Source organism: Chrysemys picta, chromosome 1 (genome assembly GCF_011386835.1).
Source record: "Chrysemys picta bellii isolate R12L10 chromosome 1, ASM1138683v2, whole genome shotgun sequence".
Lineage (NCBI taxonomy): Eukaryota > Metazoa > Chordata > Testudines > Emydidae > Chrysemys > Chrysemys picta.
The window spans coordinates 60,217,814-60,289,902 of NC_088791.1; the positions used below are offsets into that span (position 1 = coordinate 60,217,814).

Sequence of the window (72,089 nt, forward strand, 5' to 3'; positions counted from 1 at the left end):
CCTGCCATGAGGGTCACCCTGACTGCTACTGCAGTCACATGCAGTTGGGTAAGGAAGCCTATAGTAGACTAAAGGTATTTTTCAGCTGGGTTTGCTTCTCTGGTGGTAAGGGCTCAGTGGGGGGTTCTATATACACCAATCATTTCCTGCTGATGACTCAGTACAGAGGCAGCTTTCAGACAGAGAATGGATTGAAATGATGGACAGAGCTGAGTCAAGGCAGCTTTGAGATGATGGGCAGAGTTAAGCTTAGCTGGTGGATAGAGCTGGGCCGAGGCAAGTGATGGTACTGAGGTGGGTTGAACTGAAACTACTGAGAATAGCAATCTCCCTCAGAGTCTTTGGTATGAGTCTAATCAAAACTGAAATCCCTTCAGGTGGGTTAGGGCCCCTAGAGCAGCCCAGGAAGGATTTGCCTTAGGGGGTGGAAACTGACCTGCCAGCAGTCTTGGACTCCTCAGTCCCTAGACAACAAATGATGAGTGAGGAGTTGGGGAGGAGGGAAGTGGCTAGATTGTATTAGGTATTTACAGCTTCAAGAGGAGGATGGAGATTATGACTAGTGCTAAGACACCTTGGAGAGTCTTACCTAATCAATATTGTTTGTTTATAAATTGCTGGTTTTCGCAAATGTATTCTTTTGACACCTTTCCTCCCAGCCCTCGTCCCAATAACATGCATTACTTATCAAGGGTACCCCAGGATGATGTATACAGTTGCTGGGTTGGGGCTCATGTTGTTTACATTTTCAGATGGAACCTCTAGAAACTTGAACCTGGCTACTGCTGACACCCTGGCAGAAGGATTACACATATATTGACTTAATGTATGAACACAGAAACAGTATTGCCAATCCCCAAGGTTCAATAATCATGAGACCAATTTAAAAACAAACAAACAAACCCCTAGGGGTTCTCTTTGTCTCTTGATTTTGAACTGTTGTAGGCTCATACGTTCAAGCTTTTCTCTATAGTCTGCAATCAATGAGGTGTACAAAATTAATTTTTATTTCAGTGAAAGCTGAGATTCTCAGAAAATCACTTGTCTTTAGGAGCTGGGGCTTTAAGTGAAACACCTAATATCACAAGCCTCAAGGTATAATTGTAAGGGTTGGCAACACTTCAAAAAGCAACATCTTATTCAAAACAGAGCCAGAAGCTTTTGATTGTTTTCTCATGCTTTCAGGGCAGCCCAGTGCAACGTCAGGAGGCCACATGTTCATAGAAGCAGATAAAAACATAATTATTGGGAATGCAATGACATCTCTTTGTTAATGGGTCCACAACACAATTAGCAATGTTTGGAGCCTTTATGGGTAGTGTGAATGGGCAAGGAGACAGATTCCCCTTCTCAGCCCGAGAAACAGTCATTCAGGCCAGGATAGCATGGACACATCATTTCAGAGTTTCTATCCTAGAACATCTATGATACATGCAGAATTTCCATTTCCAGAGCTGTCAATCCAGCCATTTTTAGCAGCACTAAATTATTTTTTTTTAAGTTGTATTGTGTCTGGTTTGTCGTTTTTTCTTTCAAAAGACTTTCTATTAATACTAAGAGAAATGAGCAAAAGCATTTAAGGAAAGATTTTCCAAAACAAGAGACTAAAATTAGGCTCCTAAAACTAAATTTAGGCACCTACACAAAGTGACTTACTTTCAAAACTGTGGTGCATTAATGACTCCCATTTAGCTTAAAAGGAATTTTTTGAAGTTTAGCATTTTTGCAAATAGATATTTAGGTGCCTAAAGATGGATTTAGAAGTCTGACTCCAGACTCCTGTTTTGGAAAAAACTTGACCTACAGTGTTATGGTTTAAAACTGTGTACTTTAAAGTTTTTTAAATACTTTTTATCTCACAACACTTTTTGGTCAATTGCAACAGTGCTTTTAATTTCTGATGTCCCTCATTGATCAGCTATTTATGTATATTTTCACTTCAAAATGTTACTATCTAAATTATTTTGGCTACTTGCTGGTTATGCATAAACAAAAGCATGGCTGTCACTATGTTCATTATCAGTTACACAAACACAGCCTTCTGGAGGCACTGCTTCTGAGGAAATGTATTACGGCATATGGAGATATCCTATCTCCTAGAACTGGAAGGGACCTTGAAAGGTCATCAAGTCCAGCCCCCTGCCTTCACTAGCAGGACCAAGTACTGATTTTGCCCCAGATCCTTAAGTGGCCCCCTCAGGTATTGAATTCACAACCCTGGGTTTAGCAGGCCCATGCTCAAACCACTGAGCTATGGTGTTTTACCTCATCAGTGGTGAATTCAGTCTTTACAAATTATTTTTATATATTCTTAAATCAGAGTGAAAGCATCACAGAGTTCTGCAACTGTATTTGGTCTCACCTTTCTGAGTAGATGGAAACTTCTATATGTGATTATTTTTTCCTGGTGATACTAACTGTGAATCACCATTTTTGCTCAGAACAGGGTCTGGTAAATACAGGTTTGTTTAGAATAAAGGCATAAGGCCAAATTTGCAACATTTTTGTGTGCCTCCGGTTTGGCACTGAAGACCTGGCTTTCAGAAGTGTTGAGGAGTATAGCTGGAAGAAAATTAAAAAATAAAAACAAAACCAAGAAAAGGTGGGGAGAGAGAAAGTTCTGTCCAGTTTTATAGTTGAGGAAAAAATCAAGGAATAATCAGTTGCACAAATAGAAAATGGGAAATGACTGCCTAGGAAGGAGTAGAGAAGACTGAGACAGGAGCATGATAACAGTCTTCAAGGACATAAAAGGTTGTTATAAAGAATAGGGTGATAAATTGTTCTCTTTATCCACTGAGGGTGGGACAAGAAGTAATGGTCTTAAATTGCAGCAAAGGAGATTTAGGTTAGACATTAGGAAAAACTTCCTAACTATCAAGATAATTAAGCACTGGAACAAATTACTTAGGGAGGTTGTGGAAACTCCATCACTGGAGGTTTTTAAGAACAGGTTAGACAAACCCCTGTCAAGGACGGTCTAGAATCTAGATAATACTTAGTCCTGCCTCAGTGCAGAGGACTGGACTAGATCAGGGTTTTTCAAAATTTGGGTCACGACCCAGTAGTGGGTCGCAGCATGTCAGGCACTGGGTTGCTCTGGTCAGCAGTGCCAACCGGGACATTAAAAGTCCCATCGGTGGTGCTGCCCAGCTAAGGCAGGCTAGTGCCTACCTGTTTTGACACCGTGCTGTGCCCTGAAAGCAGCCAGCAGCAGGTCCGGCTTCTAGGTAGAGGGGCCACAGGGCTCTGGGGGCTGCCCCCGCCCTGAGCACTGGGGAGGGCAGTGCCTGCGGGCGAGAGTCACATGAAGCCGCTTGTACGCCTCCATCTAAGAGGCGGACCTGCTGCTGGCCTCTTCTGGGGCGCAGCGCAGTCCGCAGTGCCAGGACAGGCGGAAGCCTGCCTCTGCATCCCGGCTGCGCTGCTGACCAGGAGCTGCTGGAGATAAGACCATGTCCCAACCCCATGCCCCAATCCCCTGCCTCAACCCTGTGCCCCCCCAACCTGGAACCCCTTCCTGCACCCCAAACCCCTCATCCCTGGTTCCAGCCCAGAGCCTTGACCCCCTCCCACACCTAATCCCCCTGCCCCAGCCCTGAGCCCCTCCCACACCACAAACCCCTCATCCCCAGCTCTGTTGGTTGCGAGCATCAACAATTTTCTTCAACTGGGTCCCCAGAAAAAAAGTTTGAAAACCACTGGACTAGATGACCTATTAAGGTCCTTTCCAGTTCTGTGTTTCTATAATTCTATATTGCCCCTCAATAAAAATTCTTAAGAACAAGGAAATGCCAAGTTAGGAATACAGCTTAACCTTCCCCTAATGCCCAGGCAATATGTTTCCATTGATGGTGACAGACGGTTGCCTCACAAGGAAATGTAATCTGCGTCAAAAAAATAAACAAACATACAACACACAATAATCTCCCTTAGAGTATAACACAAAACTTCAGGGAAGGTGATGGTCATTTCACTAAAGCAGGGGTAGGCAACCTTTCAGAAGTGATGTGCTGAGTCTTCATTTATTCACTTTAATTTAAGGTTTCGCGTGCCGGTAATACATTTTAATGTTGTTTTAGAAGGGGTCTCTAAGTGGATATTATATAACTAAACTATTGTAGTATGTAAAGTAAACAAGGTTTTCAAAATGTTTACGAAGCTTCATTTAAAATTAAATTAAAATGCTGATCTTACGCCGCCAGCCTGCTCAGCCCGCTGGGTGGGGGGTTCAGGGCAGAGGGCTGGGTGTTGGGGCAGGACTCGAGGTCAGGGCAGAAGGCTGGGTGTGGGGGGGTTCAGGGCAAAGGGCTGGGGTGTGTGTGGAGGTGCAGGGCACAAGGCTAGATGGGGGGGGGTCAAGGCAGAGGCCTGGGTGTGGGGGGGACTCAAGATCAGGGCAGAGGGCTGGGGTGTGGGGGGGTTCAGGGCAGAGGGCTGGGTGTTGGGGGGACTCGAGGTCAGGGCAGAGGGCTGGGGGTGTGTGGAGGTGCAGAGCACAAGGCTGGGTGTGGGGGGGACTCAAGGTCAGGGCAGAGGGCTGTGGGGGTGCAGGGCAGAGGGATGGGTGTGTGTTGGGGTGGGGAGGTGCAGGGCAGAGGGGTGGGGTGCAGCTCAGGGCAGGGGGCTGGGAGAGATATGACCTGTTCCACCCCCTTCCCTCAGGCCTGTCCCTACCTCTCTCCGCCTGGTCTACGGAGCAGCGAGCACGCTGCGCTCAGCTCCGCTCCTTTGGGGGGAGGAAGAGGAGGGGCCGGAATGCACCACGTTGTGGGAAGAAACGAGGGAGGGGGAAGCTTGGCTGCCGCAGGATCAAGTTTCTGCCTCCTGCCCCCGCAGGGGAGAGCGGTGGGCGGGGGGGGGGGGGGCTGAGTGGGGCGGGGGGGCCGGGATCCCTAGGTTGCCGACCCCTGCACTAAAGCCATCATATATATAACATTAGTTGTCTCACTGTAACTTCTTTCTCTTGTTCAGGTCTGTGTCATTCTGGCTCCTGAAGTTAGGTAAGTTCAGGTTAAGTTTTGCGAAATGTGCAGAGAAGTCATTTGTGCATATGCGTTGCACTTTATTAATTGGCATAAAATTAATGCCATTAAAGGTTGACATTTATCACCTGTAATAGTTACATTTAGCAGGTAGTTGCAGTATTACTCCTTCTAAGGAGAATGATACTGAAAATATCCATAATGCCCATGTTTTAATGTTATCCACTGTATTTTCTGTTGGGGTCTGACTGCTGTGAAGGCCTGATCCAGAGCATCTACTAGTTCAGTGCCACTCAGGCCCAGTCCCAAAAGTTGTATAATAGCGATGTAGTGAATTGTGAAGATAGATTAAGACCATGGTTTTCTTGAATGCATTTTTACTGTAGATCAATTGCACACATTTTTACAAAGTGATTTGCAAGGCTCATATTCTCACAGATATTCATATGCCTTCAAATCACTCCTCAATAACAGAGTCACCTTTGGCTGATTGATTCAAGAAATTTTGAATCACATATATTAATTATATTTTCAAGCAATGAAGTGTTTTTTCAGAGGGTAATGATTTTTCATTTTAAGGTGGGTTAAACAAGCACTGAGTAATAAAGACATTTAACAAGGCTTAATAAAATGCGTTTATGGTTTGTAAATGCAGCTCTATATCTAAAGCAAAGAAAATATTTGATGAATATCTATCCTTAGAACTGCAACTATAAGCTACTATTTGAAGTGAGCCTGTTAGTAAAGCAGTTGTGGATGATGGTATTTGTACTGAACTATGTAATGGGGGGAAATGACACAGGTGCTCTGATTTTCTTAGAGAAAACTAAAATGGTCTATTTTGTCATTATCCTGTCTGCCAATCCTTAACTATAGATTGGTCTGCCTCTCTAAGGACCTCAAGGCAGTAAAAGCTGAAGCATGAATCTGGCCACTAAGAAGAGCCTTTAAGGTCTCAATAGTAGAGCTGTGTGAATAATGTTTTTTTTTTTAATTATCTGGCAGTTTAAAAAATTGAAGTAAATAATTGCTTCAGGTTAAACCAAAAACAAACATGTTAGGAATTTTTGGTTAACCGAAAAGCTGAAGAAAAAAATCATTTTGGGTGGAACCAAACACTTCACTTTGATAAAATGTAAACATTTCATTTCAATGTTTAAATATTTTTTATAGATTTGAAATAAAATTAAAAGACATTTTGAAACAAAGACACTTGGAACCAAAAAAAATCAACACATTTAATTTGGTAAATGTCAATTTGTTTTAGGGTGTTTTGCCTAAAACAATTTGGTGAAACTGACTCAAATGCACAAAACATTCAGTTGTTGCTGAATCTGCATTTTTTTTTCTGAAAATTTTTTTGGCTATATAATTTCACTTAGCTGTAAATAATAACTCTGTTTTCTTAGAAGGAACATGGCAGCTAGAACACCTTATTTTTTCTTTTAGAGATGAGGAAAAGCAAGAGTATTTTTTGGGGGAGGGGACCTTTTGTTTGGTTGTGTTTTTTTTAAACTTATCTTTTGGGGATTTTGTTCAATGATTATCCACACAAGTTCTTTCCCACTGAAATGGTATTTTGTACCCTTGCAGTTATGCCTGGGCATTGATTATTTGCACTTGTTTTCTAGCTTTTGCAAGACCCAAACCCTGCTTGTGTATGAGAAATATGAAGGAACTGTGAGATATGCACTCCAAACCAGCAAACTTGTGTGAAGGATATTGAACAATTGAGAAACTCCGCCACAACTGCTGCTGTTGCCCTTTCTCATTCTAAATGTGAGGCTTTCTGACCACAGGGTCCACTAAATCATTGACACTCATCACCAAAACCCAACACCCCACTGGCCTAAGCTGAGTTAGCATAGAGCGCAGGTGTGCACATACAGGGATTATGCATCTATGTTACCCTAACACAGCACTAGGGAGGTATGTAATAGAGTCATTGGTAATTTTTCCCTCAGAGGGTTGGGTTAACTCACCCTGCCCAGTTATCTACGCTGGGTAGTCACCACACAGGCCCTACTGTTTGCAGGAGTTGTGGGTGTTCTGCCCTTTGTGGGCCTCCTTAAGTCTCTCTGCCTGGGCAAAATGAAAGTCACAAACCCTCTGCATTCAGGGATACTTGCTCCCTGTGGTACCAGCAAATCAGGGATGGGGGCTGTGGATGAGTCTATAGTGCTGCCACTAATTCAGCCCCAACGTAATGGGTTTTGGGAAATTGCTCTAGCTGGGTCTAAGTTGAGCTCAGCCTGTCTGTGTTATCCTGGGAATCCTCTATACTCTCCTCAGGGTCGGGGTGAAGGTTTTCTGCGTAGGAGTTCCCTCGGAGCTTCAGGAGTCACTCCTGCAGTCTGCGTCTTCTCCTGCTCCTGACTGCAGTTTCTTCCCTTTTAAAGGCCTCCTTCCTATCATGCACAATTGACAGGACCAGAGGAGTGGGGCTAGCCCTGCCACCAGGCTTCTCTGGCCCCGTCCTCGTCCATGTGGGGCCAACACATGCTGTGACAAAGTAATTCTACTGTGTGATGGGGAAGGGGCGGGGGGAGGATTTGGACACACTATGTTGATCGGTTAAGTTCACCAATAATGTGCAAAGTTTTAAATATTTAGCCCTACTGTGTTGGTAGTAATGTGTGTATATATAGTCATCAAGATTTTAGTGCCTAGTAATTTATACATTAACTCCTACTACATTATCCAATATACATATGGTAAATCAATCTTCCTATGTGGCTCTTTTTACTAAATTAAACCAGCTGCTTGTCAGTTTCTATCATCTTTCGCTAACCCCTACATAGTTATTTTCGTGATTTCATACTTCTTTGTGTGAAATCTTTCTTATTACTGCCATTTCTACATACAATTTTTTTTGCTTGCATATTCTAACAAATCATCAGCAAGAATAGGCTTTTTCTGCCCCTGACAGTTATATTTGTTTTTTGTTTTGGACAGGTTTCTCTTACTTGATGTTGACAATTTTTATTTTTTCTGTGCCAATTTCCTTTGGAATCTGTGAAGTATTTTTAAAAATGCAATTTAGATTTGCCTGTTCAAATAGGCACAGTGAATATGCTAACCAGTTCTGAACATGGATTTTGCATAAACCGCTCATGCTGTATGTACTTTTTTGTTTGTATTTTGTATTCACTATCACAGAATCATTCAATCATAGCTGATAGGGCTGGAAAAGACCTCTTGGGTCATCCATTTCAATCCTTCTGTGCACAGCAGGATTTTTCTCACTGCTAGTTTCCTAAGTGTTTATAAGCTTCTCTTAAACAACTGTAGTGATGGTACCTCAACTCCCTCCCCAGGCATCATTTTGTTGTCTAATTGTCCTTGCTATTAAGAAAATTTTCTAGTGTCAAACTTATTTTTCCCTTTCTGTCGTTTCTAGCCCAATTATGCCACTTCAACCACTGTCTATAATTTATCCCTCTGCTTTAGAGAATTACTTCAAAAATATTCATGGCTCTTACTGTAGACTCCCATACATACCGAAAAACTATTTCTAACTGTCTACGCTGTTTTTCTATCTTTCTCTCATATCTTAATTTCCCTTAATCTCACTCATGGATAACTGGGCCATGTGGAGAAGTTAGATAGAATTTGGAACCTACCTGAAATCAATCTGTGTGTGGATACTTTATTATATTGGCAAGAATCAACCCAGATTCACAAACAGTTTGTAAACCTGAGTTGCTGCTGTTTGCACAGCAGCCATCCTTGTGTTTTGATGTTTTCAGGGTGTTCAGGTGGCCTCTCCTGCTCTGTTCAGGAATTAGATGGCCCCTTTCTTCACTGTTCACCTAGCTGCTTTCATTTTGTCCCAACCCCCATCGAGGCTTTGGGATAGGTGGTGCATTGTCAGTCATAGGCCAGGGCTTTTAAAAGGGTCTTTGGGAGGACACAAAGTCTTCCTTCCCATTTGAAGGGGCGGTTGGAACAGGGAAACATTTTCCTCAGTAATGGCTGTTAAGTGAGCTCAAAGCTAGGGATGCCTGATAATCCCTGTGCACTAATTAAGGGACCTCAGGAGGAAGGGGAGGGATTTTCCTAGCAACCGTGTACATGGAGCTGAAACCCCCATAATTCCTAGCACAGATTCTGTAATGAACTTTCTCTCTATTATGGGGCATTTCTGTGGAGACTGTCTAGTGAAGTTCTCTGTAAAGACCCTTTGGGGTCAAGGAAGCCAAACGTGGATGTCCTTCAAGAAACCTGATTGGGGATGGCCATTAAGTCCTCTGGTGCTGCCTGATGTTCAGAGGGAGGCAGGAAAAGTCTATTCAGCCCAGTGACAAAATGGGTATGGGCTACCACATTCCCCACAAGATATTAAAGGTAACAGGTGTCTCAGGGTTGGAGAGAAGCAGGGGTGCTGAGGTGTAGGAAAGGTGTTTCTGTGGAAATGCTGCTTAGAATTTCTCATTCATGTGGAAATAGAACTTCAAAGCAAATCTGCAGTGGTTGTTCTGCTGCCAGTTATTGTGAAGAGTCTTTGCCTGGCTCAGTTTGTATGGACCATACAAACGCTGCGCCATTTGCATGGTTGGTCCTTGTACACATTGCCTTTCTTCAGTACCCTCATTGCACCTTCTTAGCAGTTTGAGACCAATAATATTTTAATCTATATTTGGACAGCGCCTAGCACGCTGGGGGTGACAATGGAACACAAGTCATAAAAATAACAAATGCCATTTTCCGACATTGCCTTGGAAGAAGACAAAAGCCTTTTACACGCCCCTAACCAGTATACAGGCTTTGTCACATTCAGCTTTAATGTTAATTACATCTGAAAAGAAAACTACATTAAATCAACATTAAGGTTACAAACTCAAGCATTTACAAGTTAGAAAATTACAAAATTAAGGCTCCTTGTGCATCCTTAAGTCAGCCACTTTGTGCATCCATTCCATGCACTGGATGAAGCAAGGTCCTGTATGGAAAATAGCATGTGATTATGTAATTATAGACTGTATCATAATGCAGATTCATGGAGGAGGGGCAAATTAAGGCTGCATATGCAAACGTAATACTGTCATTTAGGGCACATCTTCACTAGCGATGTTAAAGTGCTGCCGTGGCTCGTGTAGTCGCGGCACAGCGCTGGGAGAGAGCTCTCCTAGCACTCTTAAAAAACACCTCCATGAGGGGTGTAGCTCCCAGCACTGGTGCACTGTCTACACTGGCACTTTACAGCACTCAAACTTGCAGCGCGCAGGGGGGTGTAGACAAGCCCTTACTAACTTGATGTTGCAACCGTAATGCTGTTTCTAAATGTAATTTCCTACATTTTAAAAAAACGTAAACATTGAAAAAATAAAAATTACATCATGTGGAACCATAGTCCCCCTACGCACTGGTCACCAGCAGGGCTGGGATCTCTAGATCCACAGCCCAGACCTCTACCACTTGAGCTAACTGTAGAAGGCTGTGGGTTATCTTTTGTATGGTCCTGTCATTAGACGGGGATAGAGACACACACTTTACAACTGAGTTTCACAGTTATTTGTTAGATAGCAAAGGTATATTGAGACTCAGGAATAATAAGTTTAGTCTCAGGTTCAATAGGAAATTTTCTCTAGGTTGCAGACTCTTCTGTGCCTATTTCATATCCCTTCCCCTTTCCTCTTAGCTCTTGCTCATGTTTTCCCCCTCCACCTTCTTCTCCTGCCCCTTTCACCCCCAGACCTCCTGTAACTCTTTTCTGGCCAGGTTCCAATCTCCCCTGCCCTGCATCTTTCTCTCTTTCCCTATTTCTCACACTTAGCCTGACTCAAATGAAGCATGCTCAGTTGCTCTGTGGGGATGGTGCGTGTGCAGACTAGCAGAACCGGGCACTATGAGGGATGGAGCATACTCAGTGAAGATGGAATCCTCAGATAATTTAGTTGCCAAAGTTGAACAAGTCTCTCCTGAGCATGTGAACTGATTTTGTTCAGAGACTTAACATGTGTGGATTTTCACAGAGAGGCAAAAGGCAAACCCCTGACACTAAAGCAACTTTTGGCAGAATTCCAAATTCTTGCTCCAAAGAATGGAGGCATTGAAGCGTCTTAACAGTGGTAAGCATTTTTAACGTGGCAAAATAATATATATTTCCCTAACCACATTCTCAGAAATGGCTAGATGAATGTTGCTGAAACTTTGTCAATTTGTTGAAGACCTAAGCAATGCCTTTCATAGAACATCCATGGACAGTTAACAGCATTGTCCATCAAATGATATCTCTGTGTATTAATAACCTCCCTATCCTACAACTGATAACCCATTGTGACATGGGGCCAGAAAGAGTTAAGCAACTTGCAGGCTAATTGACCCTGATTCAACCTTTAGAGACATATTAGTAGATAATGTTTGTGTTTTGTGTGTTTACATATATATTGTTAGAGGTTAACAATGTAACCAAACAGTTTGTGTCTATGCTATATTCTGTTAATTCAGAGATCAAAAGAAGATCTTAACATTTAAACGTACTAATATCACAGTTATAATTTATTTTTGAAGTTTGTGGTAAATCACCTGTAAAATGGTGGGAGATAGGCAATAGGCTGATAATCCATGTAGCGAATTACCGGCAGTGCTTAGGAAATAGATCTACTTCAAAGCCACAATGATAACCTATTCTTCACCCAGGACTGGTGCTGTCAAAGAATACCCAGAAACTGTATAAAGGACCCTTGGGTCCTGATCCTTTTTATCTCAGATCTGCTTAAGCTTTATTTGGGGGAAGTTTGAATAACAAGACTGAGATCTCCAGTCCCATCTGTACTGCCCTGATATTGAATATTTGGACATTGGATGATGAACTGATTCTGAAAAGGGCTCTTTGTGATTCTAAAGCTTGCCATCTCTACTAGCAGAGGGATAGCCATGTTAGTCTGGATCTGTAAAAAGCAACAAAGAGTCCTGTGGCACATTATAGATTAACAGATGTATTGGTGCATAAGCTTTCATGGGTAAATACCCACTTCGTCAGCCATGCATCACCCATGAAAGCTTATGCTCCAATACATCTGTTAAGTGCCACATGACTCTTTGTTGCTTTTTACATCTCTACTATGAAACTGACCTAAGGACTCTATTCATATCTGTATGTATATACATATCTTTTACCCAATATGCTCTCTCTTTTCTTATTGAATAAATTTTAATTTAGTTAATAAGAATTGGCTGAGAGTGTGTATTTGGGTAAGTTCTGAAGTATTAATTAATCTAGGGGGTAATGTGTCAGATTTTCAGTAATCTCCATCATATTTGACTTGGCTGTCTGGGAGGACGTCCAAGGCTGGGTTGCTTTAAGGGAACTGTGTTTTGGCTTCTGTGTAACCAGTAAGGTATTGTAGAAGCTGTTCTGTTGATAGCTTGGTGGATCTTAATAGTAGAATAACCACCAGTTTTGGGGATTGCCTGCCCCATTCTTTGAAGTTTGCCCTAATTGAGCAATCTCAGTGTGGCCCCCCTCAGACCTGAGTCACACCCATCTAAACATCTTGAATGAATCCCAAAAGTGACTCTGCCTCCTCTTTCATACCCATCATGCCATATTTGGAATGGCCTCTTTGTGATGGGTTCTTGTCTAGTGTGCTTTACTCAGGTGTAACTACATTTGAAATACCAGTACATAGTCAATATTCATAACTTCAGATACAAAAATGATACATGCATACAAATAGAATAATCATATTCAGCAAATCATAACTTTACTTTACATGACTTATCTTGCATAAAATGCATTATAATTATGTCCTAATCATATCACAATAATATCACTCCGAAGAATATGGGGTGCAGTGTCACACTCTTGTATTATATCCACCAGGTAACTTTATCCTCCTTTAAGAGTCACTTCAACAGTCCAGTATTGCTTTCCACACCAGCACTCCTGCCCTATTTCCGTGTCTTTACTTCCTCCGTCTTTTTAGCACTTATATTAGTAATAGCAAAAAAGCACAAACAAATCATTAAAAACAAAACAAGGATCCAGCAAGAAGTGTATGTGACTAAAGCACAAACCAGGATCACATTTTTTAACCCTTTTCCTATCTGCTGACACGCCCTTCAGCTTGTATTAGCAACCTAATTTAAGACTAGTTTGCAAGATGCTGAGTGTCTCCAATTAGCACTCAATGTCCTTCTTTCCCACTGACATCAGTGGAAGCTGACCTCACAGGAGCTACTCAGTGCATATCTAGGACTGTAACATTAGATTTTAATCTCTTTGTGACATCTATACTACTACATCTACTTCAACTATCCACTACATCTGTGAAGTTCAATGCTAACCCATGGAATTGTAGAAATATCAAATGATATATTCCTCTCCAAGTGGCATTTACCTTTGCAGTGACACTGCATTGTAAACTCTTTACCAATTTAATATCCATCGTCTCACCAAAATCCTTGTTCTGAATATTCATTAAGCCGAATTATCTTGTGCTGGACATTAATTCTCCCCTTGCCCACCTGATCAAGTAAGTATGTTATTTATCTAGATTCTAATCGAATCACCTTTGAGATAGGTACACTTTTAAGTGTTTCTGCTTCAGTCTAGATAAAAAGCTCTTCTTAAAAAAATATTTTTATTATATTTAACTGAAACATAAAATAATGCAAAAGTTCTCAGTATTATTTTAAATTGTGCCATTACAATTTAAGCAGTTAAAAAGTATCATTATTATACAACAATTTAGAATGTTTTTACAGTAATATTTGGTCTAACAGCTGCTCTGGTCATATTAAACATCATTATGTGAATTAATACAGTTGCCAGTTTCTTCCTATAAATAATTTAAAAACTCATTACAAATAAAATTAAAACCCTCATGGAATTCCCCCCACCCCTTTTTAATTGTGTTGGGGGGGTGTTGTGGTTTATTTTAATGTAGTCATAATCAAAGAGTTTAGTTCACCCCCTGTATATCATAGGACACCACCACAACACACACGCTAAACCCAACAATTGAAATTAGACCAAAATATTACAGCGCACACCCGTGGGAAAATTCTTTCTCAGCCCCACATATGGAAATAATTTAGACCCTGAGCATATGAGCAAGAACCAGTCAGCCAAGCACTTGAGAGAGAGAGAATGCTCAGTGCCACCTCAGCGTCCTCCCCATCCAGTGTTCAATTTCCTCCCATGGCCATCCCTGATGCTCTAGAGAGAAAGGAGATTAAAAGCAACAACCAGAGAATACAACTTTGTAAACCTTGTCTTATAATAGGAATAATGTCCATTGTTTTGGAGTATACTTCCAGTAAACTGATTTTATGGTTATCAAATGCATCTGCATCCCTGTTTAACCAACCACAAAAAACACTAATAGGCTCATATATTCCACTGCCATGAACATTAGCCCTTAGAAACATTTTCATACTAGTTCATCCAAATGTTAGAAAGCATGATTTTTCAGTATAATAAAAGAAAATGTTAGCTGTGAGTGTCTCCTGAGAGAAAACCTTCAGAAACTTGTCATATTGAGGTCAGAAAAGTATGTCTGCATGCAGCATCCACACACATGCAAAAATCCACAGTAATCGTAAATTAGCTCCATTTAGGATTTGTCTTTAGCTCTTATTTGCTAATGCAACCAAGAATATGAGTGCCACATTTTCAGCCTCATCATAGTCGCTTGCTGTAATGTAATAAGCAGGGGTGTGGGTGTTAGAGAGAGAGAGAGAGAGAGAGAGAGAGAACACATCTTTCTGGTGATTCATCCATAAAGATAAAGCTCATAATTGAAACTTGGTCTCACATTATTAAAATTAGTCTTAAAAGCAATTAATTTAGGGCTAACATCTTGGTTGGTTTTATTACAATAACATCCTAAAGTTATATTGAAATGGAGCTGAATTGCTACAGTAATGGGCAGGCTAGAAATGGGATGGAATTGAAGTCCACATTCATAACCATGTGCGGTGCATGCTTTATTTCAGACAATAGGTGGGATTTTCAAAAGTCCCATTGAAAATCAATGGGATTTGTACTCCCAAACCATTGAGCCATTTCCAAAAATATCAGCCTACATGTGTATTCTGGACATACATCCTACAATGAGTGGAAATTAGGAACAGATTTTATAAACGTGTGTAGATTTATTTAGATATATTACATTGCATACAAATGTAAGAGCATGGCAAATTGTATGCACAAATTAGGAAAATGCACTGGCTGGTTAAAAAGCACCCAAGCTGAAAATTTTTCCTTTTGTGGCAATAATAACTATATAACAGCCGTGTCAATAAATGTACCATAACTGTATTATATTTGTATGTAGTTGGATGGATTTACATAGAGATCTGTTAAATTAGCACATGCATGTTGTATGTTTACATTTTGTTGCTATTAAGTCTTGGATGGATAAAATATAGTCCATTAATTATTACATTACAATAGAATTGCTATGAAATAATAATCCTAGTTTCCTATCAAATTAATTTATTACAGTTAATTTTATTACAAAGAATACTAAGTACCAGATATGACTGGCAAGTAAATATATGTTACCAAAATACAGTATATTGTACATTCAGATAACAATACTAAGATACTGTCCCATGAACTGAAAACTGCTAAAGGACCATAAACAAAAGCTAATGATCAATGGCAAAATATTGAGTAGCAGGAAGATGTATATTGGAATGGAGGAGGGATTTGTATTCATGTGGACTTATTTCAAATATTTAATGAACTAAAAAGGGGAATAAAGAACATTTTCATGAAATTCATTGATGATCAGCTTGATATTTAATTGGGTGGAACAATGAATACAATTGAGACAAACATAAAACAAAGAGATGAGAGAATAGAAACATGGCTGTAAATATTAAACTAAGATTTTACTTACATATAAGGCCAGATTGCAATAGACTCACTCATGTTAAAGTATCTTATATTATGAGGAATCCTATTACTACTTTTTTTTTTTTTTTTAACTGAGAATACTTGTGAAATATGGTACTACTCAGTGTGAATAAGGGCATCACAATCTGGCAATAGGAACAACCAAGACATGATCCATGAAGAGGTGCAGGGGGTGGGGTGCGGGAGATACAGAAACCACTGTTTCTGAAAGAGATGTGGGAACAATAGTGAGCATGAACGTTTAACTATTTATTTGTATTATTTTGGTACCTATGCCCCCAGCCATGAACCAGGATCCCATTGTGCTAGGCATTGTACAAACACAGAACAAAAAGACAGCCCCTGCTTTAAATCAGTGCTTTTCAAAGTCCGCCGCTTGTTCAGGGAAAGCCCCTGGTGGTCCGGGCCGGTTTGTTTACCTGCCGCGTCTGCAGGTTTGGCCGATTGCGGCTCCCACTGGCCACAGTTCACCACTCCAGCCCAATGGGGGCTGCGGGAAGGGCGGCCAGCGCATGCCTCGGCCCGTGCCGCTTCCCACAGCCCCCATTGGCCTGGAGCAGCGAACTGCGGCCAGTGGGAGCCACGATCGGCCGAACCTGTGGATGCGGCAGGTAAACAAACCGGCCCGGACCGTCAGGGGCTTTCCCTGAACAAGCAGTGGCCCGACTTTGAGAAGCATTGCTCTAAATGATAAGGCCACAGAGGATGCTAATACTGTTTGGATCTGTATATGCAGAGATGTTCAGTCACACAGCATGGAGTGCTAATGATATTGTCAAGTCATAGGGGAGAAATAATGGGTCTGATGGATGGGTCACTAGAGCAGTTATCAAGAGAACTGGTTTCTAGTACCAGTTCTAGCTCTAACTTGTTGTATGACCTTGGGCAAGCCACTTCCCTATTCTGTTCCTTTGTTCCCCTTCCCAGACTCTGTCTACCTTATCTATCTATAGTAAGCTCTTCAAAGCAGAGATTCTGTTTGTTCAGAGGCTCCAACTGAGATCAGCGCTTGAAGGAGCTATTGTACACTGATGACTACAGATAATAATAATTTGAGATTTCAGATTCAGGTGGGAAGGTCAGAGGCAATGATTTCTCTTTTCATACTAGGTGAAATTCCCTCAAACGCTACATAAAATTATTCAGCCTTCTGCACTGGGATAAATTTCACCCACTGTAACTTGTTGATATTTCAACATGTGAGATATTGCCACTGTCTTGTGCTTGTTATGACTATTCTGTATATTATCCTATTTATTTAGACTAGGGGGCTGCTGGGCTGTTGAGAAGTAAGGTGTTGATGAAAGCAAACAATGGTAGACAGTGCTTTTAGCATTTTAAGCACATTTTTTCAACCCCCTAAGACTTCCTTGTTTGCTATTGTTAGGTAGAAAACATTCTCAAAACAATGAAGAGAGAGTGGAATAAAGGGCACAATCCTGTTGTTAATGGTAAAACTTCCATCAGCTTCAATTGATGCAGTGTCAGGTCCATTAAGATGATATAAAATATATCTATCTGTGTAAAAACCTGTTACAATTTTCACATAGAGCTATGGATACACTTAATTTACTTATGATCTGTTCAGATGTATCCCATTTCTTTTAAAGCATTTCATGAGGGCCTTTTTGCTAGAAGAAATCTATTTAATACTTTGTGTAACAATTTTAACCTTTTTAGCCAACTTTTTGGAAAACACTTGAGTGATTGCTTTACAAATCCTCCAGTATGACCCCGCGAAGCCCACAGTCAGAAAAAAAATGAGAGGCTAATAGGCAAGGTTGAAGTATTTGCTACAGTTTGCATTTCATTCAGTCAGAATTCTGACTGGTTATTCTAAAGCTGGCAGTGTTTGTGTGGGAGAGGGCTAGTGGGACAGACATAACCTGGACAGGAAATGAGGTGCTATACCTTCGGAAGTGCTGTGGCCTAGTGAATGGAGCATTGGAGTAGGACTCAGGAGACCTAAGTTCTATTCCTAGGTCTGCAAATGATCTACTGGGTGACCTTTGGCAAGTCATGTTGTCTTTCTGTGCCTCAGTTTCCCTTTCTGTAAAACAGGGATAAAGTTACTTGTCTCCTTTGTAAAGTGCTTTGAGATCCAGTAAAGAAAAGTTAGGTGGTCTTTTTGTAGCCAAGATTCTCCAGTGGGAAACATTACTAGAAATGCATGGGTTTTTTAGACCTTTTTTCAAACTATTACTCCAAAATGTGCAGGAAACTTGTTATCTGGATCATTTCAGGAATCTGGAATATGTTCTTTCCATTAAGGAGTATAAAGGAAAGCCAGTCAGATGAAATATTATATGTAGACACTTAAAAGGAAATCTTTATTTTAAAAGTTTGAGAAATTTTCTCTCTGATTTAAATTTAGTGTTTTGTTTTTTTCTTTTAGAAAGAAGAGAGACCTGTACAGATCAAAAGCTGCCAGTGGTAAGAGGATGAAATCCAATAGCCAAAGAAAGATCTGAAACTGAAAAATACATTCAGAAGCTGTCAGTGAAAGAGGCAGGGAAGCAGGAAATTGAAGTTCAGAGGTGGCCTAAACCAAGCATCAGTGAGTGAGATATAGTGTAGATCTTGGAGCGGTGATGGACTGGAGAGAGGTGGGTAAAATGTTAAAATTCTGCCACCAAATTCAAGAGAAGATTGAAGTGATAGTGCACTCCATCACAAAGCAGAATCTCTTTTGATATCACTTCACATCACTGGTAGAGGCAATTTATCATGGGCTAATCTTAACAACAAATTTCCAGTGTACTTACTATACATTTGCTTACAGTATTGCAAAGCCGAATTTTATTGGCCTAATCTAGTAAATGTCAGATGTATATTCAAGTGGCACTTCATAAGGCAGGGATGAAAGACATATACATATAATTGCTCAACAACCAGAGAAACCTGGCAGACATCCTCCAACATAAGCCTAATCAACTTTCAGACCAATGTCATTTCTGAGGGTTGGTCTACACACAACTGCTTAAGTCGATGCAACTTTCGTTGATCAAGGGTGTGAAAAAGACACCCCGCTGAGCAATTCAAGTTACAGAGACCTAAGTGCTGTCCACACCGATGCTATGTCAGTGGGAGATGCTCTCCCACCAACATAACTTCCACCTCTCACAGAGATGGAGTAATTATGCCAATGGGAGAGTGCTCTCCTGTCAGCATAGTGCATCTTCACCAGACGAGCTACAGTGGCACAGCTGCGCCGATGTAGTGCTGTAATGTAGACTTGCCCTGAGTGTTCACAATTCCCTTTACCTTCTCCCCAAAGTGGAAGTAATAATAATTATAAAAGCTCTTTGTTAGAATACTGGCAGCATAATTACTGACTCAGAGAGTGGGTAACACATGCACTGATGTTTCCAAGACACTTTGAAAAGTATGTCTGGCAGCAAGGCTAACACAGAAAATATTTCAATGCTTCAATACCACGTAAAGAAAACCACATTTATACTAAGTATGTGCTGTCTTTATAGTATGACTTTTTAGGCTCAGCCTGGAACAAGGGGTAGTGCTAGGAGTAACAATGTGAGGAATATGCTTCAGATGCCTCTCTGACTCACAATTCCTCTCCTGCTCCCTCTTGGCTTTCTGGAAGGCCCTTCCACCCCATGTGCTGGCTCAGCTGGTAAGGTGGGTGGAGCCAAGGCATTTGCCCATTCCCTATCCACCTGCTTTAGGTGGGGCTCACTTACTTCATGCACCTGCTGCAGCCAAGGTCCAGCAAAGTATGTTACTTACCCCCTCTCAGTCTCTTGAACAGGAGTGCAGTCTGTCTATTTTAGAATTTTATACTGCCATCTGTCAACATGATATCAGAGCATCTTCTACGTAAAATCAGTTGCAGACGCAAAGTCCCTAGTGGACTTCGTGGGCTCTCCGGATCTCCAGTCAGAGTCCAGATGTAACTCTTTGACTTGTGCACAATTGTATAATGAAAATGCCTGCATAATTAATAGGGCAACTGCCATTCTATGTAAATGAATTTAATGTGTTTTAAACGTTTTGCATAAAGATGATAATAGTTGGTCAACTTGATACTAATAGGTTAGAGGAAAAAATTATCCTAATTTTCCAGCTGACCTGGAGTAGCTCTAGAAAAGAGGATATATGTTAACCCTGTCCTCCCTCAATAACAGCATGTAATGTATCACAAAATCTACTTCCTTGAAAAACAGTGCACATCTGCTAGTTGGTGTAGTACAGTGAGATTCAGAGATAAGGAGAAAAAAACTGTTCTGGCAGTGGGTTAGCGTCATGCCATTTCTCATACTCATTGCAGTCATTGTCACAAGAAAGGATTTGTTCTGTTTCTCTTGCACTTGTTACAACCTTTGTCATGAAGATGATGAATGTGAATTTCAGTGCCTTGTATATTTCTTGAATTATAGCGGTGCATCCGCCTACTCTGACCTTTCCAGTGTTCCATCATTTTTGAGTGTCTGGTTATTCCTTTTCCCATTTGGTTACAGCTTTACATCCTTAAAAAGTATTGCAGTATCTCAGCTCTTCTCTCCATAAAAATGTGAGGGTAAGGATTGCTCACTGCCTAATGGTGACCTCATTTAAAATAATAATTTTTGAAAGGTAGGGTTTGGAAAGCTATTCATACTGTGCTAGGTGTGTACATATAAAGGGGACACAGAAGGAAGCAATTTAGTCACTGAAAAGAGCAAGATAGATGGGAACAGGACCAGAAGACACTTACAGCTAGCATGGAGGACAGGATAGGCAAGAGAATCAAGTGCTCTCAACTTCCTGGAAGGACACAAAGGACAGGCACAAAGGAGAACAAACACATTGTGTTTAGACTTGTAAATCAAATAACAAGTCATATCAGTAGGTTCAGAAGTTACATTGACAGCTTTACATACCTTGATTGGAATTGCTAAGTTAAAAACTTACCACTTTTTCAGAATTCCACAGAGAGGATCTCTTACAGACTGGCTGAAGAGAGCTGTCCAAGTCAACTTGTCCAAGTTTTTGTAATCCTCCTGTAAGATGGGCTCAGTCCATGCTGAAAGCAGAGCCTCTTTTGCTCCCCAGCCTTTGCCATAATCAGACTCTGAATACTTCTCCACATCTGGAGATTCCAGTGAAGTGACGGTTTTGGCTGGACTGTGATTGGTTACATGTGTCATGATGATGGTAAATTCATGTAGTCTTTTACAGTTTCTTGTATTTTCCAAAATTTGTTTGACACAGAGAAGAAATGAACAGTGAAACCTTATTGGCAGAAAATCACTCACTTTACTCTGGCTGCAATTTGGTGCTGATGCTGTGCTATTTTGGAGGGATTCAGAGCTGGACATTTCCAAAAGATGACGGAGACAGTGGCAAGAACAAGCTGGGTTTTTATTATAGGGGGAGCTGTTGGCAACTCCTGTATTTTGGTTGCCCTAAACATTTTCAATTTCCTTTTCTTTGAGGAGGGGAAAAGCCTTGACTGTTGTAAACAGTCCTTTGATATTCAGCAAGGAGAATCCCCTCCAGGAACAGAAGAGCCTTGTCTTTATCCCATGAAATTCTATTCACAATGTCTGAGCTGTAAAGTGTTAAAAATCACCATTTCCTTACTTTCTTTTGTGTTCTTTAGGAACCTTTTGGCAGCTTGCTAAAATCACTGAATAGTCTAAAGAGTCCAGTTCACACCACTAGGTGCATGGGGATGCCTGGGAGCTGTCAAAGCAGCTATAGTGGGAAGGGGTGGGAGAAAGTCAGGCTGGATTTTGTCACCCTGACAAACCATCTTCCTCATCCAGACCAAGCATATGGCCCCAGCACCCTATTCCCCCACACTGGGGCATGAAATCAAGAAGGAACTTCCCTAACTCCCTGGGGTGGGGGAAGGAAGAGACAGTGGAAGAGAGAGAGAGAGGTGAGCTGGTTAGGTTAGGTTTCTCAAGCTGCAGCTTGGACATCATCATCATCATGTTCCCAGAACGCCTCTGGCGTTTAGGGCTATGACAAAACTGCTCCACTCCTGTCTGTTTCTGGCAAGTCTTTCAGTGGTTCCCCAGCTGTGCCCCACGTTTTTCGTCTCAGCTTCCATAGCTCTTCACCATGTCGTTTTCAGGCGGCCTCATTTTCACTTGCCTTCAGGTGTCCATCTTAATGCTATTCTGCTATTCACACAGTGCAGTCAAGATGATATGAGCACCATCATTACCAGAAGGCATTGGAGATGGATTGGCCATGTGCTTCTGATGGAAACTGATTCTATCACCAGAATAACATTAAGATTGGACAGCATAGAGTCACATTATACACCAACACAATGTTCTGACCTCTCTTGCCATGTTATAGGATAGGATGCCTATAAGGGACTCCATCCAGCCATTGTGTTTTAGGTCTTCTGGAAGGTCTTTTCCATCCTGCTTTCATTGGATCAAAGTAAAAAATGATTCTCACAGGGAAGTGAATAGGCATTCAGAACAATGAACCTTAGGGTTGGGTGACCCTTTGAGAGAAGGGGACCTGTTTAGTTAGAAAATGGATCTCTTCATTCCACTTGAATTCATAGCATTTGATGTTTTTAATCATTCCAAGATGCTTCATCTGAGGGGTGTCCAACTTCTTTTCAATCATGACAGTGATGGCCCATGTTTCAGTCCCTTACGTCAGAATACTGACCACTGAAGCATTATATATCCCCAGCTACATTTCTCTGCTTGTCAGAGTGTTCAGTTTGTGAAAGATGTTCTTGATGACATGGTCCATTACTGATGATGCTTTTGAGGTGTGGGCTTCAAGTTCTTCTTTGAGTGCTTGCTCACTTTGATTCCATTGTAGGTGTGTGCGTGCCCACGTGCATGGCCATTGGAGACTTTTGCCTTAGAGGTATCTGTAGGGCCGTCTGTGGTGCCCTCTGGAGTGCTGCGCTCATGACACAGTATATCAGGCCCTGCCGACCCTGTGCCCTTTCAGTTCCTTCTTCTTGCCCGTGGTGGTCAGTCGGAGCGCCTCCGACCCTTACTTTGCAAGCGATCAGTGGTTTCTCATCTAGTTTGCCTAGTGCTTTACCTGTAAATAGTTTAATTGTTGTTAGGTAGGTAGTTATTAAATACCAATTAAGTGTTGTTAGTGTCCCAGTGGGGACTTCGCCCCCAGCAGGGCATGCCCTAGTCTCCAGGTTTCAAGCCCTGCTCTTCGTGTAACAGGCCTATGCCTGTTAGTGACCTGCACAAAAGTTGTCTACAGTGCCTAGGGGAAACCCATATAAAGGAGCACTGTCACATATGCCAGACATCCATCTCAGGACCCTCCTGATGCAGGCTGCCCTGCACCCTGCTTCGGAGCCGGCATGGCACGAACCAGAACCCAGCACTTCAACTTTGGTGCGTAGCATACCTCCAGCACCGGGGGCCTCCTGGCACTGATCCCCATCACCAGTGCCGAAGAAAAAGCCTAAGAAGGCAGCACCGACCAAAGTCCAACCAAGGGGATCTGGGCAAAGGACCCTGCTCGGGCCTTACACCCACTCTGGACCTGCTAAAGGGCTTGGCCATGGGAAGTTCCTCCCCCCGAAAGGACCCGCCACCGATTCCAGGGAGCGATAAGGGGCCTAGGCCGATGGTGCGGTCAACCCCCTCCAAGGTTCTGGCACCTGGAGAGCTGAGAGCGCTTCCGCCGCAGCCTGCAACTCATGCGGCAATGGAACCAGCTAAGGCTCCCTACAAGGGCAAGCCTGCTAGCAAGGCCTCGCACAAGACAGGTGAGCACAACCAGTCTCCAGAATCAAGAAAGAGCCCAAGGTCGCTACGTTCTTGGTCTCCCCGTCGACCCAGGTCTCCGGCTTGCCGCTATGAGTTGTCGTCACCGTGCTCCCAATCCCTGTTGTCGTGCTGAAACTCGCCCAGGTGTCGTCGATCTCCCTGGCACCAGTTTTTGTCAAGCTGTTGGTCGCAGTCACCAAGACCTCGAGGGTACTCCGGATGAGGTGCCGCTCCCCCTACCCTCGGCATGGTCTCGGGCGGTGATGGTGAGCCATCAGACTCAAGTCTCCACAGCCCTGCCCTCATTGCCAGAGGATGATGACTTCTCAGGTTTGGAGGCGCAATTCAGCCCCTCACCCAGGCAACCTGATTGGAGGGTGCGTCTGTGGCATTGGTACTGACCTGGCAGCAGAGCCAGTGGCCAACCCAATGGCCTTATTGGAATGCATGGGGCATTCCTGTCATGCTGGTGCCCCACTCCCGCCAGCCCTTGGTCGCCACGTCAGACAGGCCACAGGTGGTGCCCCCAGTTCCTATGGCACTGGACTTGGTGCAGGACGTCCCAGTGACTGCATTGGGTGAGGAGCTGGTACCCACCCCAAGGCTGCCGTCCCTGACGGGTGAGGACACCGCCGGATCTCCCCTGGTTGTCCAATCTTCCTCTTCCTTCCCGGACGAGGCAGTGGCAGGGCCTTCCAGGGCTAGCCCACCAGACAATTTCTGTATCAGGTGCTGCTCTGCAGGGTGGCCCCCAACTTGGGCCTCAAGGCAGAGGATATGCAGGAGCAGACACATACATTATTTAGTGTGCTGCCCGCCTCAGCCTGAGTCACACTCCCAGTATACAAGGCGGTCCTGAACATTACCAAAGCCATTTGGCAAACCCCGTCCTCCATCCCGCCCACTTCTAAAATGGCGTAAAAGAAGTACTTCCTTCCTGCAAAAGGGTTCAAGTACTTGTACACTCATCTGCCACCGGGATCATTGGTCATGTCAGTGGCCAATGAAAGGGACAAATGGACCCCCCAGTTCCACCCCTAAGAACAAAGAGGCAAAGAGACTGGATTTGTTCAGTCAAAAGATTTTATTCTATGGCCAGCCTCCAGTTTCGGGTGGCAAACCACCACCAAGCCCTCTTGGTGCACTACAATTTTAACTTGTAGGACTCTGTCCTCAAATTCAAGTACTCCATGTCCCAGGAGGTGGCCCAGGAGTTCACGACCCTGGTGAAAGAGGGGACCACAGTGGCCTGGTGCTCTCTACAGATGGCCTGGGATACAGCCAATTCAGCTGCCTGAGTGGTCGCCTCGGCGGTGCTCATGCGGTGCAGTTCCTGGCGCCAGCCTGTCCCAGGAGATGCCGCCCTCTATCTAGGACCTCCAGTTTGATGGAGTTGGCCTGTTTTCCAGTCAAACGGATGCGCGTATGCATGGCCTGAAGGATACGAGGACGACCCTCCGCTCCCTGGGGGTGCACGCTCCCCAGACATCCAGGCAGCTGTTCTGGCCTCCTCCGCCACCTAGACAGTGGCAGCCTCAACAGGGGCCTGCAATAAAAAGGGACACTGGGTTTAACCACTGCCACCTTTGTTGTCCCCATCTCTGTGCAGCCTGGCCCGGCGAAACACCGGGGAGAAAGAAGTGCTCATTTTGAGGATGTGCTTGGGAGCAATGCACTAGCCAACTGCCCGGATCCTTCACGCCCTTTCCTTGACTGTCTTTTCCCCTACCACTTGGCCTGGTCATCGGTTACATCAGACCGTTGGGTCCCGGACATAGAGGTTTGGGCCTACACCATGCAATTTTTGGCCACCCCTCCACTTCCCCATCCCTCTTCAGGGACCTTTATCACAAGCAACTCCTCATTCAGGAGGTTGAGTACCTCCTACATCTGGGGGCCGTGGAGGAGATTCCTCGGGATATGAAAGAAAGAGGATTCTACTCCTGCTGCTTCCTAATCTTGAAGGCAAAAGGGGGGCTCAGACCCATTCGGGACCTGTGGGGCGTCAACAAGTCTCTCACAAAGTTGAAATTCTGCATGGTATCCCTGGCCTCCATCATCCCTTCCCTGGATCCGGGGGCATGGTACACTGCTCTTGACTTAAAAGACAATTACTTTCATGTCTCCATATTCCAGGGACACAGACATGTCGTGCATTTCATAGTGGCAGGGCACCACTTCCAGTTTATGGTGCTACCCTTTGGCCTGTCCTTGGCCCCCAGGGTATTCACAAAATGTGTGGTACCAGTGGCAGCTTACCTGAGGTGTCAAAGAGTCCAGATCTTCCCGTATCTCGGCGATTGGCTCATCAAGGGCAGTGTGACAAAGTTCCTCCTCTATCTTGGTGGGTCCTGCGCTTATTGGTGGATTTTCTTGCCTCAGAGATTCACCATGTGGGTTGGGGAACAGCCCAGAGACCTTCCCCTCTGGAAGAAACCACAGTCCAGGTCAATTGGGAGCTTTGGGGGGAACCCAAGCCCGCCCTCTACTCCGGGTTCCAGCCCAGGGCCCTGTGGACTGCAGCTGTCTATAGTGCCTCCTGTAACAGTTGCATGACAGCTACAACTCCCTGGGCTACTTCCCCATGGCCTCCTCCAAACACCTTCCTTATTCTCACCACAGGACCTTCCTCCTGATGTCTGATAATGCTTGTACTCAGTCCTCCAGCAGCACACCCTCTCACTCTTAGCTCCTTGCGCCTCTTGCTCCCAGCTCCTCACACTCGCACCACAAACTGAAGTGAGCTCCTTTTAAAAACCCAGGTGCCCTGATTAGCCTGCCTTAATTGATTCTAGCAGCTTCTTCTTAATTGGCTCCAGGTGTCCTAATTAGCCTGCCTGCCTTAACTGGTTCTAGCAGGTTCCTGATTACTCTAGTGCAGCCCCTGCTCTGGTCACTCAGGGAACAGAAAACTACTCATCCAGTGACCAGTATATTTGCCCTCTACCAGACTCCTGTACCCCACTGGTCTGGGTCTGTCACAGCAGGTATCCAGAGTAAGTCCAGAGGAACCTCAATCTGGTGCTCTCCACCTACAGCAATCTGGGTCTCCTAATAAACACAGAAAAATCTACGTTAACACTGTTTCAATACATAGAGTGCATTGGAGAGGTTCTCAACCCCACGCGGGCCAGGGTCTTTCTACCAGAAGCGTGCTTTCAGGCTATGTTGGACTTGATCAGACACATAAAGAGTCAGCTGCTCACCATAGCCCTCATGTGTCTGTGTCTGATGGGCCACATGGCTGTGTACACCTGCATGGTGAGCCATGCCCGTCTTCATCTGAGGCCTCTGCAAGCATGGCTGGTCTCGGTCTACATTCCAAGCAGGCACCTCCTGGACTGAGTGGTCACAGTGTCAAGCCACGTCCTCTTGTCTCTGGACTGGTGGCAGGATCCCAAGTTGGTGCTGCAGGGAATTCCCTTTGTGACCCCGTTGCCCTTGCTCACCTTGGTCTTGGACGCATTGGATCTGGGCTGGGGGGCCATCTGTGTGAGCTCAACACACAGGACCATTGGCTATAATATGACCAAGCCCTTCATATCAATCTCAGGGAGCTCAGGGTGGTTTGCCTGGCGTGCCAGGCTTTCTTGCCCCACCTGGAGGGCAAGGTGGTGCAGGTCCTGATGGACAGTACTGCTGCAATGTACTACATCAACAGGCAGGGCGGCACCAGGTCAACGGCCCTCTGTTGGGAAGTGCTCAGCCTCTGGGACTTTTGTGTATGGTACGCTATTCATCTTGCCTGGAGACAAGAACGTCCTGGTGGATCACCTCAGCAGAACCTTCTCATCTCGCCGCAAATGCTCGCTCCATCTGGAGATGGCCAGCCTAGTTTTCCACCGGTGGGGAACTCCCCAGGTGGAGCTGTTTGCATCCAGACAAAATGGGAAGTGCCATGTGTTCTGTTCTCTGCTGGGCAGGACAAGGATTCCCTGTAGTATGCCGTCCTGATTCCATGGTTGGGAGCACTGATGTATGCCTTCCCGCTGGTGCCGTTAATCCACAGAGTCCTGCTCAAGGTGAAGCAAGACAGAGCGGCGGTCATCCTCGTAACCCCGGCATGGCCTCGTCAGCACTGGTTCACCATGCTCCTGAGTCTTCAGGCAGTCACCCCATTGCAGCTGCCTCGTTGGCCAGATCTGCTGTTGAATCTGGCAGCGGTGTACTTGATGGCCTGGTTTCTGCGTGGCTAAGCAAGGAAGAATGACAGTGTTCCGCAGGTGTCCAGCAGATCCTGCTTGGCAGCAGGAAATCCTCCACCAGGGCTACCTACTTAGCTAAGTGGAAGCAGTTCACGTGTTGGGCCTCGGATTGCCACATACAGGTGGAAGAGGCCCCCCTGCAAGAAATCCTGGAGTATTTGCTGCACATTAAGCTCCAGGGCCTGTCACTGTCCTTGGCCCATAGGGTTTCCAAGATCAGAGCACTCACGTTGGAGCTGCCTTAGACGATCTTCTAGAAGGACAAGGTCCGGCTGTGTCCACACCTGTCTTTTCTACCCAAGGTTGTCTCCCAGTTCCGTTCTGCTCAGGACATATACCTACTGGTCTTCTGCCCAAAGCCTCAGGCGACGGATGAGGAACACAAGCTGCATATTCTGGATGTCCGGTGGGCACTGGCCTTCTACATAGAGAGGATGAAGCCATTCCATAAGTCTAAAAAACTGCAGCCGGGATGAAGGGTTGCCCAGTGTCTACCCAGAGAATCTTGTCCTGGATCATGACCTGCATCCCCTACTGCTATGAGCTGGTGAAGGTGCCCCCGCTGGCGATCGCGACAGCTCATTTAACTAGGACGCAGGAGTCATCGGCGGCCTTCCTCGCTCAGATGCCAATCCAGGAAACTCGCCACACCGCGACCTGATCATCCATCCACACGTTTGCTTCGCACTATGTGCTGACCCAGCAATCTTGGGCTGATGCTGGTTTCAGCAGAGCAGATACTCCAATCTGCAAGACTGTGAACTCTGAGTCCACCTCCAGGGATTCTGCTTGTGAGTCACCTAGAATGGACTTGACATAAACAAGCACTCAAAGAAAAAAACAACAATGGTTACCTACTTTTCATAACTATTGTTCTTTGAGATGTGTTGCTCATGTCCATTCCATGACCCACCCTCATACCCCTCTGTCAGAGTTGTCGGTATGAAGGAACTGAGAGGGCGCGGGGCTGGTGGCACCTGATATACTGCATCATGAGCGAGACATTCCAGAGGGTGCCACAGCTGGCCCTACGGGTACTGCTAAGGCAAAAGTCTCTGACAGCCACGCTTGTGGGCACATGTATACCTACAATGGAATGGACCTGAGCAACACATCTCGAAGAGCAACAGCTATGAAATGGCCAGGAGTGAAGCCATTTTGTTGTGATCTTCTGTTGCTCCTTAAGATATTAGCAGCTCGGGCCAGCAAGACAGAAGCAAAATCTTTCCCCGGGACGGATAGAAAAGTAACGCCACAACAGTTACTCGTTCACTGCCTGTACATTTCCAAAGCAGTATAATAATGCCTTTTTGCCAGTCAGACAGGACCAACTTTGTTCTCCAGATGATATTGAACAGCATCGGCAGTCACAAAAGAATAGCTGGTCCAGCACTTCTTTTTAATAGTTCCACAGGAATTCCACAGATTCCTCCCACCTTATTTCCATTAAGCTTCTTTACATCTCTATGAATTCTGTCAATAGTGAATTTGCCAGGATCAATTTGTGTGGAGTGAGACAACTCGGCAGTGACCTTAATGTTAGGGGCCAAAGAAATTGAACATGTGTTTAGCAACTGGCTGAAAAATTCATTCCAGTTTGCCATCCAGTCTACTTCTGTATTGATTAGCCGATCAGAACAGTAGACTGCACTGAATGAATGAGGTCATACAAGTGTTTATACAAGGAGGTGATATCATTCCTGGTAGAAGCTTCCCTGAGTGTGATGACTTTGGCTTCCATAAAAACTCTTCAGTCAGCATGTTTTGCTTTATTATGAGCATCATTTAGCTTATGATATGTGACCATACCACCTCTCAAACAATATGTGCAACAATGTTCAGTGATAGCTAAGGTATTAACAGCAACCCAGGGCTTCTTGGCTCTTTTTGGGGGGAGGGACCTGTGATGGTTTTGATGGCATCGACCATCTGGGAATTGAAGTCCATTGAGGTAGATTAAGAATCAGTATGTTTTGGCGTTGTCTCAAACCTGTTCAAGATTTCACCTGCATACTGGTTTTGAATGCTACCAATTTTTAAGTTAGAACATTCCAATTTTGGAAACTCAGTTGCCACTTTGCCTGTGCTTTTTAGTCTGTGATGGAAATATGTAGAGACTAATTTATTTTACTAAGCTCAGCAGGCTGATCAGTTCTGCAGTTGCTGATGAATAATTTCCAATGATGAAAAATTTTCAATGACAAGAGATTATGCTGTAATCCTTCATCTTCTTTGTTTGTCACTATTTGGCAAAGTAAATTGGTGAATTTGCTTCCTATGAAACCAGATATTTGTAATGACAAGCTCAAGAGAAATATACAGCTGTAAAAGGCATTCGTCATTGTTATTTAAGGTATCTGGGATAACGGGTCCATTAACATTTTTCCATGGTCCATTTGAAATATCAGCAGTAGCATTAAAGTCGCTGAGGAAAGTGATGTCATGATTCAGGATAGTTGAAAGAAGAGAGCTGAGTTGATTGTAGAACAATGTGTCTTCATTAGCTGGTGCACAGCAAAGAGTAATTGTCTATCTTCCATGCTTATACTGGAGCTGGGCTTTAAGTAGGTGACTGGAAATTTGTTCTAATCATGAGATTGATTTTTGGATATAATGGTTAAAAAGAAGTCCCAATCCTTCCTTTCTCCAGAGCACCTGACCATAAGATGGTAGTTGCTTTATCTTTTAAGTTGTGGGTTTCAATGAGGCCTATGATTGATGTCTTTGACTTGGACGTTTTTCTGATGAGCAGTTTTCTGAGCCTTCTTTATTTAGGGTTAATATTTTCCAAGTTCCAGTACATAAAATACCCCTATTTATTAGATTAATTTTGCATGTCATGAAGCAGGTTCAACCAAGGCAAATACATTAATGGCTTTCATAGCAGTTGGGGTTTGGGTTGGGGGCCGGAGGGGGGTCACTCCTGTCTGACCCTATGGTTGGGTACAGCAGGAAGACATGATAACCCTGAGGTGAGCTCCACCCACCCCAATACAGTGGGAACTGCCCTCTATGATGCATTGAATCCAGGTGGTTAGACAAGCTGGGCTCCCCCATAAACCTCCCTGACCCAGCACATAGCCCCCCACCCACACACACTTCTGGGGGCATTATCTTGGGGTAGGGGCTAACTGAACTGCTGGGTCTGGGGCGGGGGCAGGAGAGAGAGAAAAAAACCATACTCCATCTGTAAAGCACTCAGACTCAGCACATGGTTACCACAGCCCAATCCACTTCTGGGGGTACCACATAGGGACAGGAGCCTCCCATTTCTTGGGGTGGGGAGGAGAGAGAGCTGGGCAGGACTCTCCCCAGTCATCCCCTGTATCCAGCACATGGTGCCAGCAGCCCATCTCCCAACTCTGGGATAACAGCCTTCTTCTGCTGTCGGTTAATGTAGTCACTGCTCTAGCTTGAGCAGGAGATGTCAGCACTTCAGTTCTGAATGCTCAGAGTTCAAATCATGGGATGTTATTATTTTTTACTTATATCCATTTAAATAATCCCTAGGAAATTACACAAAAGCTACATAAAAGGATGTTTTTAGGTCGCAAGATAAAGCACTTCGCAGGTAAGAAATACCAGATTTATGGTTCGACTGTGTCCCTTTGTGTGGCTGCATTATGTTCTTTTTAATTGCATAATCACATGCTGTTTTTTCCACAGTACCCTCACCTCATTCACTGTGCAGGTTGGCCGCACAAGGGGGCTGAAGAAAGATTGCATAGGCAACCATAAATCTGGCATTTCCTAATTTATGTGGTATAAAAACATATGTAGAATAGAACTTTCAAGTGCTTGACTTGGTAACATAAATAATGTCCTTTGACTAAGTATTTTGTATGTAATTATAGTTGTGGTTTCCTCTTCCCATTTTGCTACCTCTGGTCCCACATCTTCCAACATCAAAGGGAGGAGGAAAGCCAATAAGGTGACAGTTGAAGGCCTATTGAGAGGCTGCTAAGAGGGAAGGAGTTATAGTTATAGTTATGCTGAGGATGGGTGAGTAGAGGAGGCTTGGGTTTTAAGAATTAAGTGAAGGTTTAAATGGGGTTCATATTTTTTCACAATTATCTGAAGATCTCCTACTGAATAGCATGCAAAAGTAGTATAGTGGAAGACTTTCTCCTTTTTTCCCCTCTAGAAATTCATCAGTGCACCACTCGGACCTGTAAGGATTCATGTTCTTGTTCTCTTTTTTTGCATTACCTTATCATTGGCAAAGGTCTGAACAGGGGGCCTCTGGATTTCCCCAGTTGCTTTCCCCCTCAAATTTCAGGGAAAGCTCCTTCTTTCTTATTTTACCCAATGTAAAAGGAGCACATTTCTCAGCAAGGTTTGACCACAGTTGTATGACCAAGATTTTATAGGTTTACATAAAGCCTCATAACTTATACATGCTTCACTTTCACTGTGCTGTCTCCGACACTCATAATTCACTGGATATGGTCTTCTGTTGCAATCAAATATGCTATTACTTCTGAAATCTTTTAAATGTTAATTGTGGGATTTCAAAATGTGTTTGCACATCCATTTTCACACAAATAACATTTCCGTTTTTTATGTCAAAACATGATGCTTGACTGGATATTTGCAATGAGATTAACAGCCTCAAATTTAAAATTCCATTTCATGTCCTGCTTATAAAATCTCAAGTCATCTTTGGTTTTATGGAACTTGACAATAAAATTGTCTGGTAAACAAGGTAAGAAGGTAATTTCACCTGATAGATAATATGAATTTAAATTTTTAAAACAGTAAGTTTCATTAATTGTCAAAGATGAATATTTCCTCAGTGCACTCTCTGGAACATAGAGGGCACTGTTACATTAATGAATATAGCATTTTCCAAACTGAAGCACTTAGAACTGTTTTTAAAGCTAGGGAGTAAAGCACCAATATGGATGATGATGAGGATAATGGTAGAGTTTGTCATGTCTGTCAAAAGGCACTTTTCACAAAATGTAAATTGAATTACATATGGAATTCATTCATTCTGAATGGGATAAAAATAAAAAAAATCTGCATATTCAGGGATGCTTTTATTTATTATTTCTTTCAATATAACCATATACTAAAAAAGCCTATTCACAAGTTCTAGGCACTCACATAATGATTAAATTAACAGTCACATAAGGATATTGCTGCACAGAATACCATGATTGTCCCAGAGTGGTGGTCAATAAATACTGCAGCAAAACAAAGCCCGACTCCACTCCACTCCCACACATCATACCCTTAGTCCTCCTCAGAAGACCTATCCCGAACATCTGCAAATGTGGACTACTTCAGACCAAGCAGAGGACTGAGTTTCAGAACCAAGTTCTAAGTAACAGTAGCTGATAACTAGAACTGGGAGGAGAACAGAACTGTTTCCAGGAGGATTTTGAGATTTCAAATTTTGTTTTACTTCTGAGTCAGAACAAACCCTCAAAGTTTCAAATTTCTCCATGGAAAAAAATAATTAACAAAAAATATTTGATCAAAATATCTTATTTTGATTTTAGCAACAAGAACGAGGAGTACTTGTGGCACTTTAGAGACTAACAAATTTATTTAAGCATAAGCTTTCGTGGGCTAAAACCCACTTCATCGGATGCATGCAGTGGAAAATACAGTTTTTTTTATATACATATATATATACACACACACACAGAGAACATGAAAAAATGGGTGTTGCCATGCCAACTATAACGAGAGTAATCAAGAGAGTAATTAAGGTGGGCTATTGTCAGCAGGAGGGAAAAAAAAACGTTTGTAGTGATAATCAGGATGGCCCATTTCCAACAATTGACAAGAAAGTGAGAGGGGGAATAGTTCTACTTTGTGTAATGACTCCCAGTCTTTATTCAAGCCTAAATTAATGGTGTTTTTTTAAATGTTATAGTTTATAATACACTTACAAAAAATGAAAAGTAATTTTAAAAGGAAAAATTGAAATGTTTCATTCTGACTATGTCAGAACTTCCTCCCTCCCACCATTTTCTCCAAAACAAAATGTTGGCAAAATCAATGTGATTTTGTGAAGCATTTTTATTTCAATGGATCTCTGCGTTCTAACAGAAAATGGTTCTGTTGAAGTTTTCCTACCAAGTCTGCTCATAATGATGCTTAAAGCTTTTGGGTACGTCTACACTGCTGCTGGGAGAAACTCTCTCAGCCCCGATAGACACACGTGCACCAGCAGCGCTGAGCAAGCATGCAAAAAGTAGTAATGTGGATGTTCTGGTTCAGGTAGAATCAACTACCTGGGTTCTCAAACTGGGGGTTGCAAAGTTATTACGTGGGGGTTGTAAGCTGTCAGCCTCCACCCCCAAATCCCACTTCAGCTCCAGCATTTATAATAGTATTAAATATAAAAGAAATGGTTTAATATATGGGGAGGGGGTCGCACTCAAGGCTTGCTGTGTGAAGGGGTCACCAATACAAACATTTGAGAACCACTCAGGCTCTCAAGCCCACCTGACCCCTAGATTCAGAGATCAAGCTCCAGACCGAGCTGGAACATCCACATTACGATTTTTAGCTTGAGACCTGCTATCACTAGCTCATGCCCTGCTAGTTCAAGTCTGGCTACCCAGTATTCTGGCTGGCTCCCAGCTGCAGTGTGAACGTACGCCAGGAGTGGCCAAACTTATTGACCCTCCGAGTTGCATATGACAATCTTCAGAAGTTCAAGAGCTGGGGCACATCTGCTAGGGCTTGGGGTTTCAACCCTGTGGTTTCAGTCCCATAGGACATGTCTGCCTCGGCAAAGGGCTTCAGTCCTGCTCTTGCTGAAGCTCTGAGCCCCAGCAGACATGCCCGGCGGGACTGAAGCCCTGAGATCCTCCTCCCCACAAGGCCGAAGCCAGAGACAACACATGGGGGGGGGGGGTGCAGATTTTTACTAGGGTTTGCTGGCCCTGCTCAGTCACATGGTGCTGCTGGGCCTCCTCCCTGCAGGGCAGCTGCTGGAGCTGGCAATCTGGGAGCTGTAGCCATGGGGAAAGTCAGTGGCAAACAGCTGGGAGGGCTGCTGCTCTCTCTCCATGCAGAGCTAAAGCAGTGGCCCCTCCCTGCAGCTCCCAGCTGTTTGCCGCTGCATCTCCACACAGAGATAACACCTGGAGCTGCAGGAAGAGGCTGCTGAGGGTAAGAGGGGTGTATGTGCTTGGGGAAGCATGACTCAAGCTGGTGTGTGTGTGTACCTTTAAATTGTGTCCCCCTGCTCTCAGCAGGCATCAGTCCTCTCTGTCAGAAGCCTCTAGCTCCACCACCCCACTGCAGGCCAAACTGGGAGGGGGGGGGCGTTCTGGGCGCCTCCAAGATCCACACTTTAACTGTAAAAGAGCCACATGCAGCTCACAAGCTAAAGTTTGGCCACCCCACCATATGCTTTGTAGCCAAATAATGCATAATGCACAGCCAAAGTACAAGTGCTGCATGGCAAATATTTGTCTGACAGTTGGCTGGGTAAGGAATTCCTGCTCTGCAGAGCAACAGTGAGTGTAAACTGTGGAGAGCAAAAAGAACAGGAGTACTTGTGGCACCTTAGAGACTAACAAATTTATTAGTGGTGAGCAGTTACTGTAGGTTTACAGTTGCAAAACCCCTGAAACTGCTTTGCTGCTCCAGAGGAGAGAATGCCATTGGAGCTGTGCAGTCACTTGTCTATAAGCCTCTGCTTACTTTAGTTTGCTTCCAAAATTCTATCCAGGCATTAAGGTGCAGTGAAATGCCACAGAGATGTGGTGTGTCAGGGATACTCCTCCTTCCCACTCACAGCAGCACAAATTCACTTCCTCTGTGGTTAGGGGGCTTGTTGAAGTTAAGGATGGGGGCAGAATTTGTCCTTAAGTAATATTTAATATTTAATAAAACATCAGTTTGGACACTCCCTGTGGTAATCAGTTGTAATGAACCAGAAGACTTAAAAGTAACACAGAAAATGACAGTAAGATGATACATTTTCATGAAATGCTAGTGATGTATCTCTAAATATTCTGTCATGTAAAATTTATACAATGTATGGAGAGACTTTTTTTCCTTTGAATTGAGAACAGTCTGATATCTGCACATAACAGACATAGTGTTAATATACTCCAGTAGTTACCTACCTGTCGATTGCAATCGACTGATTGATCCTGGAGCCTCTGCCAGTCGATCGTGATCTCTGGGCTGCTAAAAGTCCGGTGATGCAGCAGGGCTCAGGCAGGCTGCCTGCCTGCCCTGGCCTCACGCTACTCCCGGAAGCGGCTGGCTGTTGGCATGTCTCTGCAGCCCCTGGGGAGATGGGAAGGAGGCGGTGAGGCGACTCTGCGTGCTGCCCCCGCCCCCAGCACCATCCCTGCAGCTCCCGTTAGCCGGGAACCGGCCAATGGGAGCTGCAGGGGCAGCACTTGCGGGTACGGGCAGTGCACGGAGACCCGCTGGCCCCCTCCCCCCAAAACAAACAAAAAGTACACAGTATTGATACACTCGTAACAAGAGCTGAATCAAATTGATCAGCTACTGTGGGTGACAAATGACTAATGGAAATGGTGGGCCCTCAGCACCTCTGAAAATCAGGTCATCATAATTTATAGGCAAATATGACCTGAATATTATGCAATTTATTCTCCATTCCCTATTTCACTATTAATGTTATAATGGTATCCCTCCAGAGACCAATGCACCATGTCACCATGGAATCTATGCACTACCTACCAGCATTATTGAAATCCAGTTAAGACTATTCTTTGCCCCACCCTCTTTTCAAAGGATTGCTTTTGAAGTTGAATATGAAGGATATCTGAGATCATTTCTATAATTAATTTTGAAGGTTTATATTAATTGAAGGAAACATTAGCAGACACTCATTTTTAAACCAATTGAAATTACAATTGCTTAAAATTGAGTGCAATTGATTTTAACTGTCTGCTAGTGTCAATCCACTAATGATGGTCCTATTGTCAATGGGAACTTTACCAGACCTACACTGGAACAGGATTGGGCATTTAATCAGTAGATATTAGTTTAGAGAGGAAATTAATGCCATTTCTGTGTCATTCTATGCAGTACATATCCTTTCAGTTGCATCAGTATAGAAAGTTAGTCTTTGAATCATTTAACTTTAATCGAGCTATCTTCCAATTGTATCAGAATTTCCCATGTAATTTTGTGTCTACAAGTAGGATCTGCAGGATCATATATAGTACTATTAATTTAATAGTTGCCAACTCTTGTGATGGTTTGTGTCTTTCTTATGGCCCCATCTCCCGAAGTCAAGTGATTAAAAAATGAAAGCTCAGATTCTCACATTAAAAAAGTTATTAGCCCTCGTTGTTTCAGAGTAAAGCTTAAAGCCATTCTAAGTGTTCCATAGAGAATAAAAAAAAATCAAGTAAAAAGAATCCAGAATGTATGTTTTCTAAAATCTCATGATTTTTCAGCCTGTCTCATGATGTTGGAATGCTTAGGGTTAGCAATACCAATTATACCACGCATGAGAACTGCTATCAATGTGACAGTTACAGAGCAATATAATACATCACAGAAATGTGTTATAAATATATTTGTTGTATGGCTCTGGATTTTATCACATGGTTCCACAATTTATCACATGACTCTTCCAACTCATCATCTACCTTTTACTATCTCACCATCTTCTGGTTGCTAAAACATTTTTGGGGGACTTATCTTTAAAAAAAAATCAACCTTCCACAATAACATTCCCTTCCTCCTTCTCTCCAAATAACACTTATTCAAGATCCAGTATAGTAGGGATTCGGTTGTGGGTATTAGGCCAGTGACAGCTTTTCCATCTTAAGGGAATGATCTTTTTATATCTATGAACACTGAAGGGATAGAAATAGAAGCTTTATACCATTGGGAAGGGAATATTCCCAGTTTCCAAGTGGGACACAGAACTTGCTTGTATTTTGGAAGGCTGAGAAATATTAGACTTCGAAGTGTGGCCTAAGAAGTCTATACTAAGAAGGTCCACTGAAACTTTAAGAATCTGTATTGTCAATAGTAAAACACTTCTATTTCTAGGCTTACAAAGCTGCAAGGTAGAAGATGTCAAATCTGTCACTGGTATAGCACTGTATATTGATCCTGAGTCTCAGGCCAGTGGGGAAAAGAAACATTTCTCAGGCAGTTGTTTAAATCTGATCAGTCTTAACATATTAGAAGTAACCTGTGGGAGCTGGATAAGTATGCAGAAGGCCAGTGAAGTAGTCTGGTTTGCATCATAAATTGTGAGACCATGTGATACATTTTATATTTCACATACTTTTGCAGTTCCACATTGATAACTCCTCTGCATATGTATCTGCGCCCATTTGAAAATTAAGGTAATTTATGTGCCATCAATAAAGACCCCAGATGTGGTACACATATGTCCTACATGTGTTAGAAGCAGATACTTACATCATGCAACGTGCTATTTAAATGTCACTTCTTCAAATCATCAGATAATTACAGAATTGTACTATGTTTGTGTACCACAGAATTTATAATTAGTTTCCTGCGGATTGAGATGAAGAAACACAGGCTTTATGTCAGCTCGTAAGTGAATGTCTTCTTTTTATCTTCTTTCTACATTTTAAAATAGGCAAATGAAAAGAGATAGTTAACTGTTTGAGTTAAATGGTCCCAAATGCTTTCATTTTAGCTGACTTTCCCTCATAATGAGAAGGCAGGCTTTTCTCTTTAGGGTGACTTGTCAGAGTTGATAAATCTTCTGGGACAGTCCCCTAAGACACACGAGTTCTATTCTCCTTCTGGCAAGCCATAATAATGTCACATTCAGAAAACCTCAACCCTAGCAGTACCATTATCAATGTTTTTTTCTTTTCAGTTTGGTTCACAGCTCTCTTAACCCAAACGCTTGCAAAAGACCTCTTCATGCTACAGTCTTCCTCTCTCTCTCTCTTCTTTCACTTCGATGCTAAGAGCAGACTTTTCAGAGCTGGTAAATGGAAAACGCTGAAGAGTTTTAATCATAAATCAAACTGAAGATAAGCCAGTTCTGCTATGTTCAATTTTCTGGGGGAGGGGAAGGTCTCATCTGCAACAAACCAATTCTAATGTACAAAATGGGACTTGCTGGTACAGTAAATGAGAGATGGAAAATGGACTTTCCAGGACAGGTTGTGTATGTGTTCCTGTATTTAATAAAGAGATGTATTTTTAGAATCTTACGCTCACTGTATTAGTCAGGCTGAAATATTCCTTTAATTTCCTAAGTTGATTCTTTCCCAATTTAGCTCCAAATTCGTGAACTAATTATATGTAATGTTTAGCTCTAGACAAATCTTCCCAGAAAAAGGAAGACAACTCAAGCACTTGGTTTCCCTTGGGTTATTTCAGAAATCTAGTGAGCTGCTACCAGAGGGAGCACCTGCAGTTAATAAGCTTCCTCCTTGGGGAAATGCTACATGCTTTGTGACGTTACCATGAGTTCCACAGCAGAGCTGCTTTGTTGAACTGCTACACTTGCAAAACCTACTATTTCTAGAGAAATGAGGGATAGAAGGACAGTTTCCTGGCAAAGAATATCTTTAAAACAAAAATCCTTCTTCTAGAATGTTTAATCTTATGGCAGTTATACCATCTGTCTATGCAATCCTGGGCTATGATGCCACACTGTTGTAGGAAGAGATTTTTCAGCTGTCACAGTTTCCAGTTGTTGGTCAGTGGTCAGCAGTTATTGACCCATGTTCCAATGCATTTGACCACCTTTTCTTTCTTGGTCCTTTACAGGCACAGCAAGAAAGCCTTTCCTTTTGTGTGCTGGGAAGGAAAAAAGCAAAACAAGATTATGTTTTGTTTGTGTTATTCAGAGCAGAAATGCTAACTTTTTAGACAAGCAAACTCTAAACCCTCTGAGCCACTGGTCAGCGTGTAATATGCTAGCACCATGCTATGGGTCTCATGTTTCCTTTTTAAAATGTAATGGTCTCTGGGCAGAAACTAAGTTTTCTTATAAAGCACTGAGCACAGTGTTGGCTTTTAAGTAATAAACAGTGATATACATACTCCTAGGTCCTTTTCCTTCTTGCACCTACTTACTAAAACATAGACCTCTTGCTTTGTGAGAAAACTTAATCAGGTCTGTAATGAGTTAGCAGCCTACTATATATATATATATATATATATATATATATATATATATATCAGGAGTGGTTGCTCTCACAGTGAAATATTATATATATATATTTTATTTAAAATTACAAAGCTTAGAATAACGTCTTCTAATAGTCTGTTTTTAGCTAAACTTGGGAAGCAGTATTACCAAGTGGTTAGAGCATAAAGCTAGCAGCCAGGATTCCTGTATTCTGTTCTTAATCATGTCACTGATCCACTTTTTATGACTTTAGACAGACCACAAAGGGATTTGGATAAGGCCCATAACCTCTCTGCCTCAATTTGCGACATGCATAGAGTATATTACATACATGATGGGGTTGCTTAGACTTAAATATTTGTAAAGCCCCCTGAGTTCTTCAGATAACTGCAAAGTTTATTTTAATAATGATGTACCTGTCTACATCAAATATGCCAGCATCTCATAGCTACATATCCTGTCTCATGAATATTTTGCATTGATGTCTATAGCAGACCAGTGTTTGATTTAATGTACGTTACCTTGTTTTTCATATCCTGGCATTGTTCATAGATTTACTGATGTGTATACTGTGACTATCAAAAATCTAATTAAAATATTTTATCTCAACCCCCCTCTGTGCTAGCATCACTTTTCAAAGTACCAAGGAACATATTTTTGCTCTACTCTTTTGTCTGTCTTTGTTCTGTTTATGTTCACTTTCCATAGAAGGTGCTCAGATATCACAATGAGGAGTCTGACATTACAATCTGGAAACAATCTGGACTTTTGAATGGCTGTGTCCCCTCAATTCTTCAACCTGGGGTGCCTTTTATGCTGCTTCACTGTGAGAGCAACCACTCCTGATCTGCCCATACATAGCTTCCAGCACGTATTTCACCACAATTTATACTGTATGAGTGCTCTAGCTAGCCAACCAGACACCCATGAATTATGTTACAGACAAACATCAGTAAATTCCTAGTCCCAGACTTGTTTCCAAAAATGTGTATCTTGTACTGTCCAGTTCTCTCCTGCACAATACAAGCTCATATAAAGTCCATAATTTCACTAATAAAAAATGATTGATTATCTCAAATGGAGTTCCCCAAACATTTCAATCCAAACACATTAGCTTAGATAAAACAATAAAACAAGTTTATTAATTACAGAAAGATAGATTTTAAGTGATTACAAATAATGAGGCATAAATGTTAGAATTGGTTACAAAGAAACAAAAGGTAGAACACAAACTAGTATGTAACTTAACAACCTAAGTGAATTTAAAGCAAAATGTTTCTCTCACCACATGCTTACAGCAGTCTGGCTGGATTTCTTTCAGCCAGGACCCCTTCCCCCAGTTCAATGATGCTTCTTTTGTCTTTCAAGTGTTTCTGATGCCGTGAGTAGAGATGAGGGGAGAGAGATAATCTGGGGACTCTGTTCCCCATTTTTATCTCTCTCCCTCCTCTTTGAGAATCATCTCAAGCTGGGGTGAGGCAGCAGCCAGCCTGTTTGCACAGGAATCTCCAGCTGTTCCATTGCCGAGATGTAAATTTCTTGCTCATACCCTTCTTCCTGCCGAAGAATGGCCACTTAACCAGGCGATTGTCTATTTGATTATGTTGACACCTGCCTGAGGTGTCAGTTTACCTTTTGTCTCTGAGGAAATGTTTTGTGCCTGCTTTTCTAAATTTGGAACATGTCTTATACAGTAGAATTTTGTAACTTCACATCCAAGGTTGCATATTTTACCTGGACAATGATGTTCAGAAAATCATGAGCTTTCAAATGATACCTCACAAGGCATATTTTGTACAAAATTTATCATAGTCTTGTAAAAAGGATGAACATAAGGGTACTGATTGTCACAGTTGGTGACCTTATAAAAAGTTGGAAAGGTTTGTTTTCAGGGGAGTTCCCAATAAGGGGCTCCCACTGAAACGCCGGTCACAAAGTAAATGAAGGGAGTGTTAGAAATAATACATGAACAAATTAACTAACAGTAGTAGTTGCAATGAAGACAAGGAGACATTCATTATTGAATGTGAGTTTCTACTTCTGTCACAAATGGTATGTAGACTGCTGATATTTTTAAGAATGTGCTGTAGCAACACTTTTTTAAAGCCCATCCATCTACACACGGCTGATATCTCTTCAGGTTTGTGGAGGGTTTTGTTTGTTTTGGTTGTTTGTTTTTTGGGGGGAGGTTGGCCAGGTAATAGGTATAATGGAGAATTTGCCTAATTTGCTTTTTCAGAAAATAAAATATGAAACTTCACCAAGAAAATAGCCCAACTGTTGTTGTATTAATCATTTTAAAACGAAGATGAGCTTGGAAAGTGATTGCACATGTTTCAGTTCACAGCACAACCCACACAATTTCATGACGATTGAAGTAACACCTGCATTATCTGTTCTTCCCGCAACACACCTTGTTTCGTGAGCAAAAGCCATTACCGAATGTCTGTACATCACGTTATTTACTTTGAAATGTGCCTGAGTATTAATTAGTACTTCTGTCAACATATTCATTCGTGCCACTCAGAAGACATGCAAACCACCCACATACATTCTATTACCCTACCTACCCAAAGATTCGGATTTGAACAATACAATAGGATGCTATATTGTAAAAGAAAAAATGATTTGGGGAATTGTTTCCCCTCTTTCTAAGCTGAATATATCACTGGATATTAACATATTCTGCTTTTGAAATGATCAAAAACAGTAGTACAATGTAAAGTACAGTACTGGAAACTGAAACAACTTAAGTATCAGAGGGGTAGCCGTGTTAGTCTGAATCTGTAAAAAGCAACAGAGGGTCCTGTGGCACCTTTAAGACTAACAGAAGTATTGGGAGCATAAGCTTTTGTGGGTAAGAACCTCACTTCTTCAGATGCAGGTGAGGTTCTTACCCACAAAAGCTTATGCTCCCAATACTTCTGTTAGTCTTAAAGGTGCCACAGGACCCTCTGTTGCTTGAAACAACTTAGTAACATTTCTGTGCTACTGAATATCTTGAAAAAGTTTAGTAAACTATTTTATAGAATAAATAAATTCCACTTTGTAGGTAAAGTATACTAAAGGTGACTTGTTTGGATACTTAGTTTCCTATTTATATTGAGCTCTGGCTTTCATATCCAGGTCTCACTCTTTATTTTTTCACCCATGCAACCTCATGATGATATATGCCTGCTCTCTCAGATGAGCACTGGACACAGACACCATTCTTTCAGACACCAATCCTGTACTGGCCAAAGAGATCATGGTAGAATGACCCATGTACTCTCCAGAGCTGGATCTATCTATCTCCCTTCAGTGTACTAGCATTCAAGTTCCAAGCTTAGATTCCTGCATGTTGCATTTTGAAAAGACAGCCAGACTGCTCCATTTGGTCTCCTTTTGTATTTTCCTGCTTGGTAAATTTTTAATGTGAGTGCTGACACAACTGGGAAATATAGCAAGGGTTATATCTGCCACTTTAATGGATGGTTCCCTGATTAGTAAGGTGGATATTAGACCAATTCAAAGGTGTGCATGGCAGGAGGGAAAAGGATCTAGTAACAGCTATCAGTCTAAATAGATCTTGTTGGAAAATGGGGGGGGGGGGGGGGATGTAATTTTTTTTTTTAAATGTTGAAGTGATTTTCATTCCACTGGTTTTAAAAGGGATTGGTTTTTCATGGATTTGAAATCTTTCCCCCAGTTCCCCTCTCCTGATAACACATGTGTTCACTAATAAACCCGTGAGAGCTCTGGAGGAAAAAGAAAAAACACCCAGCTGGCAAACACATTATCTGCTTTTAAGAGCTCAACAAGCCTCTGAGTCTAGGGAGAGCTTCATTACAGTTAATATAGGAATTTCATTGTATTTTATCGAATTTCATTGAAATCTTGCTCCCTCCCAGACATTCTCTCAGACATGACTACTGCACTTCAATATCTCCAAGTATAACTATTGACAGCTTTCAAGCTTGCTGTTCATTCTGACACTAATTGGTGATAGACAACGAGTTGGCAAGTTTTTTTTCCAAGCGAGCACAGAGCTCCTTGTTTGCCATCATTCAGATTTCTTCCAGACATCTCATTTCTCTGTGAGAAAGGATGCCAAGGGACTTTTAAGAATAATCCACTGCCACAGTCTCCCAAATTATGGAGAATTAAGAACTCTCCCTCAGATTATAAATTTCTACTTACATCTGTGTACCCATATTTTAAATTCTACCAAAGTTTCATAAATCTGATGTCTCTGATTAATCCATAATTTTAGCCAGTTCCTGATATTCATTCCATCTTCCTTATATTGCATTTGATTGTGAAATCTGTACAATTCTAGAGTATATCAAACTGTGGATATGTGTCCAATTATTTAAGTTTCCATGATATGCCCATTTTCTTTTCACTCAAAGTCTCTAAGCAGAGAAGTTACATAATGATAGAATACTTTAGAAATAGGCTAATGCAATCTTAGTACTCAAACCACCCACCAATGCTGATCTTGTATAAGAGAACTAACGTATTAAAAAAGCACTTTTCTTTTCCCAAGAACAATAGTTCTTTACCATGGTACTGGGAAGGGATCATATATATTTTAGAATGATCTCATTTTTGTCAAGATCTTGGTGGCATTAAAAAACAACTACTGTATTTCAGTGTTAACCATGACATGTGCAAGCCTCACTGCAAAGGGAATACTATATCTGAATGGAGTCCCCCAGTTTTCTAAAATGGGGAGGCTTTGAGTGGGTGTAAGGTGGGGCAGGAAGACATTGCAGTATGAGCCCATACCACATTCATACCACCGTGGCAGCTCCTGTCCCATGGATCTGGGCCTGGCTCCCCACTCTGGGCATTGCCACTTGGTGTGCTGGGTGGCAGTGCCACTCAGGTTTGGGAGCCTCTCAAACAGGGGGCTGAGGGCACACTGCCCCTTTTGCCCCCACCCCTGGTCAGACCTGGCTGGAGGCAGCTGATATAAATAATGAGAAGCCAAGACGTGTTTTCTATATCTTCAGGAAACCGTATATAAGTGGTAAAAGGCTTATAAAGGATTTACAAGAGAAAGACAGAACCATTACAGTGTCTGTGAGGACAACCTAAGTGCCAGATGCATTGGTCAGACAGATGATTTAGAAAACCTACAGAAAAGCTATGGCTGCTTGCATCCTGGTGACCATTGGAAGAGTTTGCTTAGGACTGATCATATGCAACATAGGTTTATCTGAAATCCAGTTATTTGAATGAAGGTGTTGTCCCTGACTTAGATTTCAGACTTCAGGTATAGAGCAGGTTCTGTGCTGCATCCAGCTATTGCTGGAGTGGTACCATCGAGGAACCACTTATGATTCTCTGCCCCAGCCCTGATTCCAGTTGAAGCAGCCTGAAGACTGCTCTAATTTCAGGCATAATGTGGGTATCTCGAAGGATCATACATTAGCGGGTGACAATGGGTTCAAATCGCTCTGTCCCCAACATATCCCTCTCCACCTCCTGCACCAGGGGCTATGAAGATAGTTGTAGCAGCCAACTCCACCTGTTTTAAGCCTGCTGCCCTGTGTGAAGCTGGACCATGCTAATGAAGTGAAGAGAGGAGCTGGCTCAGACATGAAAAGTGATCATCCACTTCTATGGGTAAGTCTACACTGGCAACTGTATGTGATGTTTCCATGTGTGTGGGTTGTACCATAAACCTCAGATTGCCCACATCTAAACTCCAGAAGCATGTGTCTCAGCTAGGGTTGCCAACTATCTAATTGCACAAACCCAAATCCCCTTGCCCTGCTCCTTCCCTGAGGCCCCGCCCCCATTCACTCCATCCCTCCTTCCTCCATGGCTCACTCTCCCCCGCCTTCACTCACTTTCACAGGGCTGAGGCAGGGGGTTGGGGTGCAGGCTCTGGGCTGGGGAGGGCCTGAGGGGTTTGAAGTGTCGGAGGGGGCTCTGGACTGAGCCTAGAGCATGGGGTTGGGGTACAGGAGGGGGTTTGGAGTGCAGGCTCTGGTCAGGCAGCACTTACCTATCTGCAGGCACGACCCCACAGCTCCCATTGGCCACAGTTCCCAGCCAATGGGAGCTGTGGAGCTGGTGCTCAGGGTGGGGATAGTGTGCAGAGACCCCCTGGCCATTCCTGTGCCTAAGAGTCGGACATGCTGGTCGCTTCCAGGAGCCGTGCAGAGCCATGGCAGATAGAGAGCCTGCTTTAGCTCCACTGCACCGCCAACCGGATTTGAGTGGCCTATTAAAATCTCCTGGATTGGTTTCAGTAGCCATCAGGAGACTGATTCTGATTCCAGGAGACTCCAAGCCAATCCGTGAGGAGTGGCAACCCTAGTTGCAACACGAGTAGAGAGTAAATAAGCTAGTACACCCGAAGGGGGTGAGTAAGTACATGCCTAAGGCTGTGGCATGGCCCCATCTGTGCCAATGTGCAGTGTGGATAGGGGGCAAAAGGTGGCTACCAAGTTTCAATAGTCATCCACCTCAGTCCCACAATGCACTGAATGCTTTTCTGCCTGTCCCCCCATTTTCACTGATAGTAGTAAACTGCAGGGACCACATCACAACAGCTTTCCACTGTACTCTTTTCATCAATACAGGTGAACATTATTCCTGCTCTGAGAACAGTCACCTGGCCTGTTGACCACACTCAGGATCTGATCAATCTGTGGTCAGAGCACACCATCCTCCACAACTTCTCATGGAGTGGCAGGAACATTCACCTCACCCAGGAAATTTCAGAGGCTGGAGCAGATGGCAATCAGTGGACTCAAGTCCAGTGCCATGAATGTATCAAGCACCTGAGGCTCTTGAACTGGAGGGCAAAAGATTCAAACAGTCGCTCTGGAAGAGCATCAGAGGGGTAGCCGTGTTAGTCTAGATCTGTAAAAAGCATTCACCCACGAAAGCTTATGCTCCAATACATCTGTTAGTCTTAAAGGTGCTACAGGACCCTCTGTTGCTCTGGAAGAGATCGTTGTATGTGCCCCTTCCACAAAGAGGAATCAGGAGCAGTTTGAGTTCCTCGGGGCATGCTCAGTTCAGGCTCTTCAGCAGGAAGAGATGCTGATGAATCTGTTCTTGGAGTAGGAGAAATGCCTTATGGAATGGGAGCATGTCCACAGGAACAGGGAGCATTCCCTGATGGAGAGGCTCATGGAACTGGTGACTGAATGTATTTGGGGTCCACCTGATGTGAGCCCGGCACCACTCTGTGAACTGGCACCACCATCACCTCCCACTCCTCCTCCGTCGGCTGCTGCCCAAGGTGCTGCTGAGGCAGAGGACCCAACCCTCTTGAGTGACTGGGACAAGCCTAGAGGATTCCTGGGATCACACCCTCCACTAGTATTCAAAATGCCTTGCAGGAAGATCCCCCTGACTACCCATGAGGGGAACGATGAGCTTATGGGAGTCCCCAAATGGCCACCCACCAAACCCTGCATAAGAGATGTCCCCAGTTGTCCCCAAGGACAATTTCCCCCCCAGTTGCACTCCCCTTGTCAGGGGGAGGTGTAGACCATGAGCATAATGTTTGCTTATGCTAATTGAAAATGTGTTGAAATGAAAGTAGGGAGCAGGCTTTTAGGTCTAAAGTGTAGGCTTTGTATTAGATAAAGTTAAGTTTGTTATTATATGTGAATAAGATGTATTAATAGAAGTGACTTGAGGCATAAATTTGGGTCATGTAGTAAATATGTTTTTGTTTTAACTGGTTTTAGCAAGTGCTGGAGGAGAATTTTTGGATGTTTTGGAACATTGGTAACTGCAGAATTTGCATTGATGCAAATGATGATAAGAATTATGTTTGATATTAATACCCAATAAAAAGTAGAAGTTATTTGAGTTTTGGGGTACAGAGGATTAGGGATCACTTAGGGATCTGGGGAAAAAATCAGTACTTGGTCCTGCTAGTGAAGGCAGGGGGCTGGACTCAATGACCTTTCAGGGTCCCTTCCAGCTCTATGAGCTAGGTATATCTCCATATAATAAATTTTGAATTTCATCACTACCTGTAACTGAACATAAGAATGGCCATACTGGGTCAGACCAAAGGTCCATCTAGCCCTGTATCCTGCTTCCGACAGTGGCAAATGCCAGGTGCCCCAGAGGGCATTAACAGAACAGGTAATCATCAAGTGATCCAACCCCTGACACCCATTCCCAACTTCTGGCAAACAAAGGCTTCTAGGGACACCATCCCTATCCATCCTGGCTAATAGCCATTGATGGATCTATCCTCCATGAATTTATTTAGTTCTTTTTTGAACCTTGTTATAGTCTTGGCCTTCACAACATCCTTTGGCAAGGGGTTCCACAGGTTGACTGTGCGTTGTGTGAAAAAATACTTCCTTTTGTTTGTTTGAAACCTGCTGCCTATTAATTTAATTTGGTGATCCCTAGTTCTTGTATTATGAGAAGGAGTAAATAACACTTCCTTATTTACTTTTTCCACATCAGTCATGATTTTATAGATTTCTATCATATCCCCCTTTAGTCATCTCTTTTCCAAGCGGAAAAGTACCAGTCGTATTAATTTCTCATCATATGGCAGCCATTCCATACCCCTAATCATTTTTGTTGCCCTTTTCTGAACCTTTTCCAATTCCAATATATCTTTTTTATTTGGGGCGACCACATCTGCACGCAGTATTCAAGATGTGAGCGTACTATGGATTTATATAGAGGCAATTTGATATTTTCTGTCTTATTATCTAGCCCTTTCTTAATGATTCCCAATATTCTGTTCGTTTTTTTGACTGCTGCTGCACATTGAGTGGATGTTTTCAGAGAACTGTCCATTATGACTCCAAGATCTCTTTCTTGAGTGGTAACAGCTAATTTAGATCTCATCATTTTATATGTATAGTTGGGATTATGTTTTCCAATGTGCATTACTTCGCAATTATCAACATTGAATTTCATCTGCCAACTGATTCAACTTAATCAAGTACTGAACCTTGGGCTTATATATATATATTTTTTAATTTTGCATCTAAACATTATAATTGAAATATCAAAGCCAAACATTACAGAGGGCAAGGACGTGGGTGCAGAGACATTAACATTTGGCCATTGTTCACAGATTCAGTCTTGTTATGTTTTGTTTATCTACATTGCCTTTTTAAAATATTTCAGTTACACATTCCGTAGTATTTTCAATAAATGTTATTTCTTTGAGTGTTGTGTGGACCCAACTTCCCAAGTATGATGAATATAAGACATTTTCTGATTTGGGATTGAGCCTCCACAACTCACAGCACATGAATTGCAATGGTGTAACTGTCTGGTGCTATCACAACCCCACTGCCCAGGTTAAAATATCTGAAGTCCCAAGGATTCACGGGAAGGATGGGGAAGGTGCAGTTAGTGATATGGGTTTACAGAAAATATTGCTACATGCAGATAACTCTCAACACAGAAAAATGAGTAGGTAAATATCTTTGTGTCTTGCTTCACATGTAAAAAAATTAAATATCATGAAAGCAACAATTCAGACCAGCCACTAGCCAGTGATTAAACAGCCTTCTTCTTCCCCCTTTCCCCAATCTTGACCAGTTTTAACCTTGGGATTAGTGCTTCTTAACAGCTGCTAAGTGCAGTTAGCATCACTGACAATGAACTGTTAAAAAAAAATGTGCACATCCACCCCAAACCCAGTGTTTATAAGGTTAAGAGCACTTGAGTGCTGCTGGTAATAGAGGTTTATAAACAAGTGTTAACATTTAAAATGAAAACATTGCATAAAGCATTACAACTTAGCCACCTCTCTCCACAGCCTTATGGTGATAACCCAGTGGAGGTTCCTTGTTATAATTGTCTGTAATGTAATTGTCACAGTAATGAATGGTTAATGACTGTTGGGTACAGAAGAATAAAACACTGACAAAGCTATATAGCCTTACAACTATGTGCCAAAGTTCCCTCGTGCTTTTCCAACAGCTGCAGAAGGTGTGAAAGTGTCCTTCAGCATAGGCAAATGTCACCCTCTGTCTCCCTGATGTGCCAAGATGTGTGCAGATATGGCATCCCTTTGCTGGGAACCAGGACCAGTGTGCATGTGGAGGGGATCCAGCTGTCTATACAGAGTTTGTAAACCAGACTAATACTGAGCCCTTTTTACCCTCACAAACTTTATGGAGTGTGCAGCAAGTGACGATTATGCAATTGGTGTTGTCCACATAGGCATCCAGATGGATGTGTAGGCAATGCCAACAAGATTTCAGCCTTCCAAACACATACTCCACCACCATTCTCCAGCTACCGAGTTTGTAACTGAATTCCAGGATCCTTAATGTTGTTTTATGATTTCATGAGCCAAGTTGGGAGCAGGTATGTGGGATCCTCAAAATAACAGCACAAATAAACCATACAGAACCATGTCATTTCTGGGGAATAGAGTTCCTTCTTCCCCCTTCAAGTACAATCTTGATCTCAACACCCTGCCATCATGAAACTTTCTAGTGTTTCCTACACTGGTATTCATGAATCTGCCTTTATAACCTGCTAAGCCTTGCAAAATCAAGTAACCTTTTCAGTTCACATATTCACTTACCCCTTTTTGTGAGCAAGTATTGGGACATGGGATGTGAGTGACATTGATGGCCCCTGCACAGTTCAGATATTCCATCCTCTGAAATCCAACTATTATTTCTGGAATTTTGCTTATGCCAACCATCTGTGGGTAAATCACAATGTTAATTGCCTTATAAACCTGCACAGTTATGACCCCAACATCGGACTCTTCAACCCCAGAATGGTATGAAACTGATATCGCTAGTGTTGCCAGTTTCCACAGGGCAATAGCCACCTGCTTCTGCACCAGTATGGCATCCCTGATTCAAGAGTTCTGGTGCTGGAGGTTTGATGCAAAATCCTCACACAGCTCCATGAAAGTCTGTTTCTTCATTTGGAAGTTCCGAAGTTGTTGTTGGTCATCCCACCACACCATGCTCATTATCCTGCACCAGAAATGATGGTCCACCCATGGGCGCACTGAAGCAATACCAGGATTTACAATATCTCTTCAATAGGACCTGAATGGAGTGTCGTTTCCTCCTCAAGGTCCGCCGTCTTTGGCATGTCAGAAAGTTCTGCCCAAATTCCACCCACCTCCCGCAATAAGGAGTAGGAGCAGAACCACATCATCATCCCATTGCTCCATGTCTTCTTTGGCAGGAGGGATATGTGATCAGGAACTGCCATCAGCAAATGTATGAAGGTGGGGAATGGTATCAACAACACTCATAGAAAAGTGATTTCTAAAGTGTCTTCCTGTGATGCACAGAACCCTGGGATTCAACCCCTAAAACGGTAACACTAACATCACACAACAGCAGCAGCAGGGTGGATGTGGGCATACACAGTGTTTACCCAAGTCTAGCACAGCATATGTGGACATTCAACATGGGTATAGGAAATACGTGCAAGTGTATACACAGTCTAGTAACTGAATATGTGTGCCAGTGTAGCTATAGCCTAACCAAAGCCAAGGTGAGTTGCAAGAAGTTTCTGCGCCCTTTGCACAACCTGAGCAGTACCAAGGAAGCAATCAGACTTTCTGCCCCAGTATGTTTATGACTGTTAGACTGACCAGAGCCCCTGAACAGGATATACCAATAATTAAGGTCAGAGCACAGCTGAAGCCCCTTAGGCCCCTGACACCCTGTAACAGACTGGTCTTTAGGAAAAAGATAGCATCTAATTTACAATTGCTTAATGTCCCTCAGCTGCAATACTGGTTCTAAATACTATCTAACGATCTGACTACTGGCTTCTAACCTGTGATGTTATTGGAAAATCAAACTGTCTGCACATTTTACTTGTAAAACATCTAGGTTCAAAGTCTGGAATGGAAAGAATTCCTTTAATAAAACAAAATATATATATGGGTATATATATTTAAAAAAAACAATAAGACACTGTATTTTTTAGTTTAATTATTCTATCATAACTGAAAGTGGAACAAATTTTCTTGCTATTGATAGATACTGCACTGAAATAACTAAAAAAAATTATTCTCAATAGCACTCGCGGTGCTTTTGTTTCCATTGTAATTTTCTCAGTGCTATTACAGCAGTTCCCTTTGATCTAAGAGACTTCAGTGGCCCTTGTTTGGATGAATACAACTTTTTTTTATCTGTTAGATTGGTTCTCTACATTTGAGAATAAGCTATTATATTTTTTGATGTGAAATATCAGTCTGCATACTGTAGACGGAGCATGATCACAGTGACTGGCATTCACTGGAGGCCCAAATTAAGACCTCTGTGGGGTCTCTGGTTTATTTACAATGGTGTTCAGTCAAATAACCTGAAAAGTTTTTGGCCACCCTCAATTCATGCAGATTAACCATCTGTAAATTTTAGTTAGAAGAGGAAGATCATGTTCCATATCTGGGCCACCTCCTCTCTTCACTGCAGGAGCATGGGTCAACTCTACACAGAGTGGGCATTTGCATTTCTTTACTACCTTGGCAGAAGACAGTTCCTCATCCCCACCAGGTGACATCTGGAGGTGCATTGTAGACAAAGAGTGGTGGGGGAGGTAGGGTGGCAATAATTGTCTTTGATGAGCAGTTTCTGCATGTAAAACATCTTTGTACTGTAGCTTGAGGTGTTCTTTGCTATCAATGAAATGCAACTCTTTTTGAATTACATTGAAGTAAATTAGGACTTTTATTCCATCCAAGGTAAAGTTTCATTGTGAGTTCCTTTTAGGCAATTTCTTCCTCCTTCAGATCAGTGTGTGGCTCACTACTTGCCCGAATGTATCCTGTCATAAAATGACTAGGCAACAAAAGAAAACTAATTTCTTTCTCTTTTTCTTTGAAGGAGCACATAGGACACAGAATATTGCAGAAATCAGATGAAGACCTTTAATTCTTAGGCAGGGAAGCCAAGACTAGAATAGTGCTTTTGATAAATGAGATTAATTCAATATTCCCTATTCAGATGCCCCCCAGGTGTTTTCTCTGTACTAAAGGGAGAGGACAGACAGAATAATCTAACTAATATTTAGAAGTGGTGCATTTTGCAGTGCTGCTGAAGACTAGAGATAGGATAAAACATAACCATTTTGGAGAGCAGGAAGCAGGAGCTAGGTGTTTTGGTTGATGCCCACTCCTGTCTCCTCCTGCTGCTGCTGCTGGGGACATTTAATTCCCACCCCTCTACTCCTCAGGCTGAAATGACATTTAGAAATCCAGGGTGAAAAAAATCGTACTCTTTTCTGGTGCTGCTGGCAGGGACACCAAGTCCATCCTGTTTTCCATCCCCTATCACCCTCCATTGGCATTGGAAGTGATGTCCATGCCCTGGGGGTGAAACACCTCACCACCCCCTATTTCTCTGTCATCTTTGGTTCTTTTTACAGGTAAGGTCTTCAACGTTTGTTTCATATTTTTTAGTGTCGGGGGGGGGGGGAGGGGGTTCATTGGCAAGACCAATCTATTATCTGTAAATTTGTTTTGTGCTTTAGGAGCCATTTAATTTACTGTACATATAGCTGATGCAACCCATCTTGAGATGAATAATTCTTGGTTATAAATATTCAGAATTCCAAAAGCATTGCTTTGTTTTGATCCCATTGCATGGTTTCTACTCCCCAAATGGGTAAGCATAATCAGCTACTTGCATTCATGAGTTCAGGATATACTTTCATGAATATTTTCCAATATACTCTTAAAGTGTGCTGCTGTTTGAACTTTCCTACTGGAATGCGCATTCATTGTGGAAAGTAAAAGGGATGGGAACAAAGCTGAAGTGGATTCAGTTTTATTTGAGAAAATATTTATGTGGGAATGTGTTGATATTTGTGCTCAACTATAATTTTGATCAACATGGATTATGGAATATGTTGCTGATCAACAGCAACTGGGGAGTCTGTCTTAATATCTTGGGCACATACCTCAAATGTATTTCCCCCAGGTTTATTCTGACACACAGTTTTATCCTCAGTGGCCATTTTCTGACCCGGAGGCACCCTCAATGTAAATATTCAGAGGCAGTGGCAATATGAGCACAGCTCTTGCTAGCAGAGGTGGGATCTGCTGCAAAACACGTGCATGATTATCAACAAAAGACAACCAGTTGTGGATGGGGATTACAACTGATCTGAATTAGAACTCCCTTATAATGCCAGGAATTTTAAAATATTATTAATATTTATTTTTATTTATATATTTATTTATTTTTAATATTTATATGACAGCAGCATTCAATTGCTCTATACATATTGGGGCCCCACTGTTCTGATCGATATTCTAACACATAGCAAGAGTCAGTCTTTGGCCAGAAAAGCTAACAATCTAAGTGAAAACAACATGAAATAAGTGGGTGAATACCCAAACAAAGGGAGTGGGAGAGGGAGAATGAAGGTAAAAATAGTAGGAATGTGCAGAATTTTACAATTTTTGATTATTTTTAATTATTTTAAAAAAATATATAACGAGAAAGTATTCCTGATGTCAGTAATCCCTGCTTCTTCATTGCGGATGTTCCTGCAAGCTCCTGTAATAAGGCTTTATATATAATTGGATAACTGAGCAGATACTCAAGGCCCCTTTAAAACAATAAACTTCCGTGTACATAAATATATCGCACAGCAGTTTTCTGGAGTTCCTGTGTGTTGGCAGGGAACCCTCCCTTCCATCGTCTCTCCCCTTCCCCTTTATTTTCTTGTTTTACTAGTTTGTTCCTAGAAGGTTGCTTCTCTGAGCCACTGTCCCAATACTACTCTTTCTAGTGCTAATAAAATGGCCATGGCCACAACGCAAAGCCCAAAATTTATTAAGCATGGCTGTTTTTCTGGTTTTCTAAACTGTACTGCCAAAAGTTCTTTAAAACATCCACGCACATATTTTGTTTTTATTCAGAACCAAAACCAACAGGGCAAATTCAGATCTGATAACCCAGGTTGTGCATCTCCTCCAGTATCAGTCAGGATGCATTCAGATTAGAGCTGGTCATGGACCAACAATTCCATTGCATGACAGCTTTTGAGGTTTCAAAATTTGTTTTCATTCTGCATTGAAATGAAAACAAAAAATTACAAAAGCTTTTTGCAAAGAGGAATTGTATAGAAATGTCCATTTTTAGAATAAAAAAAATCAAATTTTCAATTCTGGTGTGTGTCTCTTTATTTTTTTCTGGAATTGACCTCAGAATCTACCCCATACCACAGAAAACGTCCCATCAAAAATAAAGTTGATATGTCTCCAGAAAACAATTCAGGTTTGACAAAACAGCATTCTCTGATGAAAAACCATTTAGTTGAAAATGTTCCATCCATCTCTAATTTGGATTTATGTTGTTAGTTCAGACCAACCTTTAATGTTTAGTATGCTTGTGGTGGTAGAGAGGTTCAGGACTCAGATTAATAGTATGAGTTTCATAATCCTTCAGTGAAACATAATTTCTCTTTGAAACTCCAAATAAACAAGGAAATGAAATTTTATATAAAGCCCCAACATTGTAATAACATTCATTTTTGACAAAATCCATCAACAATCAGGGCAGCTAGAGTGAACATTGACATTGTGCTCTACTGTGCCAGGCACAGTTCATTGCCTAAATTAAAGATGGGATGTCAGCCTAAATTTTCAATATGCTGGATTTCATCAGATAATATAATAGTGTAATATTGATATTGTTTTCTATTTCACTTCGTGGGTTTAAAAAGACTGTGGGAGCAATAAAACATGCAAAGTATGTATTAGGTTGAAATGTTGCTATACTTCAAGTACATTTTTTGGCATTATAACAACCTGCTTGCAGCAAAATGACTTTTGCAGCGAGCTCAGTGTCAGTCTTTCAATGGTCGATTAAAGTTGAACTCAAAATGTGGCTATTTTCACCTTTACATTTGCAAATAATCACAGAAAAGTAATCACTTGGGTTGTTCACAGCACTTAAGCATGGACCTAGACTTGGCCCCCATGATTTTGGTTTAGGACAGAGGAGGTCCTCCTTGCAAATCCACAGATATCTGCTTTATATCCATGGACCATTTTTGCAGATCACGGACAGATGTGGATCCAAATTTTAGATGGAAAGCCTTGCAAATCTGCAGATATCTGCTTTATATCTGCAGGTCATTTTTGCAGATCATGGAGCGGATGCAGATATAAATTTTGTATACACGCAGGGCTCTACCTATCCCAGCATTCCTCTGAGGTGAAGCAGGCAAGCCTGTGGGCCCTTCTAAATCCCTGAAGGACTAAGATTTGTTAGTCCAACCTGACTGTGTTTTCCCTAGGCAGGGAGGTATCAGGGTGCTGACATGTCTAGCAGTAGGCAGCGAAAGACTAATAGACCCCCATCACAGCCATGCTTTGACACTGGAGAGGCAGCAATGACCCAACACATTCACCACACAAGTTTATGATTATGGTTCTGTACAAACTTTGTCAAGAGCTTGCAACAAATACTAATGAGTACTATTAATTGCTCTCTCCGCTAAAGTGATCCTTTACTTCTCATTAGAGCGGGGCAAAACGTTAATATCACGTTTTAAATTCACTCAAACTGGTCCTGGTGCCAAATGTCCGTATATGCTAAAAAGGATGTTTTCACAACAGAGAAGTCTGTGAACACTATTTTACGCCCACATACACAAGTTTGCATCCTTGCTACAAACAGACAATCTTTACCATTCCCAACAGTTCCCTGGTGCCTCTGTGAGCTGATTCTGTCTTTAAGGAAATTGAGTGGCATCATCTTCAGATCTTTGGGGACCAGAGAGGGGCAGTTTCCCTCATATTCTACATCCCTGGAGCCACAAGATTGGGCCACTGGGAAGGTATTATGGAGGGCAATAATAATATAATACATTGAACTTACAGGGCTCAGATCCAACACCAACTGAAGTCAATAGGAGTTCATGCCATGTTTTTCATCCATAGATTTCAAGCACAGAAATACCACCACCAATCCGTTTTAAAAGAAGCAGGAAGGTGAAGCCATTCCTCCATTGGATGCACTAAGCTTCAACACTACATATCACAATAGGTAAGGAGTGTTTTAAGGTTTCCTTAGCAAATGCAAGCTAGAACTCAAAGTCTGTTGATGTAGATTAGTGAAGCCTCTCTAGTGTAAATGAGTTAAATATTTAAGGTTACAGTACAAGTTTAGATGAATATGAGATTTAAACACAGATGATTTTGAAGATACCACGTCAATAGATTCATTCAGTAATAAACCCGATATCAAAGTTCACCACTATAAAAATCCAGATTGAAATAATCTAAGTGGTTTTACTATAATACTCTTTTGAACTGCCATTAGGTCAGATATCAAAACAGTAAATGATCAAACTTTTCTATCAATAAAAATAAAGAATTTATGGACAGGATTTTTGCAAACACAGATGATTTTAAATAAATATCAGAGAATATTAGTGATAAATGCAAGTGTAATCCATGATAACTCAGTGTGACTCACTGTCTCCCTCTAGTCGCTAAACTTTATATAGAAGTTCATGAGGCTGCTACTGCCCCAGAGATAATGGTCTTAATCCAGGGGTTCCAGACAATGACCAATCAAGGGGTGGTGGTATAAAAATATTGGAACAGACCAACTGATTAAGACAATCTGTAGAGCTCATCCAGTCAGGTAACAAAAACAATATATTTTGACTTTTGTTTCTAATAAAGAAAATTGGAACCTCCATGCTCCATCCAGATGCCTGTGTTGCTTCCCTCACCCTCACCCCACCATCTCATGGACAGAAAGTGAGGCCATGTGGGGAACTAGCATCTTGTGCTTCTACTCCTTCATGCAGGAGCAATGCTCTCCCCTGGTGGTAAAAAATACTAATCATAACCATAACCATCTCTTGGCAAAAAATTGTCTTGTAATATCTAAAATGCCAGTGCAGAAACTTCCTTTATTTTGGCCACCCTTATTCCTTTTACTCTTATAGAGCCTTATCATTAAACTTCTGTAAAGAAACCATCATGAGTCCACGTTGATGTTGGTTGAGACCCTAATGTAATGCAAACTAAACTGAACATAAATTCCTTGGGCCTGACTCATTGGTCCATAAACTGTAGTTATAAAGTAGAGAATCAAGCCCCTTTTGTGCAAAATTTTATTTTATGTGCTGAAAGCAGTATTACTTTTTTCTCCCCTCAGAAGTAAAATACTCCAGGTAATTATGTATAAAGGATTTCTTCCCTAACTACCAGCTCTTAGCAATGACATGACTTCTGCAAAATGAGATATCTACATTAACAAGAGGTGATATTCTTTCTAAATGTATGTAATATTCTTTAAAAAGGGAGTTTCTTAATTTCTCCACTTTATTATCTAATCTACCTTATGTATCTATCTACATATTACCACAGTATTCATCACCATAGTGTCTGAGTGCCTCCATCCATTCAACTTTCCCTGAAATAAGCTTGCCTTTGTAGACATCAAATGATAGTACAATTTTGCTGGAAAAAGAGATGAGGTTTTCTAATAGTAAGCAGAAACAAAATGGATAAAATAAAAGCCTTTATTTTACATGAATCAGATTATAGAAGTTTACCAGCATGAAAGATTTGTCTGGATATATATATATCTTTAACAGTACATAAAGAAAACAAAAAGTACAATCTGTACTATGAGGTGCCAAACATATCCAGGTACAACCTTCCATCATACAACATTAATATTACCATCTGCAAGGCATTCAATTTTCTATATACACCTCTACCCCAATATAACGCTGTCCTCGGGAGCCAAAAAATCTTACTGCGTTATAGGTGAAATTGCATTATATCGAACTTGCATTGATCGCCGGAGTGCGCAGCCCTGTCCCACCCCGGAGCGTTGCTTTACCGTGTTATATCTGAATTTGTGTTATATCGGGTTGTGTTATATCAGAGTAGAGGTGTACATAAGGTTGAATTGGTTGTCAAAGACTAGTATATAAGTTTGTTCCTTTTAATTTGTTGTTGTTTGTTGCTTGGACTGTACACATCTGGCAATGGGAGATACAAGTGATCTCATGCCCACTTTTGCAGTGAAGGCATATAGAAAAAGCTGACCTTTCTCATGGTTCAAGTGGATTTACTGAGCCTTTAGTTAGACTTTAAATCTATGCTTCAGTTTTTCATCTTGCATGATCCTAAGCCTCTCATCTCTTGATGATTTTTGTGCAGTGCACTTTTTACTCTGAGGCTAGGAAACCAGCCATTCAGACATGTTTTTACCAGTGATAATCACTGATGCTGTCCACAAAGATCTTGGCCACACTAAAGAAATATTCACATTGCAGATCATCTCTTTAGACATGGATTTAACTAATAGAGGTAAATATCCTTTTCTGGATCATTGTGGATCAAGCAGAAATATATTAAGCCTGCTTTCCAGGCTGGAATATCTTTTCATTTCTATATTTCTATATATATATTTCCAAGTAATGTTATTTTATATAACTTCTGCTGCAATCTGCTGAAGCTATTAATTAGCAGCACAGTTTAGTGGAGTCAAACGTGTTGCTATCACCTTTCAGAATCTAACACTGTATCAATGAAGTGGAAAGTTGTTCCTGAAATCTAATAGTTTTGCCATAAATCTAAAATTATCTTTCATTTTTGTCCTCACAGACAGATATCTTCACCCTCTTTATCTCCTCTCTTCTTAAAAAAAAAAATAGGGCCAAATCCTGTCTCCTCTTCATGACCTAATGGAAATTGTATTGTTCCAATAGGGAGTAGAATTTGGGGACCTTCTGTTTAAGGACCTCATGAGCTATGCACCTTTTATAAGACCTGCACCATAGAAGACAAGACATTGGTAAATAGACCAAGGGAGGGATAGCTCAGTGGATTGAGCATTGGCCTGCTAAACCTAGGGTTGAGAATTCAATCCTTGAGGGAAGAACAGGAGTACTTGTGGCACCTTAGAGACTAACAAATTTATTAAAGCATAAGCTTTCGTGGACTACAGCCCACTTCTTCGGATGCATATAGAATGGAACATATATTGAGGAGATATATATTAATTAAAGAAAAAAAACTGTTTTTTTTCTCTTAATTAATTGGCCTCTCAGAGTTGGTAAGACAACTCCCACCTGTTTATGCTCTCTGTATGTGTGTATATATATCTCCTCAATATATGTTCCGTTCTATATGCATCCGAAGAAGTGGGCTGTAGTCCACGAAAGCTTATGCTCTAATAAATTTGTTAGTCTCTAAGGTGCCACAAGTACTCCTGTTCTTTTTTTTGAGGATACAGACTAACACGGCTGCTACTCTGAAACCAATCCTTGAGGGGACCACCTAGGGATCTGGAGCAAAATCAGTACTTGGTCCTGCTAGTGAAGGAAGGGGGCTGGACTCAGTGACCTTTCAGGGCCCCTTCCAGTTCTATGAGATAGGTATATATACATATAACCGTGCTGGCCAGGTGAAGGATGGGGTATGGCTGGTGGATTACATTGCTTTATCCTTTGCTGCAAGGTGTTTAGATACTGTACCATAGCGATGGGTGTTGTATAAAAACCTGAAGAACATAGAATAGAGTGATTAAAACAAGCAATTTATAACATTTACCAAATATATTTAAAAAGTAGTTAAGGGTCAGATTTTCAAAGGTAGTTTAGTGCCTAAATAATGAGCTGAAGTTTTCAAAAGTGCCCACTGAAATTGGGTGCCTCAGGACTTCTGAAAATCTGTATCCTTGGGTGCCTAAATATCTTTAAAAATCTGGTTATACATCTCTTAGAAAGTCAATGGGATTTAGGCTCCTAAATGGCTATGTGACTTTTGAAAATGAGATATAGGCTTCCAAGTCAGTCAGTCAGTCACTTTTGAAAATTTGACTCTGAGTCCCTTATAACCCCAAATTTTACAGGTGGTTGGAGACAGTGACTTAGTTTGGCTCATTAAATAAGCAGACCTGAATCACAAAGATCTCAAAGTCTGGATGACTATGATGAGGTCTACAAGCCCACACTGAATGAGGGCTGGGAGGAGAACAAGGTGACCAGATAGCAAGTGTGAAAAACTGGGACACTTTTTTTTTTTCAGGGAAGTATAGTTGCCTTTATAGGACAAAGCCCCTACTATGGGAACATCTGGTCAGCCTAAGAGTAATACTGGGCTAGGGAGGCTTTGCACTTCAATAGATGCAGGGCATGTTTCCAGTGAATGAACAGTTTAAAAGGATACTGGTAGTCCAGGAAAAGTGGGGAATGAGCTGCATGTGGCACCAGGAAGCAAGGTTGATGCTGAGAGCTGCCTCAGGAGTGGCAACAACTTTGTGAAGGCTGCTCTAGCAGCAGTGACTTGAACTCTCCCCCTCTAGCAGTGCTGGAACAATTTGTATAGTTTGTGTGTGTGGTGGGGAGGGCTGAAAGCCATTAAACCAAACGGTAAATCCTGTATCTGATGGAAACCACTTCACGCCAGAGGGTACGGCAGCACCCCCAGCATCCCTAGTTCTAGCACCACTGTTCCCCTTTCTCCTTTGGGAGCTGAAAGCCCTAAAAAGAAATTCAGTGAACCACACTGTGTTCACTAAGAGACCAAGGGAAGTTTTCTAAGCCAGTAACCATGCCCCAAGTTGAGGAGCACCAGATTGCTGGGAAAACATAATTTGGGGTATCTCAATAACTGGGCAGGACGCCTTGCTAAATTTCTAGGGCCCTGGGTTGGGACCCATTAGAGTGGACACGGCTCCCCCTACATTGCCCCCCCCAACCTCCAGAGTGCTAGGACCTCTGGAGGCGCAATCAGAGTACATGGGGGTGATTGAGGCCGCAGCTGGGGCCCCCTTCTGGACATATATGATGTCAGAGACCATAACACCAAACCTGACCACTATCTAGCTGCTCATTGGACCTTCCCGGTACAGGGAGTTTCACTAAAGGTTTCTTGTGTCGTTCAAACATCACATTTGAGTTTAAGGGTTGGATGTGGATGCTAGAGTTCAAACTCCTTTCCAATTTAGCCCATTTTATATTTCATGCATTGTAAATGTGCCTTACAGTTATCAAATACAAGAGGTGATAGATAGGTGTGCAAGTCTCTTGAAAAAAATGGCTTTTTAATGAATAATTGAAAATACATTTGTGGGTCCTTATTGTATGTCTGCTTTTGGTACATGAGCGGGAGGAGCTCAGGACAAAGAGGGAGACTCAAGCAGAGGTCAAAGAACCAGACAGCACATTAAAAGTCACTTAAGAACATGATCTGTGCTAATAATTTATAAATCTACTGAAGAGATCTTGTTAATAGAACTAGAGCTCCAGCCCCATTCTGTGAAATTGGGTCAGCGGAATCCCAGGTAGCCCTGGAATGCTCTCGCCAGCCTAATACTTCTCAGTATCTCAAACAAGTCTGTCAGTGTGCATTCAAAACTTTGCTTTCATGCTAATTATTTTCTGCTTTCTGTGTTATAGACTTATTTAATATGCTCAAAGGAGCTATAAATCTTAGCCAAAATTTAAGGCTGCCTGTTGAGAATTAGCAAAGGCAAACACTAAATAGGAATGCCCACTATTAAACATAATTTGAATCTTAAAGCATGTGTGGGTCAGGCAGGAGAATAAAATAAAATAAAAATAGCAGGAAATACATCTTATCAATTCAGCTGAGCCTACAGCTTCAGAGCCTATAGGACCTGATCTCCTAGTGATCTCTCCTCTCAAGATGTTTGTAAAAAACCTGCTTACATTCTGCTACTTGAGGCGATAGCTCTTAATGAAGAGCTTGTTATTATGACAAGATAATAGGTACTGGATTTAATATGAGGGATATGAGGGAAGTGTTACACTTTAAATTCTTGTCAAAATAAACTGGTCCAGATTCATGTAATTTCACTAGTCTATGTCACTGTTTAGATTAGGTAAAAATGCCTCTGGAACATACAGTGAACCTGAGACATGCAAATAAATTCTGCCTAAATAACTACAAATCTAGTGCAGAAACACTGTTCTCCATTTTAAATAGCCTCCTGCTGTCACTCAAATGCATACTGATATGATATGGACATACTGGACATACTGGACATACTGGAGCAGGAGAGCTAACACAGCTATAGTTAAGGAAGGATTCCTGAGCATTTCCAATCTGAGCCCGTTTTCAGTCACTCCTAACATGCTGAAAATTCCATCTTCTAAATTGAAGTTTTCAAGGTCTAGTCACTGCTAGGTATATTTTTATAAGGCTTGGAAAAAAGCAAACAAGTCAGCCATTAATGACTGCAGGAAGATGGGGGGGGGGACTACAGTTCCTCCTTTATCAAAAGAGTTTTTGCATTTTATTTATTTATTTAAAGCTCTAGCACTGAAATGGCTGGAGAGACATTGCTGCAATTTGACAGGGAGAGAAGTGTCATTGAAGAGAGATGCCGTTTAGTGTTGAGCATTTGAATGTACATTTCTCTCATAGGCTGCACAGTTCATTATTTCTTTAGCACTTTTGGAACACTCGGACTGAAGGGAGGACGAGTTTCACATCTGTAGGGAATGCTTAGCTCTCTGCATGTGCAAAGCACTAAAGCTTAGCTTCACAAATGTGCTCAAGCAGTGTGATGCCTCACTTTCAGGCACCTAGAAAATCACAGGAACACACTGCGACTCACAAACCCTGAGTTAGGCACCTAGGCGCCCTATATAATGACTAGTGAGAGAGAGGCACTTTAAAGGTACATATACACCGCACACTCCTTTCAGCCGCATGTAGTGTACATACACTGTGCACTTCCCTAGCATGGGTATAAATAGCACTGTAGATGGTGATGCACTAGAGGCAGAAGTAGGCATGCTCAGAGGCAGAAACATATGTGCCTAGGAAGCTTTTTGTAATGGGGTTAGAGGTAGGAGTATTGTAAAATGGAATCCTACTTCCCCCTAAATTAACTCAGTGGGATGAGAAACAACCCATCTCTCACCATTCTGGCATTACACAGAGGAACAAGCTTGATATGGTTCCCCTCCTGTGGGAAGGAGTGAGACACTAGTAACTCCAGGGGACTTCCTTTCTCCTGATCTACCTTATGAGGCTACACCCATAGGGCCTTGCCTATTGGATCCCCAGAACACTCTGGGTTTGGGTGTAAGGCTGTAACCCAACCATTGTCGCTCTTGAGGGATGTCACAGCTGGTTGTGAAACCACGGGACTGACCCTGAACACTGGAGACTATGGCAAGGGAGTTTCCAAATCTCCTTGCCATCCCATCACAGTACCTCCTTCCCAGTTGCTCCTTTTACACACATTGGGTCTGTCTATGAGGCACAGGTGCTTGCTTCCTCTGGGACACAGGGGTGCTCAAACCCCCTGCTCTGCCCCTGCCCCTTCCTCACCCACCCCTGCCCTTGCCCTGGAGCACCCACGGAGTTGGCGCTTGTGCTGTGAGGTGGAGTGCTCCCACCCAGTTATTAGATAGGTTGCCAACATATCCCTAAATGGAGTGGTAGCTTTATCTTGAGCTATACTGTTAAAAAGGGCGCACACACAAAACACCAAATCAAGTAAAACAAATTTATCTATCTCAGGAACAGCCTACAACCCCCCCCCCCCCCCCCCGCCACCACCACCACCACTACTACCCTTTTACATTCTTAGGCCTCCATGGTCCTTTCCAATGTGCAGACACATAGAGCAGGAATGGCCAAACTTACTGACCCTCTGAGCTGCATATGATAATCTTCAGAGGTTCGAGAGCCAGGTGCACCTGTCAGGGCTTGGAGCTTCTGCCCTACGGCAGGGTGGTGAGGCTAGAGGCTTCAGCCCTGTGGGAAGTGCCTGCCAGAACTTGGGCTTCAGCAAGCGGGGATGAAGCCCTTGGACCCCATCCCTGCTGGGTATAAGTCCCTAGCCCCACCATTCTGCTGCAGGACAGAAGCCCTGATTCCCCCCCACCCCCACATCTGGTAGGTGGAGAATGGGGTGGGGGGGGGGCAAGCTGCACTTTAACTGTAAAAGAGCCACATGTGACTCACAAGCCTCAGTTTGGCCACCTCTGACATAGAGGCTCACAAAGCAGTGACACATCCTTGAAGGATCCTTAAACATATGGTTTCTGGGCCTCATTCTTCAATGACTGCCACAGCATCCCATGGGCAGGAGATAGGGTCAGGAATGGGGGCCTTTGATTCCTCTGCACACTCCATTCATTTGCCTTCTGCAACAGCAGCACACCTAATGGGGGATTAGTTACAGGGCCACCTCAGTGCACTGTGAGCACTCCCACTGTGCTGACCTAGAGCAGAAGGATTAGTTAATGCCAGCTTTTTTTCCTGTGATTTTGCTCCTCTCTATGCCATGCAGTAGCAGGGTACATAAGGGAAATAGTGCATACCAATTATAAATACTAATAGATAAACCATAGGCCAGACAGACTGACTGAAAGTAGGGATAACTTATAGAGCCACTGTGTAGACTGGGAATCCTAATTTCCTTGCTCATTTATGTGGGAAGAGTTGTATTCAAGAATCCTTACTAAGAATCGAAGATTTAAAGAGTTTTTGATTACAGCAGCATCTGCTAGCAGGCCCAAAGCAATTGCTAGTGACAAGCACTGATTATTTATGTGTGTGTCTGGAGGGGTGCATATACTTACATATTTATACATTTGAGTCTGTGATGTTTCATGTTAATATGAAGAGGAGTTCAACATTTAGATTTTGGGTGTGACTTAATTTTTTTATGGAAACCTCAGGTGTCTATTGATCAAGACAAAGCTAAAGTGAGATGGCTATCTTAAATTTTAATAGCTCACTGTTTTAGAAACCTTTAAAAATAACTTGAAAAGCTGCCTTTTATTTTCCTTTACTTCCTCCTAATTTTCTAATACAGCAGGTATTTAACCGGCCACTGTTCATGGTAAATTTGGAGCAGAGATTCATTGTCGCTTTAGTTAACAGGATACTCCAGGGAAGGCTAGTCTCCTTTTTGTTTTTATTGGGCAATAGATCATATTATGTTGTGTCACAACTCTGTAGACTGTTACTTTGAGCAGAATGAGCAATTATGTCTAATAAAGCAAGCCACCACTCTCATATTGACAGACGATAATCACTCCAATTAGATTTAGACAGGGATGGACATGCCCATTTTAACTGTATTTCCAAACATTATGATCTTTTCTATTTTAATGACAAATTGACACTAGTTACTGATCAGAACAATCACCTTCACCTGTTCATGTTCATCTGTTCAGCACTACAAAGGATTTAATAGACTTGGGAAAAACTTCTGATTTTAAAATGTTTAAAAATAATGGAGAAAACAATTGTGAATAGCTCTCTTTGCAATTGTAAGTGTTGTCCATATGGCCAATAGTGTCATTTAGTTGTGTCCTATTATTCTGCTGCAAATGAGGTAATGAATCCAACTGGTTCAGACAATTTGTAGTAGCTTCTTAGGGTAAATTTATTCACATGGTACTTGAGAATATGGGTACAGCTGAAAGTAATAGATACTGTGTATATGATGTTTCACGCTGTGTTGGAGAATGAACTTTGGATTATGACTAAATGACACAATATTTGTATTTTACCAAGGACACTGATCTGTAATTTTAGTAGGGAAAGTAGAGTCAATATTCCTAGCACTGGTAAACATTATTGCGAAGTAATGCAGGGCAAATGGATGCAAATTTTTAAGTTTGGCAATATTCAGCCTGCAAATTACTGACCTTATAATAGAAAATGTCAAAAACATCTTGTACTCCCATAAGACAAATTTTCTAATACGTTTTAAAAAAACTGTTATAAAAACACTTCAGAGTTTTCTATTTCTACCTTTATGTTAGGCTTTGTCTGCTTTTAATGTACATGAAGCTGCATTCTCATGGTTCTGCTGCAAGATTTGGGAAGTCCATGCAGGAGTTCTTCGTCTGAGCTGACATCCAAGCATTGGGGTGGTGCTGTAGTATCCACAAATGTATAGAGCCAGAGTTAGTAGCTCAGTGAAATCATTAGCTTCTTCCTTTTCCTATAACTCCCTGAGTCTTGGTCTGCAACTAAAAGTTTTACTGGCATAGCTATGTCAGTTAGGAGTGTGTTTGTTTGTTTTTTGTTTTGTTTGTTTTTAGTGACATAGTTTGCCAGTAAAAATCCAAATATAGATGCAGTTATACTGAAATAACTGTGTCTACACCAATATAGCTTATGCCAATTCAGAGAATGACAAATTGCTATACCAGTATAAGCACTTTTACACTGATATAACTGCATCCAGACTAGAAGCTTTTGCAGTATTGATATTCTGGTATATGTATACCAGCAAAACCTTTCTTGTGAAGATAAGGTCTAAAATATAGATCAGTGCTATCGGGTCAGTGCCTAAAGCACAAGTATGTCTATATTGCAAAAACAAAAAAACAAAACAAGGGACAAGGGACTTGGGCTCACAGGACTCATGTTACAGGGCTAAAAATAACAGTGTAGATGATCCAGCTCGGACTGGAGCCCAGGCTCTGAAAGCTGACAAGGGGGGGTTGGCTCAGAGCCGAGGCAGGAATGTCTACCCTGCTATTCTGAGCCCTATGGCCCTGAGTCAGTTGACCCAGGCTCTGAGACTCGCTGCTATGGGGTTTTCTTGCAGTGTAGACATCCTCCAGGCCGCAAAATCCACTCTCACAATTGCCACTTTGGATACTGGTTTCATCTGAGAAGCTAGTGACTCAGGTACAATAGTGATGGGTGTAGGAAACTTGCAGTGCGACTGCCAAAGCTGGTTCTCTTCAGAAAATGACCAGAGAACTTCAGCCTCTAATATCCGTCTCTTTTAGTCCATGAACAAGAAAGTCATTTAAAACACTTAAAATATATATTTCAGAAATATTTTCTAGTGGCTGAACCAGAGCCACCAAGTCTGCCAATGCTTCAGGAAAGTGTGAGAAACTTCAGCTGAACTCGTGGGGTTGAAGTATAACATTGTGACTTTCAGATTTCCAATCATTATGCACGATGATAAATTTCTACACTGCACATGCCACCTCATACAGAGTGAAATTAAATTGCAGAAATGCCAGAAAATGCTGATTTATAGCCTATTTCCCATGCTCTAAAAGCTGGCTGAGCTCATTGATGGAATAAATAACTAACTACAACTACCTGTTTTAATTTAATTTAATTTTTTTTTTTTTACTCTTTGAAACCAAATGAAATGAGTTTTTTAGGAGCAAAAATTTCCAAAGTGCCTAAGCAACTTAGACCAGATTTTTAAAGGAAGTTAGGTACCTAAATACCTTTACAAATCTGGCCCTTAGTCAGTGAGACTTTGTGGATGGTTTGGAAAGGTTAAGAAGCTCTTCTCCAGTTACTTCTATATTGTGTAAAAAAACCCTGTGTCAGCCAGTCTCAAAGCCTGGGTCAACTGACTGGAGCTTCTGCTCTGGAGCTAAAAAGAGCAGTGTAGGTGTTCCTGCTGGGGCTGCAGTCTGGGCTGTGAAACCCCACAAATGGGGAGGGTCTCAGAGCCTGAGGAAATGTTTAAACAGCTATTTTTAGCCCTGTAATGTGAGTCCCATGAGTCCAAGTCAGTGGACGGGGCTCTGAGACTTGTTGCCACAGGGAGGTGGGAAGGAGGAGAGGTGTTTCAGTGTAGATGTTCCCATTGCCTCCTGCAAAACTGTAGTGAACACTTGGACCTATGGGTGAGCAGGTAGTCTGCAACAGGGCAACTGGACCCTTTTAAGAGGGAACAGGATCCAATTCACCTGGACTGCTTACTTTATGTCCAATTGGGCTTAAAAGAAGGGCCTTATAAAGGGGGAGACAGCTGCAGGTGGAGTTTGGCAGATGCCTGCAGAGAATAAGAAGGCTCCTGCAAGACTCTGAGTCAGCAGGGAGAAGACACCAGAGGGGAAGGCCAAACTCCAAGCAAGAGGCACCTGGAGAGCAGGAAAATAGACACTCACAGACAAAGGGCTGTGCCCAGTTTGGGACTGAGGTGAAAGAAATTAGCTTTAATGTGAGGAGCGACCTTTAGGAAGGAGGGGCTGGGCCCAGTTGAAATTGATGAGGACTTTCTAGCTTTGAGTTCTATGTTGAAAGACTTTGTGCAGGACTTCATAAACTGGACCCCAGAAAAGGGAATGTTTAGCATATCTGGACTATGTGGATTTTTAAGGGGAAACTCAGGCCATGTCTACACTACAAACTGTGGTTAACAGAACTTACTTTGGCACTATATCACTCATGTGTATGTGTACATGACTCCTTATACCAACGCCGTGCATACTCATTAGGAGTGCTTGTGTCAGTGCACAGTGCAGTGCACCTTGGGGAGGTATCCTGCTGTGCAATTGGTCATCAACCAGCACATTGTCTTGTGCAAAATTTGAGCAACACATGGTGGGGCAGAAATGAGTCATGCAGAGATGACTAGGAGTGAGGGGCCAAGTGCCATCATGCAACTTTTCCATCCCTGTGCCATAATTTTCACACCTTTTTTTTAAAATCCCACAAACTTGTCACCATCTGCCATCTCTGCACGATCCACTGGTATTTGAAGAGCCACAAGAAGAACTGCTGCAGTGGGGAACATGACAATTTCATCGGGGACAGATTTCTGTGGGACATATCGAAAATCAATTCAAAGTGGTTGTTGGTGTTCACAGAGCAGCTGCAGATGGTGGAGTACCACATTTAGGCATGAAAAAGGAGCACCGACTGGTAGGATCACATCATAATGCAGGCTAGGGACAACAAGCAGTGGCTGCAGAATTTTCAAGTGCAAAAGGCCACATTCCTGGATTTGTGTGCTGAGCTCATCCCAGCCCTCCAGTGCATTGACAACAGAGTGAACATTGCACTGATAGTTGAGAAGCAAGTGGCGAACACACGGTGGCAGCTTTCAACACTGGATTGCTACTGGTCAATTGGAAATCCAGTTTGGAGTTGGAAAATCCATAGTGGGGGCCATTGTCATGCAAGTGTACAGGGCCATGAATTATCTCATGCTATGGGCTATGACTCTGAGTAATGTGCAGGACATAGTGGATAGATTTGCAGCGATAGGATTCCTGAACAGTAGGGGGCAAAAGATGGCACGCATATCCCTATTTTGGCACCTGCCCACCCTGGCACAGTAGAGCTCAACAGAAAGGGATACTTTGCTATGGTTATGCACGCAGCGGTGGATCACTGAGGACACTTCACCAATGTCAATGGTGGCTGGTCAGGAAAGGTGCATGATGCTTTTTATCCTGAAGAACACATGACTCTTCAGAAAGTTGCAAGTAGGGGCATTCTTTTCCAACTGGCAGATCACCATTGGCAATGTTGAAATGTCAGTAGTGTTGACCCTGGAACACATAGTCTTTTCCTCGCTTTTACACTGGCCACCTGACAACACCAAGGAAAGATCCAGCTACTGGCTCAGTAAATGTAGAGTGACAGCTGAATGTGCTTTTGGTAGACTGAAGGGACACTAGCATTGTTTACTCACACGATTGAATCTCTGTACGAAAAAATATCCTAATGGCGATAGCTGCCTGTTGGGTTTTGTATCTGTGAGGTAAAGATGCCACCAGGGTGAAGGTGGAGAAGCTGTCTGCTGCGTTTGAACAGCCAGACACAAGGATTATTACAAGAGCTCATGGCTGAGGGAAGCCTTGAAAGAGCACTTTAACGGTCAGCCACAGTATTGCGGTGTGGAGGATTGCACTCCGCCTGGCCATGAGTTTGGGGAGCTATTAGGAATTGTATTGTTCTTGGTGTACATTTATGATAACACCGTTTGCTAATGAACCTATTAATTTTGTGATGCTTTCTATGACTTTATAATTAGTACGCTGTGTTTGTCACTGATTCCATAGTTCAGTTGGTGGGGGATGTCAGTAGGACTAGGCATTCTGTATTATATGTTGTAAAATAATAAAGATACATTATGTTCCCAAAAATAGATTTTTATTGTGTGCCAAAACAAAAGTGCATAGAAACCATGTGCAATAAAAATAGACGAAAAATTTCTGAAATAAATTACCGGAACAGAACTAAATAAGGGGAAAGGATATTGCTGTCCATTTCACTCCATTTTGGCTACACATATAGCAACATGGCGCTCACAGATAACTGTATGTGAAGCTCTGGTTGTCCTTACTGTCTTCCGGCATAGGGATGCTTTCTCTGGCAGCATGTGGAATGTCGCGGGATGTAAGGAGGTGCTAACATGCAGTTCTTCATGGACTGCAAAGGAAAGTGAAGCCATGCTTGCTGAACCTGTAGGAGAAGCCCCATTATGTGCTGGTGCATCTCACACTCCTTTTCCTGCTGGAACTCCTGAGCCTTTCTCCTGTCCACTCTTTCCTTCTCCTTACTGTTTGCTATATTTACCCTCCTGACCCTCTGTTCACAGTCCAGGGCAGCACTGGCTTGCAGGATCTTACTGAACATGGCATTTTGCAATCCTCTTTGTCTCCTTATCTGGCTCAGGCATTCCCGCTGTGTGGAGAGGGGAACCCCTCAAGGCCACAATGGGAGCAGCTACCAATAAAACAGTATAATTGTAAGTATAGTCACAAAGGATTACAAATTTTAAAATTCAGAACTCCCTTTCCCCACTCCCCTAAAGTTTTAAACAAATCATGCTTACGGCTAAGATTTAGTCATGGGTATTTTTAGTAAAAATCATGGACAGGTCACTGGCAATAAAGAAAAATTCACGGCCTGTGACTTGTCCATGACTTTTACTATTAATACCCATCACTAAATCTCTGCTCCAGGGCCCCGTTGCCCTGGGGGACCCCTGCTCCAGCGGTGGGGGCTGACTGCCCCCGGTGGCCCGCTGCTTCAAGGACCCAGGGCCTGCTCTCTCACTAGCCTCCGGCCCCTCCGTCCTCCCCGCCCCTGGGCGGCTGCTGCTGCTTGGGTGGTCCCTGGTGCCAGCTGCACCGGCTGCTGCTAGGGCAGTGCCCGGGACCAACTGCCTGGGGCTGTCTGAGCAGCAGCTGGTACAGCTGGCCCTGGGGACCACCCAATCGGCTGGCCCCAGGGCTGCTCCAGTGGCAGCCACTGAGGCTGGCCCTGGGACAGCCCCCAGGATCACTGCTTAGGTGCTCCCCAGGGCCACTCTCGGGGCCAGCTGCTTGGCTGGCCCAGGAGTCAGCCACACCGGCTGCTGCAGCTGTGGAATTCAGAGGTTGCGTAAAGTCACTGAATCCATGACTTCCATGACAGAATTGCAGCCTTAATCATGCTTATTGACACTTCAGCTTCAGATCGCTGTATATATTTTTGTATGATCACATGCTACTTTGCTTTCAGGACCTAGTCAGTGGACA

General features: G+C 42.5%; 1 long non-coding RNA gene across 1 annotated transcript; it reads left to right on the forward strand.

Annotated features, from left to right (window-relative positions):
* The first annotated feature begins 4,893 nt into the window (after window positions 1-4,893).
* On the forward strand, window positions 4,894-20,214 carry LOC135983795 (uncharacterized). The gene is made up of 3 exons (XR_010601608.1): window positions 4,894-5,003; window positions 6,617-6,764; window positions 18,254-20,214. It is a non-coding gene; the product is annotated as an uncharacterized LOC135983795 (long non-coding RNA).
* Window positions 20,215-72,089: the final 51,875 nt, after the last annotated feature.